A 72089-nucleotide genomic window follows, 5' to 3' on the forward strand; every position below is an offset into this window, starting at 1 on the left:
CACACCACCAAATTGAAGGAACTCAAAAATCTTGTAAATGGAGTGGACTTTTCTGCAGAAGAAGAAGTTTCATTCTGTGAAGCGTGTGTGGAGGGCAAGCTCTCCAGAAAGCCTCACAAGCCAGTGGGAGAAATACGCTCTAAACGCAAGTTGCAGCTGATCCATAGTGATGTCTGTGGTCCCATGCAGACTGAATCCATAGGTGGATCAAAGTACTTTGTGACTTTTATTGATGACTACTCTCGATGCTGCAAGGTATACTTTATGAAACAGAAAAGTGAAGTTCTGAGCAAATTCAAGGAATTTGAGAAAACATTCTCCAATGAGTGCGGTGAGAAAGTTACAAGACTAAGATCAGATAATGGTGGAGAATACACATCCAGGGAGTTTCAGGAGTACTTAAAGGCTCAAGGTATCCACCATGAGATGACTGTACCTCATTCACCACAGCAAAATGGTGTGGCAGAAAGAAAAAATAGGACATTGATAGAAGCAGCTAGAAGTATGCTCTCCCATGCTAAACTATCAAACATGTACTGGGCGGAAGCTGTAGCAACTGCAGCTTACATACAGAACAGGCTGCCCACGTCTGTTATAAAGCAAGAGACACCCTACCAAAGATGGAGCGGGAAAAAAACGGACATGAGTCACATGAAGGTGTTTGGTTGTGTAGCCTATGCATATGTGCCAGACTCAGAAAGAAGAAAACTGGACAAGAAAGCTGTGAAGCTGCGTTTCATGGGCTATGCAAATAATGCCAAGGGCTACCGCTTGCTGGATGAAGAAAAAAGGAGGATTCTAATTCGCCGGGATGTCATCTGCAATGAATCAGACTTTGGATGGAAACAGGAAGGTGAAATTTCTTGTTCAGAGAATGAAGTTGTCTTGAATACAGACGAGAAGGGAACACCAGTTGACAAGGTCACTGTCGATGAAGCTGCTAGAGCGGGCAGCAGAATCAGAAAGCCTCCAAAGAGATATGGATATGATGAGTTTGCTGACATGGTGACTGTTGAACATTATGCCAATGTTTGTCATGTCACAGAACCAAGCACACTGACAGAAGCAATGATGAGCCCTGAAGCAAAGGAATGGCAGGAAGCGGCTGACCTGGAATATGAGTCGCTGCTGGAAAATGAGACTTGGGACTTAGTAGATTTACCAAAAGATCGCCAGGCCATAGGATCAAGATGGGTGTTCAAAGTCAAGCATCATAGTGACGGAAAAGTGGAAAGATACAAGTGCAGACTTGTCGCCAAAGGATACTCACAGAAGTATGGTGCTGACTATGATGAGACTTTTTCACCTGTGGTACGATTCAGCTCAATTCGTACATTGCTGTCCTTCGCCGTTCAGAATAATCTACATGTGCATCAAATGGATGTAGTAACTGCATTCCTAAATGGACACCTGGAAGAGGAAATCTACATGGAGCAACCAGAGGGGTACATCAAACCAGGCCAGGAACACTTAGTGTGCAAACTGAAGAAGTCCATCTATGGGCTGAAACAGTCCCCTCGCTGCTGGAGCAAGACTTTCACACAGTTCATGAAGGACATCGGTTTTAAACAGAGCACATCAGACCCATGTGTGTTTGTGAGATCTCAACAGGAGTTAGAGATACTAGCTGTTTATGTTGATGATCTGATTTTGATCACAGAGTCAACAGAAAGCATGAAGGAACTGAAACTTGCTCTCAAGAACCGCTACAAGATGAAGGACATGGGTGAGCTGTCCTATATCCTGGGCATCTCTGTTGTCCAAGACAGTGCAATGAAATGTTTGTTTCTTCATCAGAAGCATTACATTGAGGCCATTCTTCAGAAATATGGAATGGATAATGCCAATCCCGTTGCAACCCCATCTGATGCAAACGTGAAGTTAAAAAAGGATGATGGTGTCAGTAAGCCTGTGAACCAGAGTACTTACCAGTCTATGGTGGGTAGTCTGCTGTATGCTGCGATGGCTACGCGACCAGACATAGCACAAGCAGTGAGTGTTGTGTCAAAGTTCAATGCAAATCCAAACACTGCACATCTGACGGCTGTGAAGAGAATCTTTCGATACCTGAAGGGTACATTGAATCTTGCCCTAAAGTATGAGCGGTCAGATTCTGGAACTTTGATCGGGTTCTCAGATGCTGACTGGGCTGGTGACCAAGATGACCGCCGCTCAACCACAGGGAATGTGTTCTTGCTGGGTGGAGGACCAGTGAGTTGGCTCAGCAAGAAACAAGCAACAGTTGCACTTTCAACAGCAGAAGCTGAGTATGTTGCACTGAGCCAAGCAGCACAGGAATGTATCTGGCTTGAACGACTGCTGAATGACCTTGGGATGGATGCTACGCCGGTCGTGATCCTGGAGGACAACCAAGGAGCCATTGGAATCGCGAAGAATCCAGTCGATCATTCCAGGACTAAGCACATAGACATTCGCTACCATTACATCCGTGAATGTGTGCAGAATGGGCAAATACAACTACAATATTGCCCAACAAATGACATGAAGGCAGATATCTTGACCAAGCCACTAACAAGGCAAAAGTTTGAGTATCTCAGGAGTGAGATTGGGCTTTGCACTATTTAATTTAGTTCAGTAGGCCAACTGTTTAATGTTGAAGATGTTAAGAAAAGTGTAAGCAAGGTAAAAAGGAGCAAAGATGGATCTTGCTAGTTTAAGTGTTGATAGGATTTGTTGTTTCTGACATTATTTGTCGAGCTGATTATTTCTCTTAAGTAATATTGGCCTAAATTAGTCTAAAGCCTTAATGCCATTGTAAAATTAAGTGGGAGTGTTGTAATAATGTAATTCTCACAATGGGTGTATTCGCTGTGTTATACTGCCATCTAGTGGCGGGGTTGTCTGTTCGTTTGACTTCCGGTTTTTCGTTCTGAATAAAACACGTGAAACTCAACACTTGGTCCACATGCCTGAAAGAATTCCAGCCCTTATGTGGCCCACATCCGGCATCCAACATGTGTGCCACATAACGCCCACATCTCAGCCAAACTGCAACCAGAGCTGGCCCTAATCTGGCCCTAAAATGGACCAGACCATTTTATATATAAAACAAGTACAGTATTATAAGCAAATGTTTATTTTTTTTTAGTCATGACAACACAGTACACACACTTGCACATTTAACAAACATCTAACAAATTTAAAAACTGTAATCGTAATCATATCTTCGAAGATATGATTACCATCTTGAAGTATAACCGGAATGGCACGTTTCTCGTTTCCTTATTTACCTGCACTGTTGCTGAAATGTGTGCTTTATAAGAGAGAGAGAGTCACTACTGTATGCTTTCTTGTAGAGCAGCGGTGAAGGGAAGTGAAGATCTGTTTTTCTGAAGCCTGGATGCCACAGCTGTCACGCAACAGCAGAATTAGGTAAGAAATCAAATCTGTTGTTTCCAGAACAATAGCCATCCTACGAGTGCGTTAAAGGTCAGTTAATATAGTGCTACACCACTCTTTGTAATAAATGGAGCACGTTAGTAATTATAGTGACAGATCCATGTAATTACTATGTGTAGTTTTTAAGATCTCCCTGGTGGAGGTTTAGGGTTTTATAGGCCAATGTTTTGATTTTACTGACAGCAAATGCACACTCCTACTCTTCTCATATCTGCAAGCAGTGTTTATAGTGAAAATATCTGATATTGACCCCCTCTATATTACAAGGCAGACGATAAATCCAGCAAATAAAGCTTGTTGGAGCCCAAAAGTCAGCTAAACAATCAAATAGGATTTTGCAGTACTTTTCTAATCCTGCTCATCTGCTGACTGTGACACTTTATTCTCTCTTTTTTATTTTTTTTTCCAAAGAAACTATGTGTGCCCAACGTGCCAGTCTGCTGACGCGGCTCCTCGTCGTGTGTTTTCTGATGGGGGGACCAGGCTTTTGCATGGCCAGCCAGAAGAATACCTCCTGCTACGTGTGGGAACGCAGAGCTGACTGCAGCCACCTCAACCTCAGTGCCGTCCCTCCAGACCTTCCCGGGAACATCATCAGTCTGGATATGTCTCACAACAGATTGGTGCGGATTCTCCCCGAGACGCTAAACCCGTACCCGGGCCTCATCCACCTCAACGTCAGTCACAACAGCATCAATAAGCTGGATGGGGGAGTGTGTCAGACACTGCCTCATCTGCAGACCCTGAACCTGGAACATAACCACGTGTCCTTTCTGAAGAAAGAGGATCTGAGCCACTGCACCAGTCTGACATGGTTGAATATGGCTAACAACACCATAAGGATAGAAGGAGAGCCCTTCTCTGCACTAGAGGTACAGGAGTCTGTTTGTGCTGGATCAGGGATAACACAGATGTTTGAAAGTAGATGTGAGGGGAACAATGAAATGATAGTGAATCTTAAGTTTACAAGAAATTCTCATAGATTTAATCCATACCTTACAGTGACATACACCAATCAGGCACAACTTTATGACCACCTTCCTAATATTGTGTAGGTCTCCCTTGTGACTCCAAAACAGTTGTGACTCATCAGAGAATGGACATGGGCCTTCCTATGGTGTCCAGTGGAGTCTGGCAACAGGATGTTGTTAGTGGGTCCTGTGGGTTGAGGGGAGGGGCCTCTGTGGATCAGGCTTGTTCCACATCCCACAGATACTTGATCAGTTTGGGATTTAGTGAATTTGGAGGCCAGGTCAACACCTTGTGCTGTTCTTCATGATTTTTTTGATTTGTTCCTAAACCGTTTTTGTGTGCATGCCCGTGTCAGACATCATCTTGCGTGTCATTATTATGGGGTGAAGGGGTACCTGGTCTGGTTTAGGGTGCTACATGTGTAAGTAATATCCACATGAATGCCGGGTCGAAAAGTTTCCCAGCAGAACACTTTATTGTCACAAGATGGTCAGTATTTACTTCTCCTGTCAGTGGTTTTAATGTTGTGGCTGATCGGTGTATTCTGGTATAGCACCATTTTGTACAGATCCAGTTTAAAGTTCAGCTTTGCTGGTCTTGACTATTACTTTATCACTCTTCTGCTATGTAACTGCTATGTAACTTCACAGAGATAGATTATATTTTGCAGGAACTTATCTAAGTTTTCATGAATAAATGAAAATGAAACGAAGCATCACGTGATTAACTCACCACAAAAATATCAACAATGGAATGCACACACCCATGGGAGCGGCTGATAGTCTTATTTTATGTTTGCACCTTAAATACAATACAAAGACGTTGTAATAGTGAATGGTTGGCAGTAGGCACCATATTCCCTTAAGGAAGAGACATTTGAAATGAATACTCAGTTGTCGTAAAACGTACTGTGACCTGACAAATTTGGTTGATTTCTTTAACAAATTGACCAGGAAGTAAATTGACTATCTTTCTTTTATGAAAAAACATCACAGAGGCTTCTTGAGATTTTGAAAAAGTACATTATTATTCTAGGGCATGTTTTTTTTTTCTTTCAATAGTATTCAAGTTGCTGTGCATTGACACTGAACCAGACTAGCCGTTTCCTTGTTGAGAGTTGTACAAGCATTCTCACGTAGGCAAATACACTGCCTGGCCAAAAAAATGTCACCACCTGGATTTAACTAAACAAATAAGTATGAGCCTCCTATTGGATAATTACTGCATGGGTGATTAACTTTCAGCTGACAACAAGTTATTTAACCCCAACTGATGTAGCAATGAGTAGCTTCTCATTTCTTAAACAACCACGTCTAAAGACAAAACCGTGGTTATGGAAAAGATGTTAGTCTGTTTGAGAAGGGTCAAATCACTGGCATGCATCAATGCGGAGAAAACATATAAGGAGATTGATGAAACTACTAAAATTGGATTAAGAACTGTCCAACGCATTATTAAAAACTGGAAGGATAGTGGGGAACAATCAGGGTAAGAAGAGAGGCAGATGAAGTGATGCACCCATCATGCCTAGTGCCTACTGTACAAGCCTGTGGGGGCAGTGCTATGATCTGGGGTTGCTGCAGTTGGTCAGGTCTAGGTTCAGCAACACTATGTGCCCAAAGAATGACGTCAGCTGACTACCTGAATATACTGAATGACCAGGTTATTCCATCAATGGATTTTTTTCTTCCCTGATGTTTACGGGCATATGCCAAGATGACAATGTCAGGATTCATGGGGCTCAAATAGTGAAAGAGTGGTTCAGGGAGCATGAGACATAATTTTCACACATGGACTGGCCACCAGAGAGTCCAGACCTTAACCCCATTGAGAATATTTGGGATGTGCTGCAGAAGGCTTTGCACAGTGGTCAGACTCTCACGATCATCAATAAAATGATGATGGTGAAAAATGAATGCAACACTGGATGGAAATAAATCTGGTGACATTGCAGAAGCTTATCGAAACAATACCACAGAGAATGTGTGCTCTACAAAGGCGGTCCAACGAAATATTACAGCGTGCAACCTTTTTTTCTTGGAGGCGACTTTTTTTTTGGCCAAGCAGGGTATTTCCTAAAACGTCAAAGAGAGCATGAGCATTAAAATAAGCGGAGGTAAAAGAGCCGTGCTTAATATGAACTAATTCATGACTATGGAGAAACTTTGATGAGCTTTTAAATGAACGGGTGCAAGTGTCAATAGGCTGCTCATAACTAAGGGTTAATAAAGATGGGAGATTTTGTCTGTATGAACATAGAAGGAACTGTGTTTTGACAAAACAGAAGCGATATATACACCACATAAGTTTAAACCACATCACTGTTGTTTCGTGGGACTCTCCTACATCAAATTACCTTTTTTTTTTTGTTGATCTTTTCCTAATCCACAGAGCCTGAAGTTCCTTGATGTTTCCTTAAACAGACTGCAGTCACCCGTCCTTGGCTCTCAGCCTCAGCTGCCCAGACTGGAGGAGCTCAGGTTGGGATCTAATTACATCATCGCACTGTCGCATGTCGACTTTATCTTCCTTAACCAGTCATCCTTTCTACGTGTCCTCAACCTGTCGTCTTTGCGAATAACCATGGTAAGAAACTTACCTGAAAATGGGAAATTAAATGGTGTTGTCTGTAGAAATTAGAGTTATCATATCACCTTGGTTTCAGTTGTCTGTTTTGTTGCCCTTTTTCCCCCATTGAGATATGTGTGTGGTTGTTTTGTTGCAGATTGAAACTGGTTCCTTCAAGCCCATTTCAGGCCTACGCTCTTTAATCCTAGACAGGAGCATTATGGGCACTCTGGTCATTTCCGAACTCTGCTCTGCGCTATCAGGGACCAACATCAGTTCCCTGTCTCTTCTGTCGACGAGACTGGTCACACTCACAAACACAACATTTAAAGGACTGAAGGAAACCAATCTAACTTTTCTGAATCTGGCCGGCAATGGCATGCGTACTATTGCAGATGGCTCATTTCAGTGGGTACCGAGACTTGAGACTCTAATTTTGTCTGACAACTACATCAGTCAGCTGACCAATGGTACTTTTCAGGGGCTCAAAAGTTTGAAAATGCTCCAATTGAGTAGGGTTTTCATGAAAATCTACAGAGGTGCAATTATTGACGATTTCTCTTTCCAGCCATTAAAATCCCTGGAGAGTTTGATATTGCACCAAATTGCAGTCCGGGAACTCACAGAGCACACCTTCACAGGTTTGACAAGTCTTACAGTGCTTGATATGAGCTGGAGTAGTTCTAAATCGCTCAAAATCATCACGAACAACACCTTCGCCTCACTTGCGGATTCCCCGCTCAGAATGCTAAATTTGACAGGCACTGGCATAACAAGGATTAATCCTGGAAGCTTCTCTGTTTTCAGAAACCTCACAACCCTCATGCTAGATTTCAACTTTATCAAACAAAGTATCACAGGCAAAGAATTCGAAGGCCTGGAGCAGATCCAAGAGATTCACATGTCAAATAACATACAGTCAATTGACCTGAGGTCTGAGTCTTTTGCTAATGTTGCCGGTCTTAGAGTTCTGACTTTGGGTAAAAGTCTTAAAGCCACAACCTTGAACCTGGAGCCTTCTCCATTTAGACCCCTGTCCAATCTCACCTACTTGGATCTTAGCAACAACAACATCGCTAACATCAGAGAGAGTTTGCTGGAGGGGCTTGGGAACCTCAAAGTATTGAAACTCCAACACAACAATTTAGCCAGAGTGTGGAAGAGCGCCAACCCTGGTGGGCCAGTGTTGTTTCTCAAAGACACAAAGAACTTAATAACCTTACACATGGATTATAATGCACTGGATGAGATCCCAGTGGAGGCTCTGAGAGGTCCAAATCACCTCAGGGAGCTTAGCCTTACAAACAATCTCCTCAACAACCTAAAAGACTCAGTTTTTGATGATCTGACCTCACTGCAGATTTTACGCTTCGAGAAGAACCTGATCACGGCTGTAAGGCCCGAAGTGTTTAAAACCCCTATGAGCAACCTCAGCCTGCTAACCATGGGCAAAAATCCATTTGACTGTACATGTGAGAGCATCCTGTGGTTTGCGACGTGGCTGAATACCACAAATATGACTCACGTACCAGGTCTCAGGGACCTGTATTCCTGCAAAACTCCACTGAGTTACTTTAACCACTCCATCCTGGATTTCGACCCCCTGTCTTGCAAAGATATGACCCCTTTTCAGGCTCTTTATATACTGAGTAGCACAGCTGTCACCGCGCTGGTTGTGACTGCGCTTCTGGTGCGGTTCCAGGGATGGAGGATTCAGTTTTACTGGAACATACTGATCAACCGCACGTTGGGGTTTAGTGACACCACAGCGGAAGAGGGCAGAGAATTCGAGTACGACGCGTACGTCGTTCACGCAGAGAAAGACGCCAGCTGGGTGGAGAGAAGGATGGTCCCTCTGGAAAACGAAAAGTGCCGATTTTATTTGGAGGATCGAGATGCAGTCCTTGGCATGTCGCAGCTTGAATCCATCGTGGATAACATGAGAAAGTCCAGGAAGATATTGTTTGTCATCACTGAAAGTCTTCTGAGGGATCCCTGGTGTAGACGGTAAATCAGACACACACTACTGGAGTTATTCTTTATGATACATCAAGTTGTAGTCAAGTAACTGCCACAGTTTGTACAGCACTGCGCAAAAACTCTTAGATGTTAAAAGTAAACAAATCAATATTTGGTGCGACCATCGATTGCAGCAGTTGCTTAAGTACACAGTCCTTGAAGGTGTCTTACAACAGTTCTTCTGTTGAATCAGTCTGCCTCAGTGTCCTCTGTCTATTCCTATAATCCCAGCGTCAATAATGTTGTGATCAAGGCTGTGTGGTTTCATACCATCTGGAAGTAGTTCTTTATACCACTGGCAATATTTTTGGTCTCATTCTCATCCGGCAGAATAATGTCTGTCTTATGGTATCTAATAGATAAAATGGAAACCTTTGTGATGTCTAGTATGACTAGTTTAAGCTGCACACAGTTGTTATTTTCAAAATCATCACCCTTCCCTTACTCCATGTCTTTCCTCATCGCAGGTTCAAAGTCCATCACGCGCTTCACCAGGTCATTGAAGCCAGCAGGGACTCTGTGGTTCTGGTCTTCCTGCAGGATGTGCACGACTACAAGCTATCCCGCGCGCTCTTCCTCCACAGGGGCATGTTGCGTTCACGCTGCGTCCTGGACTGGCCTGTCCACAAGGAGAGGGTGCCGGCGTTTCACCAGAAGCTCCTCATTGCACTCGGCCTGACTAATCGATAGCAGGACTGACCTTGATTCTTTCTTGATAATTTGATTTGGAACCATAATTACCAGTTCTTGCATTGTTACCAGTTGCCAGTTGCTCAGTTGGGTGCACCATCCGTGCCGGTCGTTTTGCCCACTGTGTGGATGTTCTGCCAGTACGCTGTACTAAACATTATAACTTTGCTATAAAAAGGGCATTGGAGACACGCTGATAACGACATTGTGATGATTAAAAAGTGCCATTTAGTTTTGGACCTGTACATAACACACAAACGCACAAATTTAACTGCTACATGTTTCTGTACTTTTTACATTTGATGTTGAATACATATACGATAAAACACTCTCCCTCTGACTGTTGTCATCTATTCATTATTCATTAGACACATGTTCATTATTTGACACACCTCTACTGTGACACAGTAGAGGTCAATTTGAGATAAAAAAAAGAAAATGTAATTCTCTTGATAATATTCAGGAGTTCCTCTCTATGCAGCCTGATTTAAAAAATGAGCATATCCTGACATCTAGCGGTCCAAATAAGAAATTACATCCTCTATTCTTTTTAATAGAAAACCAATTACATTATCACAAAGTTGTTGATGTTTAATGTTAATTTACTAGCAGCTATCAGATATATTCTTAAAAGTGTAAGTGTCATGCTTATTTGGAACAGTTTGTTTGAATGTCCATGAGGTAAAGGCAGATTGTAAAAAGTCTCCCTCCCATGTGCTGTTTGTTTTGACTCAGATAAAAGTTTTAATCACTTAAAAGTACAACTTTGAGAAAATTCAGTATGAAGGTCTTTTTCAAATCCTTTCTCCGACTGAACAGAATATTTGTTTTTGACAAAGTGAAATTGAACAAACTACATCTAAAACTGATTAAACTAGCTCATAAACTAGGTGCAATTATTATTTTCAAACAGACAGTACTCGGCTCCTTATTGTGAACTTTAGTCTTTGCTGAGATAGTCTTATCTAAAAGTACATTCAACCAACACAGTGAACAAATAAATAATAATAAAAAAAATACTTTAGATAATACACCGATCAGCCACAACATTAAAACCACTGACAGGAGAAGTGAAATACATTGACCATGTTGTGACAATACAATGTGCTGCCGGGAAACCTTTGGACCTGGCATTTGTGTGGATGTTACTTAGACCACCCACCTAGACCAGACCAGACCAGACACCCCCACCCCATAGCAATGACACTCCTGAATGGCAGGAGGACGCAGCCTGACACAGGCACAAAAACGGTTTAGGAACAACTAAAACAACGACATGAAAAACAGCACAAGGTGTTGACCTGGCCTCCAAATTCACAGAAGCCCCTCCGCTCAACCCACAGGACTCATAGCCCCCCAACTAATAACATCCTGTAGCCAGACCACAGGACGCCCTCAAGTATTTTGGAAACACAAGGGAGACCTACACAATAATGGTCATAATGTTATGCCTGATTGGTGTAAATATATAACAGTGTAACTTCAGGTGACATCATACTTTACAGTAGTAAAACCATAAAACACATATAAGATTTGACTTATTAATCAGTCGGCTTTTGCTTGACATGAAATGTTTTTGTTCGTGGATACCAGGAGGGAGTAAGCCGAGCAGAGTTCATGGTTTGGTCAGGTCAGTTCTACTGTGAATAATTAACATCTTACGTAATGTCTACCAACACAGCTCACTTACACTTTTATGTGTACCTGTCTCATTTACATCTCATGCTAGGAATATATCCCATTTCCTCCACAATTGTGTTATATACTTTTTAAATTTACTGCAGGGCATTAAATGAAAACAGAAAACAATGGACCTCTGTAACACAGTGACTTATATGTTCACTGATAGCTGGAGATGGGAGGAGTGAAAGCCCGGCATGTTGTCATTTCCGTTAACAGCAGTGAGGGCAGCCTGGGACTGATATTTAAGAGGACACCTACCCGAATATACACACTGCAGAGTAAAAATGGCACTTGCACTCGGCACTTACACGGTACCTTTACTTGGAGTCAGCGTCTTCATCGCCACTCTGACCTTCATCACGTACAAGCTCCTGAGCGGTTACTTGCACAAATGGTTTACGATGAAGCCAATTCCGGAGGTGGGGAGAACTTACCCCTTCATTGGAAATGCACTGGATTTCAAAACCAATGCTGGAGGTAAGAAAGCAATCAGCGAGGCTGCAGAAGCTGGTTTATAAAGTGACGAAACAGTCCCTTTTGCAGTGTTGCGCTAATACACTTGATTTATTTTGCCTCTTTTGTTGCAGATTTCTTTAATCAAATTCAAGATTATACGGTGCAGTTCAGGAACGCTCCGCTGCTTAAAATCTGGGTTGGACCCGTCCCATTTGTGGTCCTGTTTCATGCTGAAACTGTGGAGGTATATTGTCTGGATTCAGATTTAAAGTATCTGCACAATTTACACTGTAAATGCAACATGTTAATGTCCACATGCCACCATATTGCAAACATGAACTTGATCCAACAAGAGATTAAAGAGTTACATTGTTTGAAGCTGCTGCACTTCATTTTGAGGAAGTTACACTTCCGCTGAACTTTGAGCCCCCTTTAACCAAAAACATGAGGTTCCCATGACTGCTGACACTGCACCCACAGCTCCCTCCCATTCACTGGGTCACGAACAAGACGGCAGCTTTGACTGTGAGGACTTTGCTTCCACCTCTCTAAACTGGATGTCACATAGAATATAAATAGATCTGACTGACACCTGTCCATGGGCCGACCGGGCCTTTCTGTGTGGAGTTTACATGTTCTCACCCGATGACAGCTGGGATAGGCTCCAGCAGACCCCGTGACCCTTAACAAGAACAAGCAGTTACAGAAGATGAATGAATGAATGAATGAATGAATGAATGACACCTATGGTACAAATCATAAATCATACTCTGTCCAAGTCTCCCCTGAAAAGCTAGAATTTACAGCCTGTATTTTGTACTTATTTCAAGCTTTAAAATCAATTTCAAATATTGTTGTGATGTTTCCTTTTTGTTTTCTTTTTTTTTTTGTAGACGGTTATGTCAAACCCCATTCACATGGAAAAAGCCTATGCCTACAACTTCCTCCACCCTTGGCTTGGAACTGGTCTGCTCACTAGGTACTGTATACCTGAGGCTCTGTCAGCGACAAACAGGAGCGATTAAAACTTCATGAATGTTGCATGAATATGGAGAAAGAAAACTAGTGCAAACTCAGACAACATGATAATGGACTAAATTAATACTAAAAAGAACAATCGGAAGATAAAGAATAATCAGGTTCTGAAAATTAAACTGCTATATACACCCATCTACACTGATCAGGCATAACATTATGACCACCTTCCTAATACTGTGTAAGTCTCCCTTGTGACTCATCAGAGAATGGGCATGGGCCTTCTGAGGGTGTCCTGTGGTGTCTGGCAACATAATGTTGTTAGTGGGGGCCTTTGGGTCCTATGGGTTGAGGGGAGGGGCCTCTGTGGATCATCCCACAGATAATTGATCAATTTGGGATCTAGTGAATTTGGAGGCCAGGTAAACACCTTGTGCTGTTCTTCATGATTTTTTTATTTTTTTTTTAAGTTGTTCCTAAACCATTTGTGTGTGTGTGCCTGTGTCAGGCTGCATCCTGCTGGGGATGGCTGCTGCCATCAAGGAGTGTGATTGCTATGAAGTGGGGGTGCCCGGTTTGGTCTCGGTGGGTGGTACATGTCTAAGTAACATCTACATGAATGCCAGGTCCAGAAGTTTCCCAGCAGAACATTGTATTATCACAAGATGGTCAATGTTATTTACTTCCCCTGTCGGTGGTCATAATGTTGTGGCTGATCGGTGTAAATACCACTATAAAAGAAAAAGAAACTTGTTTACGGAGATTCTAAGTGTAACAAGTGATATTTAAATGTGTTCATTTTTGCCTGATACCAGAAAAAGTTCAAGGTGTCACCACAGTCAGCATTAACAGGGAATCCTTTGTCTTAAACTGGTTCTTTATGAAAGTGTTTCTCTAAAAATGAAAGGCTTGAGCATCTGGGGAACAGAAATAATGTGTTCAAGGAAACTTCTTTGCAGTCTGCTCCTGTCTGTGGCCTCCTTTGTGTCCTTGAATGTTCACACCAGACTTGACGCTGTCATTGATGTGCTCCTCTTGTGATCAGCACCGGGCAAAAGTGGCGTCAGCGGAGGAAGATGCTGACACCCACCTTCCACTTCTCCATCCTGGCGGACTTCTTGGAAGTGATGAACGAGCAGGCCGAGATTCTGGTGGAGAAGCTGGCGAAGCAGGCGGGGAAGGGTCCATTTAATTGCTTCAGTCACGTCACCCTCTGCGCTCTAGACATTATCTGTGGTAAGCATATGGATGCCAGGAAAGCGTGTGCGCTCGTGTGAACAAGACTTTTACTTCTTGTGGTGCATGACGAATGGTCCGGAGTACACCCAGAGCTTTTGACTGGATTTAGAAAATGTCTTTTCAGAAACCGCGATGGGGAAGAAAATTTACGCCCAGAGTAATTCTGATTCAGAGTATGTCACCAGCGTTTACAGGTGAGTTTCTATTTCCTACCACACAGACAATAATCAGTGGAAATTATTAGACCAGTTCTTTCATGTTTGTTGCCTTCACCCCAACTATCTATCCCCAGAATGAGTGACATCGTCAGCCGCAGACAGAGGACACCGTGGCTTTGGTCGGACCTCATCTACAAGCTCTTTAGTGAGGGCCGGGAGCATGACAAGACCCTTAAGATTCTCCATTCCTTTACATACAAAGTGAGTGACAGAGCCAATGGTTCACAGTCATGCAGGAGTCATGCAGAGGGGGACAATCACACAATGTTCCCAACCCTGTTTGATTTCAGGTGATAACCGAAAGAGCAGAGAACACGTCCTACACCGAATCGGACAGCGAGCCCGAGCAGGGGAAGAAACGTCGGGCCTTTCTGGACATGCTCCTGAAGACCACATATGAGGACGGCAGCAGGATGAGCCACCAGGACATTCAGGAGGAAGTGGACACCTTCATGTTTAGGGTCAGTGCATAGGAGTAACACAATAAGGACTTTTAAATACGAATGAACGCCCGTTACATTGCCCAACTAAGGAGACAAACATTTAACACTGTACTGGAGGCTTTAAAGCTGCACTGTTAAATATTTTTTTTTGTGCTAACAATGGACTAAATGTCAAAATGAGTTGTCACTAATGAGAAACCCGAATTTGTAGCTTGGCTGTGTGACAATTTTGAGGCAGAAAAATGAATTTGCACAGCTTAGAAGGATTTTTTTCTTTCTTTTCAGCACCTGTATTCAACAGTCTTTATTTTTCAGGGCCATGATACTACAGCAGCCTCCATGAACTGGGCCTTACATCTGCTGGGCAGCCACCCTGAGGTGCAAAACAAAGTTCAGCAGGAGCTCGATGAGGTGTTCGGTAACAGTAACACATCACTCTCTTTCTCACTATAATGGCATTTTATTTTTCTACCTTTTGACTCATCTTTATTTGAGCTCATTCGTGCTTTCTAAGTCACTGGCGTGTGGTTTTTCCATGATGTAATCTAACAGGCCTTGCAGCTACAGTAAACACGAGGGTGAGGTTCTCAGTGTAAACCTTTTTGTTATCTTATCATTTTTTTTTTTTCTGTCAATAACTGCATCCAGATCGAGTATATGCCAGTGATCAAAGGCCGCCTGACTCCAAATTCTGTTCCTCCGCTTGATAATCTACTTGATAATCTAAAGTTTAGCAGTGTTTACTTAATGTCCAAAGGTACATCCGACCGGCCAGTCAACACAGACGACCTGAAGAAGCTGAGATACCTGGAGTACGTGATCAAGGAGGCTCTGCGACTGTTTCCCTCGGTGCCCTTCTTTGCCCGGAGCCTCGGTGAAGACTGCCACATCAGTGAGTTGCAGATAAGTGATGAAATGTGAATGAAACGTTAATTTTGCTTATTGCGAATCCCCCCACGGTGGTGCTTTTTTTTTCCACAAGTAGGAAAGGGACGGGAAGTCAGGCTTCCTCCGTTATTTTGATATCAAATCTGTCTCTTCCTTGTCACACAGCGTTCACTGTAGGGGGTTGCTGCAGCCAGTTCCTTCAGATTTATGAGAAAGCTTCAGTGTTTAGCAACATGTGGAAAAGTGTGTGCTGCATGGGTGAATGCTGCAGGATTTTTGAAGCAAACTGAAGCAAAAACACCTCAAATCTGGTGTCAACTGTGAAACCAAAGCTGGTTAGCAACACATTCAAATCTAGCATTTTAAAGACTATTTAGCTCACAGCAATTGGCAATTTTAGGTTTTATTTTTGGGCCCCAGAAGTCACAGCATCATGCCACTGGCCTATCAGTGCCTCATATGTTTGCTACCAGTTGAACGTTATCATCTAGTGACGTAGACAGCCTTCTGCCCTCACTCTTCCCTCCTCAACTCATTGTAGCATTAGCGTTAGCTTGCTAAGCTCATGTTTATGTATATTTCTGTATCTGATGTCGTCTTTAGGGACTAACTATCTCTGCAGAGTTCTCTTTGCAGATTCACCGAGAGCTCCTCAAACAGCATACTGTAACCGTGTGCAATAAATGGTGAACTCTGAAATAGCTTCCGCACCGTGCCACTACCACAAAAAAAAAGACGTGATAAAGGATAATTCTTTCCGTTAGCTCAGTGCTTGGAATATGGTGGCGTTACTTTGACTAGAACACTGTTCTGACAATCAGACGGGCTTGTGTTTCTTGCACACTGGATTTTTTTTGAAGGGATGGGCTCATTTTCTTCTTCCCAGAAACACCAAATGATTTGGTGATTATGGTTAGACACCCTGGTCAAAATGCAGAAAAGTCTTCAATTGCTGTGAACCAGATGTATTTCTGAAATAAGTAGCAGTTTGGAGAGCTCTCGTCTGTCTGCTAGAGAGTGAAGACATTTTTCAATAATGAAAATGTGATTTTATTTGTAGACGGTTTCAAGATTCCCAAAGGTGCAAATGCAATCATAATCACCTACGCTCTTCACCGCGACCCTCGATACTTCCCCGAGCCCGAGGAGTTCAGACCGGAGCGTTTTCTGCCTGAGAATTCAGTGGGAAGGCCGCCCTACGCGTACGTCCCCTTCTCAGCCGGACTCCGCAACTGCATTGGTGAGCGCAGTTTCACGACGCTTACATTTCTCAGCGAGGCTATTAAACCGCGTCTTACACCACACCTGTATGTCTGTGCTTTTTATCGTAACGCTCTTCAGGTCAGCGTTTTGCGCTGATGGAGGAGAAGGTCATCTTGGCGTCCATTCTGCGCAAGTTCAACGTCGAAGCCTGTCAGAAACGCGAAGAGCTTCGCCCGGTTGGAGAGCTCATCCTGCGGCCTGAGAAGGGCATCTGGATCAAACTGGAAAAGAGGAGCCACCTGACTTCAGCAAAGTAGCGCCTGCTCCGGTCCACAGAGGCCTCTCTCTGCATTCGTGGCGCATTTTTGCGATTTTATTCTCATGATCATCGATGTAATTACAAACTACTCCCTCTCTGCGTCTCGACGAAAAGTAACTACACAAATATTTAATTTGAACTTTCAAAAGGCTACAAACAGCCGGACTCCTCATAAAAACTGGAGCTAAGCTGCCCATTAACTGATCATTGTGAAACACGTTATTGATTAGTAACTTTGGGAAAATGAGATAAATGACTTGACTAGTTTCTAGGTCACACGCTTCATAAGAAACATTAAATAGTCTCAAGATTTGACCTTGTTAAGACCTTTTTCAGTTATTTTTCGTCAGTAGCTGCAAATCCAGGAGAAAATATTGTACATGCTATAATATATATGTACTGTGTGGAGGATAAATGCATCAAACGCTGTAATACCACATATTTTGTGGTATTAGCCGGTAATGAAATCCTGCTTCTTGCGCCTCCTCAGAGGTGCAGAACCGGGCTTAATAATATACACTTTACATATTTATTACATTTACAAACACGGCAGCAAAGATAAGCCTTTCCTATGTGCAGCATTTCCTATGAATGTTAATTTAAGCCCCTTCCCTTGAATGTCCCCATAATAATAATTTCTGATTATTGTATTTTTGGATCATCATCTGTTTACAGTCACCATCTTTCTGTGTATTTCTCTTAACTTGAAGAAACATAAACATGCAGTATTCCTCAAAGTATATTGGTCACAAATGTGTTGTTCCTACCATGACTGGTCAACATGTCAATTATAATGATTGCTTATTATTGACATACAGGTGACAATAGGGGTCCAGAAAACAGACTACCGACCTACTGTATATGCTAGATACAGACCACCAACTACCAGCTTCATTAAAGCTCACATCTTCTTAGTGCATATGCATCACATGTGTACATGTATATCATCATACTTATACATCATATATTTATGCTATTGTTCAACATATTTCTTTTAGCACATGAACAGTAACATGTCTTATTCTCAAATAGCACATTTACAAGTAAGATGACATGCCGTGCCCTGTGAGTACTAGGATGGTGTGTACCCGAACAGATGCAATCTTGGCTACGATCAATTTTCAAACTAGTGAAAATGAAGGAACCTTGACCTTCGACTGAAAGCTGGTCTGGGGTGGCCCCGTCAGTAACTGATTATGCCACGCCTCGCCAGAGATCAATAAAATCTTTTGGCCGTGCTTTATTCTGGTGATGGACAGAAGAGTAACATAGTCATATGTGTCATGTGGGTGCAACTGAGGTTGTTTGGTTGTAGGCCTGCCCATCTCATTAAAGGACGCCGCATAATGAAATCCATATGGATTCATATTAGAACTTGTGCCTGGCTAAGCCACGGTAGGAAGCTGCAGCTGTTTTGGTTGGAAACGATGAGCCCCTCACCACCAGAATATTAATTTGGACATGTACCTACACTAACTACCACTGAACTACTATTGAAGAGAAGTCGGGGCTGGAGCCTAGCCCAGCTGTCTTTAGGCGAGAGGTGGGGTATGCCCTGGACAGGTCGCCAGTCTATCGCAGGTCTAACACAGGTAACCTGTAACAAGCATGTCTTTGGACGGTGGGAGGAAGTCGGAGTACCCGGAGAGAACCCACGCAGACACAGGGGGAACATGCAAACTCCACACAGAAAGGCCCCAGTCGGTCGATGGATTCGAACCCGGGACCTTCTTGCTGTGGAGCATCAGTGCTAACCATCATGTTCATAGTTTTTCTATGGAATTAAGGATGCAGCCTAAACCAGGATGATCCAAGATCTTCCCTCAGACTCCTTCACGGCCACAGTCTTAAACGCTAAGTATATATTTCAATGTTTCTTCTCAAATGTGACATAAGACTTCTGATCTACCGTCACTATCATGAGAGTACATTTTTATGTAGGTTTTTATGATTCTTATGAGCAAAACTTTTTACTCAGAGAATCACACGGAGGTTAGATGGCTCCGTAGTCAGAAAAAGGTAATCACAGCATGACACAGTTACAAATGACCCCATTCATTATGTCATAAAATGATTTAGCAGGTGTGCCTGCAAGGGTCATTGCCTAACACCAAAATGGCTTGACTGATGATGAATTGCGCGCTCTTTTCCAATGCTATTATTTGAATTATTGAACACATCTCTAATCAATGGCTGGATAGCGCTGAGGCGTCTGAGCTCCAAATGAAGCAGGAAGAGTTCATTTATCTGAGGATCTCTAATAGATTGCAGAGATGAAGGAGAGTGAGTGTCTGGCCGGGGCAGGTGGATTGCATGAGATTATTTTTGAGGACAGTACGCCTCGGTTATATTATTATGATGAAGCACTCATTTACCAGCGCTTTGTTCATAACGAGAGCCATAAATGAGAAATCTAAACACTGTAATAAAAATGTAAATAGAAGAGTTTGCGAATGATAACCTAGAAACCATTAAAGGAAGAGGCATACTGAGAGAATACTGAAAACTATAAATTAATGAAAAAAAAAAAAAAAATGGAAGAGGTCCATCGTCTCCTCCGTGCTTGTCTGGTTTTATTTTACAGTGCCCTGCAGCTACATAATTATTTTCAATAACATTCATTGCCATGCTGTAACAGCTGATAGCTCTCTGTGTACAAAGGTACAGATATCTCTAGTGATTAGGGTTTCTGCTGACATACAGCATTTTCTTACAGGGGACAGAATACTAATTCGTTATGAATTAAATTTTATTGAAAGTTTGGCACTCATATTAGTGCGCATTTAGACTTATAAGCGGCTTAGAAGCTGCAGTGACAGCGCAGAGCATATGCAGACCCTAGCGCCGTAGCTGATGTGCGCTACGACGACTCAAACCGCAAGAGATGATTGGTCCAGTGGGTAGTAGGGTGTTTCCCCTTTAGTATTTCCAGCTGCTTCTCCATCTCTGCAATTTTCAAATTTATTATTTTGGGTTAATACAGATGGAACACATCGAGGAAAGGTTAACTGGGGAGGTTTGGAGATACAAGCATGACTCGTCTTAGGCGAAATTTTGGTGAAAATTTCCGTCGCCATTGTTGAAAGTGAAGCAGCGCAAGTACAAATGCGTACGTAAGTTACGCCGTCTATGTCCCACAGCGCTAAAGAGCCTTTAGACTCAGACAGACTTTATTTATCCACAAGGGGAATTTCCTAGTCACACTAGTGAAAAAGAAAAATAGTGTAAGAAAGTTATAAGCAAATAAAATAATAATATAAAATACAATATTTTAAGCTAAAATAAAAGAGTTTTGCATATGTACAAATCTACAAGTAACAGAAATAAAAGTAAATATACACTATGTGCATACATGTAATATAAATTATAAGGTGCAATAATATGGATGGAGGGAGCATTAACATGAATAAGATGGTGTTATCTGAAAGTTATCAGCTGTTATCAAAGGCCTGTTTGCAAAAGTCAGCCTGTTCAAAGTCTGAGTGCAGTTACAGATTCCACAATCATGTTTCATTGGAATACATTACTATACATACTTTCACCACACTGCATTGATATGCCAAAACCACAAAAGCATTGCGCTAACATGGGATATAGACTTTGTGGTTAATCACACGGCTTTAGATGCTCCCACAGTTTCTCTATGGCATGGAGAGACTTTTTATGAAGGCCTCATTTACTGTGGAACTCATCTTCATCATCTTGTGTAACCGCTTGTCCTGTGAAGGGTCGTGGGGGGCGGGGGGTTGGAGCCTATCCCAGCTGTCATCGGGCGAGAGGCACACCCTGGACAGGTCTCCAGTCTATCGCAGGGCTAACACAGAGAGACAGACAACCATTCATTCACACTCACACCTACGGCCAATTTAGAAAATCACCAGTTAACCTAACCAGCTTGTCTTTGGATGGTGGGAGGAAGCCGGAGTACCCGGAGAGAACCCACGCAGACAAAGGGAGAACATGCAAACTCCACACAGAAAGTCCCATTTGGCCTGGATTCGAGGCACCAGTGCTAACCACCACGCCACTGTGCCACCCTACTGTGGAATTCATTTAAGTTTATTTATAACCTCGACATTACAATGAGAAAATGAAGACCTCGAAACGATGAATAAATTATGAATATAAACTTTCTTTCAGGTCCTCACGTACCCAGCAAAAACATGGGGGCAATGACTTCTTTAAAGCCCCACTGTCAGAATTAAATCACGTTGCTCAAGTTTTTGGGAAAGACAGCAAAATCTCAACTAATTATTTTTTTTTCCTAGGATACGGCTCCGTCCCCATAATGTCACCCAGATGCCTACTACTACTGTTGCTTCCACTTACGCTGAAACCATAGGGTGGCAGTCTTTCAAGACAATCCACCAAACACATGCAAACACGATGAAACAACAATAAAAACCACATGAAAGGCTTCAGTCGGCCTTTAATGTCAGCGAGCGCCATCCGGGACACACGCATGCAGCGCGCCCCGTGGGGCTCTGTGATGAAATTAAATGAAACCACTTTAAGGAGAAGTATGATGATGGATTTCCCCATTTCTCCTTGAAGCTGAAATTTCCCTCAATGTATTATGAAATATTGTAACTTAGAATATATAATGCATGCTCCGAGGACACGGTAAGGTCTTCACATTCGGGAGGGAGGAGGGAGACGATTATAAAATGAGAATGGTGCTTGTAAATACGGTGGAGTTCAAATGGGCGTCCACAGAGAGGCAGCAGCGCATGCTTTTCTAAGCGGGAGCTGGTTGGGTCTCAGACAGTGGGATGTGAACAACACAAACTGCATGTCTACATGTTTTTCCGTCTCAGTGCCCTCCAGCTTCTTGCTGACGTGAGTGACAGCCGTCTTCAGCGTGTGTACAGCTTATAGCCCGAGAGTTTCCGATTATCTGTGTCCTGACACTTGAATGACGTCCGATAAATGTGCAATGTCCCTTTAAAAATGGTTAATTAACACATGTCCCGCTCAGACGGATTGCCGGATCTCAAATCCCCCCTTTTGAGATGAGTCTAAATTCAATATCACGTTAAAAATATGCCGTGATCCACATACGACAAGATCAGTCTGACTGTGTGACAAAGCTGCCCCGAGGCCGTCATCTGCAAATGGCGTGAGGCCTCATGTCCTCTCGAAGGGCCAGACCTGAGCTGACTCGCCTCAAAATCCCTCTAGTTTAGGATGTGGCAATACAGAATGAACTCCTCTCCAAATAAGGTTTCATTTTTCAACAACCCTCACCTCATGCTGTGTAATCACCTAACAGTAATAACGCAGGCGAACACTCGCTGGCTCAGATCACAGGTGTTTGCCAGCTGGTGGGTTGCTGGTTAGACTCCTGTTGCATCCGTGCCACCGACCCCCTCATGTTTAATGCCACATGATCATTATAAGAGAGGATTTTTCCTAGAAGGAAGAATTAAAATTTAACAGCTGCATGAAAAATGGGTAAAGACTTTTTGTAACTTATAATTTACGTCAACAAATCTACTGAAAAAAATGATATTATATACATGAGAACTGCGAGTTTGTCTCTAATCAAATGGTCACAAGGGCAGCAAAGGTGGATTAAATGCAGCTGAAACAAGTGCTGCTGAAGAGGCCAAGGTTTGTTTGGTTCCGTTTTATTATTTTTTAATTTTACAGACCTTTTTTAATAAATAAAATGTTATATAAATTTGAAACCTGTTTCAACCAGTTTACCTAAGTAAAATAAAAGAAGAAAAATACTTTGATTGGGTAAATATATATAAATAACGCATTTTACTATCGCACGAATTTTGATAACATATCACTAAGAGCAAAGAAAGTGAATTACAAAATTTGACATAATGAAAATTTTACGTCTTTAATGGATGGTGAAATTGTAATACAACCTCTTTTGTGCTTTGCTTTAAGATTTTTTTGTACTTATTTGAGTCTTTTCTTGTACGTTTCTAATAAATATCCCAACAACTCACTCATGCGAGCTAAAAACCATCAACTCAACCTTCAGATTATTGACGTTGTTTGCTTAAATCAGCTAACAAATCTCATTTAATGACCTATTTGGATCAATAGACCGCTGTGGACTGAAGCTGCCATCGCCTCGGGACACAAGTAGAAGGTGCAGCTAGGACGATGTAGTATTTATATCTACATCTCCGTGATGTCTTGTAGACCTCACTGGCCCACAGAGCACAGAGGCCGGTGTTGAGGAAGATAGGATGTGACAGTATCCCGAGATCTGACTGAGCACCATGCTGGAGCTTCATGACACACTGCTATCTCTATTGGTTGCTTTTAGTCACTCTCCCACACATGCTGGCGTGCACACACACACACACACACACACACACACTCACACACACACACACACACACACACACAAACACTCACCGTTAAACCACCCACTCGTTTCCAGCCACGCACTCTCTCTTCTCCATCAGCCTCGATTCTGTCTATTTTCACATCTAATGAATGCCCCCATTAGAAACCAAAACTCCAGTCGGGACTGCGCTGTCCAATATGCAAGGAAGCAGTGAGATGGGGATGGAGAGAGTAAAAGAGAAGGACAGGAGGGATTGACTAAAATTACTTCGAAGGGAAGAAAACGAGATCGCAGGCTGAGTGAAAGCCTGAGAGGAGAAGTCTGAGGGAAGGACAAATTGAAAATGAGGATCAGTGGCGAGCAATGATCACACAAACCAGATAATATACCAGAACTATCAGCTGAGGATATCACTGTCAGAGCAAAGAAAGGATTCCTTTGGGTAGAAATAAACCCAGATGCCTGCTCTCTTGCCGTTCCCATAGAAACATGTGAGCTGGTTAGCCACCAACTTTGAGGTGGACCGGTGCGCATTGCTCAAGGCGCCGCGGCCACGCATTCTTCACTTCCTTTGAAGTACACCACTACTTAATCTCACAGCTAAATTGTTTGAAATGTGGGTCATGGCTCCAATTTTCCTACTGTGGGGTAAGACTTAAAAGCCAACCACAGCTCAGTGTATCAGCTGTTAGTCCCTTTTGTACCTTGACTCCAAAATAATCTCTCTCTAGTCATTTCTCATTAATCAAAAGAGTTTCTGGTCATGCTTCATGTTAAGTTTCAATTATAAGCAGCCACGGGTAAACAAATGTGTTGGATTGGGGTCAAAACAGTTTATTGAAACTGCTGACGAGGAGTCCAAAGAAGGATTAAACACAAATGAATGTTTCAGGCAACTGAATAATGAATATCATGGCTTTTTACTTTTCTCTAAAACATAACAATTATTAGAGAATATGTCAAACTGTCCAACTTCGCTTTTGAAAACACAGTGATTTTGTATTCTTGGAATTTTAAAGTAGTTTTTTTTTACTTAAAAATATAAAAAAACAAAAACAAACAAACAGTAAAAGTAGTTAAAATAAAGGTTTTTAATTGATCGCCAACATGTATTGTGTTCATTGAAGTTAGCATGCTAATCAGCTAGCCTTGGCTTGTGTCGTCTCGTTTCAAAGAGGTGACAGCGAGTCACCGAACCTAAAACGTGTTACATACTCGGCGAGAAGTGAGAAATTCGTTCTCGCTCCTGTTATCGCAGAACCTTCTTTGGGAATTTCCGCAGCTTGTTCTTGAGTGTGGTGTCCGTCAACCATTCCAGAAACTGGAAGTGGCCGTGGTAAATGCGGATATGCTAGTGGCTACTCTGTGAGCTCCCAGATGCTAATATTCATAGTGTGGCCGCTAATCTCTTCTAGGTAGAGAGACAACTGTGCGTGGGTGCATGCTGAATGAACGGCGTGAGGAGATGGACATGGTTGTCAAAACGACGTCTGAAAATGATAAGAAAAGTGCTTCTCATCGTCTATCCTGCATCTCATCACACGCGTATGCTGCAGTGGGAGGGCCCCGTGGACTTTCCCAGAGTTCAGGACTTCATTTTCTCGGGAAGTATAAATAACCTGGCCAGAACAAACTTTGTTCTTGTTCTTGCTCACCTCGAGAACAAGAATACGTTTCTTGCTTCTTGCAGAGTATGTAACAAGCTTGAGTTTGCTATCAGTACAACATGACAAGACCATAGACTGTAAACAAAGTGGATGTCATGACAGCTCCTCAAAAGTGAAGGCAAAGCCTGGTGGCTGGCTGCAGTATAGGTTATAAGTCCCACCTGCTCCATGTCAGTGGATGTTACTAAAGTACATTTCAAAGATGGTTTCTGTCAGTTTAGGTTTATAATATCAGAAAATAACACTTGAACACACATCAGCATTTTAAGTTTCGTTTTATTGAGTTATTTTACGTTATAAAAAACAGGACGTGACATCAAAATGACTGGCAGTTGAAATGACCACCGTTCAACGAAGTAATCCCGTAGGAACATGAGAGTAGAAACTTAGTTGTGCTGTAAACTAAAGCAAAGGGATCTTTGCAGTTTTTCCGGTAAGTTAAACTCTTGTTTTGTGAGACTGTAAGTGAAGAAACGTAAATAACTAGCTAAACTAAACCAACACTCCAACAAAAGCTCTGTGGGGAAATAGTCGGCAATTGGTAGTTGGCATTTAAGTCTGGTACTTTCTTTTAAAAACTGATAGATAGACCCGCGACCCTTCACAGGACAAGCAGTTACAGAAGACGAAGAATGTAAAAACTAAGCTAAGCAAGCTCAAAGGTAACGGCCATGACCTGGTGAAGAGCAGGCCACAGGTCACATCACGTTCAGGCGTCAGGGTCACCACTAGATGGAGATTATTTACTTTTCTTTGTCCTTTTCTTACTAGCACAACACATACGCTAACCAAGACAGAAATAACTTCTGGGGGACAGAAAACTATAGCAAGTAGAACTCATCAACACATCAAACCTCAAGTGACTTTTAATCAAGGTAAAAAGTCCCCACTGTGACAAAACTCCAGTTTTAAGTATAGTGCTCAAATTGCCCACAGGACAGAACAAATGCAGATCAGTAACCTCTTTACAAGTTCTCCCTTCTGTAGAAGAAAAGAAAAACAGACAGAAAGAGAAGGGTTTTACCTGCTTCTCAAACAATACACCTAATCAGGATCTCCATGAACCCTCCACGAGTTCCTTGGGTTGTCCGGAGGGTACAAAGAAACAAGGAACGAATCACATGAACTGCATGCAGAATGGATTGTGCTGCATCTAAAATTGCCCTGAACTAGAGTTGTGTGTGATTACCATTTTAAGGGCCGATGAGTGTAAGAGAAGCCTAGTGGCATAATTATAAGAAGGGCCTGCCATCAGAAACGGGGCACCAGAGCGCCAAGGCTTAAGCTTTAACCAAGGTTAAAGCATGACTGGATTCTTACCAGCTCTGGCTCTGTACATGCCGAAGACTTAATAAGGCCATTCTTTGTCAAAAGAAAATCTTTGCTCCGGTCCATTTTGACACGCTCAGTTCGAAGGTTAAACATATTCTCCTAAGATGGATATTAAAAACTTTATTTTCAGGGTAACTTCCAACCCGTGTTTTTCTTTAATCAAACCTTGAATTAGAATAACTGCGTAACTCTCATAGACTTCTTGTCCCCCGGCTTTTTCACTGTCTGTTGAGCTTACTTACTTGGATACATCCTGTGCTATTTGTGAGTACACAAATAACGGTGACAGTATGATAAGACCATTAAGTTAATGTTGTTGTTTCGGTTTCATTCGCCTTTATATGAAAAGGCAAGTTGGTAAAGTAAGTAAAACCTCACATCACAGAACGGAGGGGATGGATGAGTCAAAACAGCCTGACCAAACAACCGCCACTGCCATGGTATATTTATTCTGGCAGGCATATCTGGCCACATATTCACTGTGTATGATGGGAAAGCAAATGTGCTCTGTTTATCTGGATTCAAGCGCACGTGTTTGTTCTGCTCCACCCAGCTTCACCTTGCGTGGATGAATGCAGCCTTACATAAATGATATCATTTCCCTCATGGAAGATGAGATCATGTGCCATTTCAAGTATATTTATCGGGGCACGAGGTGATGAAATTCATGTGTCTGCTCATCTGCACAAATAAATACAAAAATTCAATTACTCCATTCTTACCTCATGCCCATCTCCCTTCCACATTCCACTTCTCCAGCTCTCCTACCACCCTAACCATAAAAGGAAGTACTTTGTAGTGCATCACAGTTTAATCAAAGACAACCAAACTATTTATTCCTTTATTATATATTAACAATGACATTGACAAACTGTCATTTATTGGTGCCGTACAGTGATATGACTGAATAAGGAGCTAAAAAAAGAAAGCTTGCTCTCAGTGAGCTCCACTCTGCCCAAGTAAAGGTTTTAATGAAACAGTTTCATCTAAATATCTTGATAAAAGTGGACATAATTGAATCAGTGGGCAAACGTGAGACAGCACTTTAAAAAAGGACATAATAAGGTAAAAGAGAACGGTATATTAATCAAAAACCAAATATGACACTAGACATTAAAGAAAGACACAATTAATGGTGTCCAGCCTACTTAAATAACTCTTTACTTATTTTTCCCACATAGGTTTAGCTAATTAAAAACAAGCTTGTCAAGCTTGTCACTCAGCTAAAGTTTGAAGTACCCAGCCACAATAGCCCACAAGTCACCATAGCAATGACACTCCTTGATGGCAGCAGCTGTCCCCAGCAGGATGCAGCCTGACACAGGAAGAACAGCACAAGGTTTTGACCTGGCATCCAAATTCACTAGATCCCAAACTGATCAAGTATCTGTGGGATGCACTGGAACAAGCCTGATCCACAGAGGCCCCCTCCCCTCAACCCATGGGACCCAAAGGCCCCCCACTAACAACATTCTCTTTCTAGGCACCACAGGACACCTTCAGAAGGCCCATGTCCATTCTCTGACGAGTCACTGTTTTGGAGGCACAAGAGAGACCTACACCAATGTTAGGGAGGTGGTCATAATGTTATGCCTGATCTGTGTATATTACAGTTGCTTCAGAAAGTTGCTACAGTTGCTTTGTATTTTTAGACTTCTTCAGTTTTTGCACACTTTACTGTATTTTAAATTAATACCACGATAAAATGAAAACACATTTTAGGACATTTTTGCACATTTCTTCATGGAAATCATTTACCAGATTAATCAGACCCTTTGCAGTGACCCTTCAAATTATGGTCAAATGCATCTTACCTACAATCCTAAGATATGTTCAGAACCTGATTTGAGTCTATTTTGAGTTACTATGGTAAACTGCGTGGAGTGAGAGTCGAACAAATGCGAGTATGAAGTAATAATTCACACTGTAAGTCAGGATAGAGACAAAGAAGTCCTATGAACTCTCTGCAAAACAAAATAGTAGAAAGTCATATATCACGGCAACAGAATAAAATCATTTTTAACCCTGTGATTGTACTCAGGTGCACAGTGGCCTCAGTAACTGCGAATGGGAAGATGTTTGGATCCATCAATACTCTTCACAGAGTTGACCTTCCAGACAAACTCAGTCACTCAGTAGTTACATACTTGGTCAGCTAAGGTGGAAGATGAGATAACCTGACAAAAACACAACCATCTCGGCAACACACCATCAATCAAACCTTACAGACAGAGCATATACATATGATTATGCCCAAATACAATTCTGATTTCTCTTACAGAAATGGGTGTTTGTTAAGCCACAGTCAGCTCATTTATCTCCATTTGGTTATTTCTCTCCTCGTATACAGTATCTGTCTTCCTTTGTACTACTGTGTCACCCATAATTTCACCCTGAAAGACAGTAATTTGTATGAATCATCTATGTCGAAAGAAGATTCATACATGCAGGTACATTATTGCTTCATGTCTCTCATGCTGTTCAGGTAAACACACCATTGCTTTGGGAGAATTCATACAGAAACTCCGTGGCTTTGGCATGCCTACAAAGCATACAGTGGTGGTGACAGGAGAGTGCGCAGGGTTGCCGGTGCTACAATCCTACTACCGACAACTTTTGGTTGAGTACAGTATTGTGTCACACAAAAGCTTGGATTTGACTGATTATGTCTCCCAGTTATTTATACGCTCAGAGCAGAAGATGGGCTTTCAGACATAATAACTGAGATTATCCCGGAGACTCTTCTGATGTCACAACACGATTCAACGTGACCCCACTCAGAACATCAGGGGAGACCATCCTCTTTGCTTTTGAGATAAATCTGCGCATTTTACATTTTACAGTTGTGGAACATTTGCTTCGTTCTTGTGAAATACTAGTCGGTTTTACATTGTCTAACCCACGGAAAACGCTTAAATAAAACCCAGTGGAGGAGAAAAATACAGGCAGATTGTTAGAATGTCACGGTTAAATGCTGCTATGGGAGTCAGCCAGTGGAAGAGAAAAAACCTCTGAAAGCTATACACACACATATCTCACACTATTTCCTTTAACATGCATTACTATGCAGTGCAATGCTGTATCTAAAGAAGAGTAATGTGAGTAGAATCATAAACCATGAACCACAAGAGTATTATTAGTAATAGTAGTATTGTGACGTACTATAAAGCCATAAGTATCACCGTGGTTAACAGATTTTTTCCTCTAACAACTTAATAAGATGAAGATAAATACATCTCCAGTGAGGTATAGACTGTATATAAATATGGACAATGTGTCCCCACTTCCTTGCATTGGCCGAACTGACGGTATTTTCCCAGGGATACGAATGGTGCTTGCACGTTTGGAGCCAGAGTCTGCACAGTACGGTTCAAGAGTGGAACCACGATATCGATGACCCGGACATACTTCCTCCAGACTCACTCGTGTTTTTGTTTCATTAATACTGCACTCTGCTCTACCTCCACCAGCTAACAAATAAGTATTGGATTATACACTGCACTTATGTATTTTTTTTTTCAACTCTCACGGTTCCACGGGACCGCTTCAAGGAGGGTTGGCATGTCAACTTGTAGCGATCATGATGCCACATCTTGTTTTGTCAAATAACTAACTAAAACAAATCTTCTCAGAACAATTGACACTGGAACATGCATCAGTATTATATTAACTACCTAAAATGACAGAAACCATCCTTGAAAAAAAAAAATGATTTGATGTGTATTTTAATGTTTTAGTTCACCACAAGTCCCATCCACTAACATGGAGGGGGTGAAGCTTAAGACCTATACTGCAGCCAGTCACCAGGGGGAGCTCTACTTACTTTGGCAATGAAAAAAACATACAGAGAACAACTCTGACGTAAAAACAGGTAATGAAACAATCGCTACTTTACTCATGCACTAAACTACTACTGAGCTGCTTGCTGTCTGTAGGAGCAGTTTTTTGGGGGGATAGGTGAGATACAAGCCATTGTGATGTGACCTGCATTGGTCACTTCAGGATTGAATGCATGAGCCTATATCTGATTTACCGCATGCTCAAGCCCGGGGTTATGATGAAGCAGACGGTCTTTGCTGAGCATAACCTCACATTCCAGTAACACCACGGGGCCTCGCAGAAATCCATATGTGATATGTGTCTCCACAGTCAGCAAGAGTGTTAGTGCTTCAAGGTCAGCCACTCATCCATACCGAGGACACATCAAAACACTTATTTTATGTTTAACAGACATAATTAAAACCAAACATCAGCCGAGCGCAGATGTTCCCACTCAACATCAATACATTTTAATGGGGATGTAAGATTTAAGAAAGTCTATTCCTGAGACTACTCAACCAATGTTATTCAGCACTGAAGAGAGTCACAGAGAAGCAACATATTCTGAAAGGTAAATAAGACAGCTGGCTGCTTTGATCTGTGTGTTTTCACGAAGCAAGACTTTGGGAGAGTCTAAAATTAGGACCAAAACTGATGGGCACTGCAGTTCTCCTGCACTTACTGAACAATGTGCAGCCTTCACAATGCAGTGAAATATGGCACATGTGATGAGATCAGGTTATTTGTGAGTTTTTGAACGTGTAAAAGAGACCAGAACAGAGACAGTGAGGTCATTTAATTCACGTCTGCTTTTAAGTTAAACTTTTAAGACGTTTTACAAGTCAGCAGAGACCGCATCGAAATATTATTTTTGAGAATAGGCACGTCTTTGCAACTCTATTATCATAACTTAAAAAGGATTGTGTGAAGGTTGTTGTACAGTGACAGAATGAATATTTCATGAACCTGAGTTACTTCACTGTGAAATATTATGCAAAACAGTTCAGCTCAGCACCGGCTTGTAAGCAGCTCTACAGGTGAACAAAAACAAAGCCCAAGTTGTGTATATCTCAATCGCCCAAGTTCCATTTAATACTACTACCAGAGGTCTCCTTGAGATGGGATGACATCAAGTAAGACTTCATATTGGTGCATATGGTACAACGAAAGCAGCTGAACTGTGACAGATTAGTTCAAAATCCTTAACCGTACTTGCAGGATCAACTTTCTTAACCTGGAGTGGTGTGACAAGACACAGGACATTTAGGAATGTGAGTGTGTTACAGAATTGATATATTATGTTACTCGTGTGTTGTCCAAATATATGTGTGTGTGTGAGCATGGTGTAATTGTGTTGTTTAGTAAATTATTATGGCATTTGATAAAGCACAACTGACTGCATTTTTATTATGGGAGTCACATGAGTTGGGTCCAAATCATGAAAAGTGCTCAAAATGATCCATGATTACTCAGCAGTCATGAATACATTATTACTTGAGCAGTCACTACTCACGGATCGGATCATGCCCATCAAACTCGGCCTTCACTTTAATTCCCTCTTAGCATCATGAGCACATTTTGCCGAGATGACACACACACGCACGGACGGTAGTAATAGTAGTAGTAGTCATTTCAATTGCAGACTAAATATAAATACCCTCTTTTATAATGTCCAAATTACCAGATTAAAACAAGGACCCCAAGTTTCCATGGGCTCCTTATTGTCCACCTTCACCTTTAAGCATATTCCCAGTTCTCTCCATTGAACAGATAGTATACATTAATTTTTTTCAGAGGGCATCGCAGTGGAAATGAAATCTGTCTTCGTTTTGGACCGTACAGTAAATTCTCATTCATTAATCGTTATAAAGAGACATTGGATCTCAATAAACCTAAACTTTTGGGATAACTTGAGTTGATTGCGAGGAAAAGTTTATGGTAAGTCTGAGTCCTCAGTTAATATGTGGCATAATGAAATATTTAAGAGTTTGTTTCTCAAGAGTGTGTAAAGCTGAGGACACACTACAAGATTGTTTGCCAGATTTTGCTCACAATTCCCAGTTGGGCAAAGTCTGCAACAGCCTGCACTAGTTGGGGACAGTCGGCGTGGGTAGTTGGCACAAAAATCTGTGCCAGCTACCCATGCCGACCTCAGTCGCAGACAAACATGTTTGAATTTTTTGAGCCGAATCTGGACGAATTAGGGTGGTGTGAACTGACCCAGTTGCAAACACTTGTTGCCAACAGCCAATGAAAAAGAGATTGTTGTTCTTGTGAGAGTTTCCACGAGAGTTTGATGCGCTCAGTTGGCTTTAGCTGGTTTGACAAATCGTGTAGTCTGTGATCCCTCATCAGGCGCAGTTGTTAAGTGTGTGATCCCCAGTCTTTCAGTCGTCATACAAAAATCTGCTGAAGCCTGTCTGTTAGTGTGTGCTCCTATTCATTTCAAAATCTGTAAAGACTGGTTTCTGACTTCCTGGTTCCTCCTCAACCACCTTCCATATCCATCCATTCATCCTGTGCCACCAATATGGCTGGTGTCCTCATTAGGAGTGCTATGTAAAAGCTTGGTTCTACTGCCGGTTGAGGCAGCTGTGTGGTGTGGAGAACAGCTTGCCTCTGTGTCTGTTGGTCATTGAATGTGCGGTAGCTGCATGTCTTTGAAAAGAGCCTTTGTACACGTGAAGGGCCTTCACAGTGTGAAGGGCTTACATAAAGGAACATTGTTTTGTTTTAGCTTTGACGAGTTAAACTTTAAACATACACCCCTTTACTCCTAGAGCTAGGGTTAGGGTTAGGGTTAGCAGGGTCGTAACACTACTCAAAGAATTTTACAGTCACAACGACACAACTACCCACTGATTCACACAAGCGTACATAGTGCCAAGCACTGTTGTGTCTTCTTCAAGGACACTTCAGCATGTGGTCCACACACCAGGGGTCAAAATGCTACCCCTCTGGTTCATGGACAACCCACTCTACCTACTGAGTCACAGACGCCCAGTGTGGAAACCTGCTGCCTACTGTAGAATATCTCTGGGGGAAATGGTGTAGCCAGTGGATGTATTAAACTGAATTAATTTTAACTGAACCCCCAGCTGACAAATATCTCGGCAAAGACATCCTGTTTTTATGTGCTGATCATTATTTAGATTCCAACTAGCAACTTGAGATGCAGATGCCTGTCAGTTTGCTTTCTGGCAAAATATGACAAGACTTCTTGACTCTTTTACTCTCCCTGCAGACTTTTGCAGGATATATAGGATAGCCGGGTGTAATCAGACTCAATTCTCATCAGATAATATGCTATTTGGATTTAATTATGGCATGTTTCAACCAATACAGGGAAAAAATAAATAAACCTCACAATCGGATAGTCCTACAATCAATAAGAATAATGAATTATGGGAGGTATGCTTCTCAACAAATACCTTAATCACTGTCTTGCTGTCATTGACTTTTACGACGGTCTGGAGGCTTTGTTTGTATTCACAGAGCTAGCATTACAACACATAATCAACATGCAATGGCTGTTCATCAATCTTCTTATGGGATAGAGTGCAAACACAAGTGGAACATCAAAACAAGCCTCATTTGAATAGGTAAGCATGCTTGATCCTTGCCTCACTGTGGCAGAGTTGTGGCTTCCTCTGTTACAGTGCGTTTTGCCAAAATCACCACCCTCTACAACAGATATGATCAGTGATTCATCACATTCCCTTTGCTGCCTTTTCAGATTCCTCAGAGCCAGTGTCTTGTGCATCATCTCCGTTACAAGGAAAATGGACAGTGTTCATCGTTAAAGTCAACTATTTACCTCTGCTAGCTCACATTTATCAACAAACTATTTGTTTTTTAGAGATAAAATGTAATGCAATCACACAACATGTTGCCACTGTCTGTGACCTAGAGTGATAAAAACACTTCAAGAATTTTAATAAGTACCCACTCACACATGATTGTAGCTACGATAGAGCAGAAACATGCATGTGTGCCAGTGGGTCAGGCAGATGGGGCTCTGGCATCCTCAAGCTCCTCAAAGAGCTGCCTGCTATACGGCTTTGCTTTCATTTAATGTTGAATCAGTGCTGTCCAGATAACCACTCACTGCACACCAAAATATATGAGATGTTTTAGAATATCAAGAGGCCAGTGTTGGGTTCTTTTTTCCAGCCATATGCAGTTACCAATTTATCTAAATTGTAAAACCCTTTGTAGTCCACTGTGTTTTTTGTTTCATTCTCCTATCTCTGTGCACAATATCTTTGGTTAGCTTTGGGATGTACTGAAGATACAGGTACATTTTACCACAGAACCCCAACCCAGATAAACTGACAGTCTATTATTGGAAACAATATAATTATGAATATATGTCCGTAAACACATGTCTGAATGCTTAAACCGGTTTCCACCGGCCAACGCCACACAAGGGTTAATGTGCATAGTGTTAAATGAATAACTGTTGGGTTCTCTTTACTAAAAAAGGCCAGATTGTACTGGAGTATAAATACCCAGCAAACCAGAACATTTAGTTGTGAAGATTCGGAAATACATGAGACCGTCTTCTACCTGATTTTAAGCACACAAGGAAAAGACTAGAACATGTCTGACGTGGAGTACAAAGACAAAGTGGAAAAGCGGGAACGAAACACGGAGACTAAATACAAGGGGAACAATGAGGCACAGGTGAGCTACATCAAGGCGGGGCTAACAATCAGGGACAACCACCACACAGAAGAAGAGAAGACATCTGAAATAATAGAGAGTTAGTAACTTACAAAATAAAACATGAAATGCTCAAAACACAGAGAAACAGTTAAACATGATCAGTTAGCGCAGAGCTAGGTATGACAAAGGATGATCACAGTCAGCATGGAAGTGAGTGTAATTCACTCATCCTTGGACATGATTAGTATGGCTGCCTGGAGGCACACATATGCACATGCACACTCCATTTCAGCCCCATCGATGTGGTGGGGGAACCATTTCAGAGACGCCTTAAAGAATGCGTTTCACGTGAATAACCATTTGCATACATTTTTCAACCACCCAGTGTACAGTCATGTATAAAAAAAACATGGGCTGCTTTAACAGTTGTACAAAGATGAAAAAAGTCAGTCTGAAAGCCCTTTTTTTCTCTCATGAGGTAAATAAGTAATAAGTAAAAATAAGGCTTTTATTTTGTTAGCAAGGGAAACATACACCAAGAGACGTGTGTTCTCATACACTATATTACCAAAAGTATTCGCTCACCCATTCAAATGATCAGAATCAGGTGTTCTAATCACTTGGCCTGGCCCCAGGTGTATAAATTCAAGCACTCAGGCATGCAGACTGTGAAACAAGACATTTGTGAAAGAATGGGCCGCTCTCAGGAGCTCAGTGAATTCCAGCGTGGAACTGTCATAGGATGCCACTTGTGCAACAAATCCAGTCGTGAAATTTCCTCGCTCCTAAATATTCCACAGTCAACTGTCAGCTCTATTATAACAAAATGGAAGCGTTTGGGAAAAACAGCAACTCAGCCACGAAGTGGTAGGCCACGTAAAGTGACGGAGAGGGGTCAGCGGATGCTGAAGCGCATAGTGCAAAGAGGTCGCCGACTTTCTGCACAGTCAATTGCTACAGAGCTACAAACTTCATGTGACCTTCAGATTAGCCCAAGTACAGTACGCAGAGAGCTTCATGGAATGGGTTTCCATGGCCGAGCAGCTGCAGCCAAGCCACACATCACCAAGTGCAATGCAAGGCGTCGGATGCAATGGTGTAAAGCACGCCGCCACTGGCCTCTAGAGCAGTGGAGACGCGTTCTCTGGAGTGATGAATCACGCTTTTCCATCTGGCAATCTGATGGACGAGTCTGGGTTTGGAGGTTGCCAGGAGAACGGTACATTTCAGATTGCATTGTGCCAACTGTGAAATTTGGTGGAGGAGGAATTATGGTATGGGGTTGTTTTTCAGGAGCTGGGCTTGGCCCCTTAGTTCCAGTGAAAGGAACATTGAATGCTTCAGGATACCAAAACATTTTGGACAATTCCATGCTCCCAACCTTGTGGGAACAGTTTGGAGCGGGCCCCTTCCTCTTCCAACATGACTGTGCACCAGTGCACAAAGCAAGGTCCATAAAGACGTGGATGACAGAGTCTGGTGTGGATGAACTTGACTGGCCTGCACAGAGTCCTGACCTGAACCCGATAGAACACCTTTGGGATGAATTAGAGCGGAGACTGAGAGCCAGGCCTTCTCGACCAACATCAGTGTGTGACCTCACCAATGCGCTTTTGGAAGAATGGTCAAAAATTCCTATAAACACTCTCCTCAACCTTGTGGACAGTCTTCCCAGAAGAGTTGAAGCTGTAATAGCTGCAAAAGGTGGACCGACATCATATTGAATTCTATGAGTTAGGAATGGGATGGCACTTCAGTTCATAGAATGAGTAAAGGCAGGTGAGCGAATACTTTTGGTAATATAGTGTATGTTTACAGTTGGTCAGTGCGACATACAAATCTTAAATCTGACCAGTTCAAGGCAATGATCAAATTTAAAATCATTTAAAATAATTTCAAATATGCAAAACCAACCTGGGAAACCTGAATTTTAAATATTCAGGTTGCACAAAGCAACTCTTTCCCAGCTGCACCCTAAAGCTTCGCCCCCCCGTGGTCCTCAAACACTTCAACATCTATATTATCCTCCATCCCGGGCCCCTTTTCCCAAAGCATATTAAGCCAGTGATGATCTTAATTCACATTGTTAGATCATTTTAGGCTTAAGATGCTTTTGGGAAACAGAGACTAGGTCATGTTATTGCTTCTTCCACCACTTTCCCCAGTGGTTGAACGACTCTGTAATTCGTGCCACCGTATAAATGTCACAGTTGCTTCTGGGATTTCCAATACACACACACTTGGACAAGGGTATCTGTGTAACTAAGTGGCGATGGTGAGAGCACATTCATCTGAGTTTATTTATGAGCAAAGTGAAAAGGATTAGCTCAAGACATTGTTCCAGAAATTAGGCTTGACACAGGTTATTAAGAGGGGAATGTAGGGTGACCCTCAAAATCAGCTGCTGTCCACTCCTCTCACCTTCTCAGTTAAAAGGTAGTTAACACCCAAGACGTGACACTACCACGTTCCACGGCTAACGACATTCAGTTTTATAGTAAGGTGGAACGGATTAACAAAACCAGTTTCAGGGCTGTGAAAGCTGATAAACGTGAAGGATGTCTTATGCAAGCCAGCATGCTCCAATCAGCTATGAAAACATTCTATTAAGAAATGTATAATTGCTGAGAAGGGGAATCAATTATAATAATTGTTCAGATGATTAGACAGGCTTTAAATAATGCAACAGTCGAGCCATTTATCCATTTAGGTACAATCAAAAATGAACATGGATGTAATGTAGTCAGCAAGGCCTCACAGCTGAGTAGCAGTCAGGTAATCACACATTGATGTGATCACCAGCAGCTGGAAATAGGGATAATGGCACCACTAGTCTCCACGATGGGTATTGAGGTCACCATCTGAGCATCTAGTGGGCCCGGATGGAAATAAAGCCAAGCAAGTCCAGGAGTATTTTGGTGGTCAAGGAGAAGCTGCCGGAACACCAGTTTTACATTGGCGAGGAACCCATACCTACAGTGTCAGAGAAGCCAGTCAAGAGTCTTGGATGCTGGTACAATGCCACCCTCAGGGACACAGAACAAGTGGACCAGCTTAGGCAGGACACCACAAGTGGCCTCGAGAGTATCAACAAGGCCATGCTCCCAGGCAAACTGAAGCTTTGTGTAGCCCTAACAGCTTCTACGATGCTGACTGGAAGGAAATGGACCCCAACTCCAGTTACCCAGCAGGCGAAGTCATACCTCAGGCACAGAGACATTGTTAGCCTTGCGCAGCAGGGGAGAGGAGGTCTTGGCCTAGGAGAGAGGAGACCATCCTGGCAGAAGGCAGCTTCAGCTCAGCGCCGACATCTGGTCGTTGAGGAGGTGCATCGGCAAGAGCAGGCAACAAGGTGTGCAAAGGCGGCCTCACAAGCCAAGCAAGGACAGTGGATGAGATGGGAGGGAGTTGGGAGGAGAAAGTTCTCTTGGAGGGAGCTGTTGGCCATGGAAGCACTTCACATCAGCTTCATCTTACTACGTATGATGTCCTGCCTTCCCCCTCTAACCTGAACCAATGGTACTTAGAAGACCCCACGTGCCCCCTCTGTTCATCTCCCGCAAACCTCAAACACATCCTGGTTGGCTGCAAGACAAGCCTGTCACAAGGCCGTTACACCTGGCACCACAACCACGTCCTCAAGTGCCTGCCTCCTCCATTATTCTAGCCTGAATCTGCAAGAGAATTCATTCAAGAATGTGCAAAGCCAGCCATACATACAAGCCCATACAACATCGGACATTAGCCAGCTCGGAGGGGCACCAAAGGATTTACTTCCCATCTGAGATTGCCATAACAAGCCTCAGCCCAGACCTCGTGCTCTGGTCCTCCTCACTTCGCACCGTCTACATCATGGGAGGCAGCTGTGGAGGAGGCCTCCGAACGCAAGAGCTGGCAGCTGATGCAGAGCAACGGCGATGGAAAGCCATTGTTTGCCTAGTGAAAGTAGGCTAAAGAGGCTTCATGGGCAAGTCTACCTTCAGGCTGCTTAAGGACTTGGGAATTCGAGGCCAAGCCCAACATCAAACTATCAAAGCCCGTGACACCACGGGAAAGCAGGGCAGGTAGTGTGAGTGTAGAGCGTCAGGCATGAAATTACAACCAGGCAACCAGAAGGAACACACAAGCTTCAAGAATGACATTCTATTGACCAGTCACAGTTTATCATTTAGCGAGAAGACTGTCATTTGACTTGAACTTTCTGTGACGGAAGCAGATTACTGTATAATGAAACATCAACTCTGAAGTAGAAAAAATATATCTGCAAAGTAGTCTGAAACCTGAGCCACAGGCCCACAGGGAAAAAAAACAAAACTGACCATGTTTGATATGAACATCCAACATTCTAACATTATATATGTGACAGTCCTCTTTAAATGTCACCCTTAATGTCCATTCTTTATCTTTTATTAGTAGTAGTAGTGAAAGAGTTTAAATACATGATCCAAATTGCTTTCACGGTTTCATGTAATTCACAGTTCGTCCATCACTCGCTCTTTACAACATTATTTTCACTATTTCATTATGTTGTATTTTGGTGTTTGGTAATTTGGTTTGCGAAACCAGGAATAAGTTGTATTGAAAGTGCCGTAAGTGCCGCAGCCTTCATTAAAACCCAGAGAAAGAGACAGAGAGAAGGAACATTCGATCTAGCTGCAGTCCATGCCGTAACCTCATAATGAATGGTAATCAGATCAGGGTAATCAGAAACACCTGAATATATCACACAGCAGCACAGATACTGCTGCACACACACATGTGCCATTAACATTAATGAGGCTGGCGGCAGATGTGCAGCACCACTTGGGGAAATCTCCCTTCCGCATCTTTCTGTCCACCGTTGCATACTGCTAGTTTGCTGCTGTGCAAACAGGGGACACATTCTTCATTCTCTTCTTCTGCTCTGAACACCCTTCAGCTCTCTGGACTCCTCTGGCTGGTTACCATCGTAATTGCAAGTCATAGCTGTTGTCATGTTTTCCCCAGTGACTCACCGTCTGCCATCGGTAAATCCTTTTTCTCTATGCTCTTGTCTCCTCGCTCTGCCTGAACCGGTCATCTAAGCTCCGCCCAGGGACACGCTGTGAGGCATAATCAATAGGTCACAGTGGAGAAAGGCTTTCCCTGTTTCTCTGTAGTCTTCCTGGTACTGGCAGATAGACTCAAAACAGATGCATACCCTTGTTCTTTTTCATATATGTCTCGATCTGTTATCTCTTGTGTCCCCGTCCCAGTTTCCACTTACTCCTCCTCCTCTGTTTTTCCACATGTTTCCCTCCTCAGCTTGTGTCTAAGTGGCAAGCCAAGATTGAGGGGAGCTTACAAGTGTTTCCCTGAAGCTGTTCTTTGTCTGGTCTCTTTTTCTTTTTCTTTTCAAAGGTAAACAAGAACCAGTAATTGAAAGACAGCACTGCAAAAAATCAATGTCAAGGCCGAAAGGAAAGACTGAACTCAACCTGACAACTGCATTGGTAGTGGTTATTGATCAATTTACTGTTTAGCAGTGTTTCTGTGCTCCGGGTTTACCTTTGAAGTTTACCTCTGTGGTTACAGTCAGTGCACTTAATAAGACTTAGCTGAAGTCAATAGTGGAACATTTTTTTACAGATGCCAAAAGGATCAAAGTCACAGAGACCTGAAAATTAGATTAAAGTACAATGACAGTAATCACTTAAAAAAACAAAGATCTGTCAAATGAACAAGTCATTATGCATCCAGAAAGGTGTATGAATACTGAAGTTCTATTTTATTTACTTGTTGACACAGTGTGGGAAGATGTATCACTGCTCATGCTTGCCATGTTGGACCAGAATATTTGGCAACAGGCAAAGACCAGTGGGAGCATCCCAGGCACGTATCTGTGGCACAGAGATTGCTGAGGGAAAAGACGAGCATTGCTGAGGGAATTTAGCAGAATTGCTGTTGAATGACTTATCTTAGTGTTGGCCAGGAAAGGTGAAACGCAGAGGACACAATTGCTGGGGTTCTTATAGCTGTACTTGTTTATTTCATGCCAGTTGAAAAAAGTCTTGTTTAACAAAATTAATAAAATCAAAGTCAGTTGTTCTCGGTTTGAGATTTTTAAGGAAAACTGAAACAAAAGAAATAAAAGGACACAAAATACGGCAGGGGGCTATGAACGTTTACAGAAACAACAGAATACGCGGGTCATAAACATCATTATACGCCCACACAACTCGAACTGTACATTCATCGTGTTACCACAGTCACTTACATGCCACACAGCGTTGAACACGGGAGACGGAGCTTTTCTCATACACTGACGCTAGCTGTTAGCCCCGGTTGACGGCTGGCATGCTAATCCCGATATAACAGAGCGACAGTCTCCTCTCTGTAGTTAGCAACACAGTTAGGGTCCTCGTGGCTCACACTCTGCACGGAAACACAAAACAATAACCCACAATGCACTTGGCGGGACAAACCAAAATGCGCCTGGCCAAAACCAAAACAGCTCAGTGCTGCCACCCTGCGATACCTAATAGAACTGTTTTACGTTTTGTGTACTTTTCTAGAACCTTGAAATATGACATGTGAAAGAGAACAAAAGAAAACAAAAGTATATTATAAGACATCGGAGTCATGTGTAGTAATCAAGTGCAAAATAACATTTATTCATTTACCACCCAGCTACATTAGTATACACTGATCATGACCTAATATAGTGTAGGTCTCCCTTGTGCCTCCAAAACAGATATGACTCATCAGAGAATGGACATGGGCCTTCTGAGGTGGCTGGGTCATCAGCAACAAGCCCAACCCTGGGAACCTAGTGTCCGTTTGGCCAGTGCAAGTGGAGTGGAGACGCATTGTCCATATTTATATACAGTCTATGGTCCTATGGGTTGAGGGGTGGGGACTCTGTGGATCAGGCTTACTCCAGTGCATCCCACAGATACTTGATCCGTTATGGATCCAGGAAATTTAGAGGCTAGGTCAACACCTTGTGCTGTTTTTCACACAAATGCCAGGTCCGAAAGTTTCCCAGCAGAACATTGCATTGTTACAACATGGTCAGTGTTATTCACTTCTCCTGTCAGTGGTTTTCATGTTGTGGCTGATCTGTGTATGATCAGGAATGTGGTATTCAGGGGTTATAGCAAAGACTAGAGTGTTGCGAAACCTCAAAACTGGTAGGTGAAGGAGAGTAGCAAGTGGAAGTGACTCTTTAGAGTCCTTCACTTTAGAGTCCTTCTGCTTTCACTGCCTCTGTTTGTCCATCAATGCTCTCTTGACCAGACGATTTAAACGGAAACTGCTCCGTCCAACTGCTCGAATCGGCAGATGTGTTTGGTTTTCAGGTGGACCAGAAACCAGTACCTTTCCATAAGAAGCCAGTCAGTCTGTCATCCGGCACAGAGAGCAGCTGAGCACATGCCCTTGGGTTACCAGGTTGGGCTGGCAGATGGATTGAGACCACGTATCGTGTGCGAACTGTGTTTCATGGACAGGTCAGGGCGGATTCTGTAATTTTTAGATCTGTGACAATTATTCGTAATAAAATGTGAAGGCCACGCACATGACAGAAGTTCCTCAGGTGAAACACCACAGTGGTGTGGTGCTGGGAGATGGCCTTGAAATACAGAGACACCTATGCAAAGCAATCCTCTCTGTTTGCAATATACTGTTAGTCTTCTTTAAATACAACATATTAGACATTGTTTGCCTTTTGAAATGTAAGAAAGTTGGTGGAGAAATAATCAAAACATCAAATATTTCATCATCATGATATAACTTTTGGAGGTGTGGGGACATCACATCCGAATTAAAGTGAAAAAAACTGGAAACAAACAAAAACAGCTCACTCAGATGTGACATAACTTCGATTAGGATTAGTACAGACGCACATGGCCATTTGAAACTCTTTGAGGTGAGGACCCGGGCACCTCCAGCCCACGGCAGCTTAGGATTCTTGAGTTGCACATCCCTTTTGTTTCAGAAGCAATCATTCTTTGAACTGCGGTGATGTCACTTCCCTCAGGAGACCTGATTTCAGCGTGGAAACACAGAGAGGGGAAGTGTTTCCCACGCCTCGGCATTTCAATCACTAATCCTCGTCAGACAGCTCTAGATAGTAGGAGCGTGAGTGTGGTCCATTGTGTGAGAGTGCATATGTTTGCATGCGCATGTGTGTAGGAGGATTGTCCACAAAACGCTAACCTAGATTATGTTTCCTCAATCAAGTGATGAGGGGGGCTTAACCGTTGACGGCTCTTCATCTAATTTAGGTGTATTTCATTTCAGGCTTCCACTGAGCTCTTATGTGTAGAAATAAATCAGTGAAAGTGAGCCCTGACTGTAATGATATCTTCAAGATGCAAATTCCATGATGATTCACAATTTAAAATCAGTTCAACTAGAATTTAAAGTTTGGAAATTATATTTTTTAGTGAAAATAAAATTGGAAATTTTGAAAAATCTGTGACAAAAAGGACAGCAATGCCAACAAAAGGAAAACTATGTAGTAATGCCATTAGTAATGTACAAGCTAGACCAAGAAGTACAGGTCCACACGTCTCAATAACTAACAAGGCAGGTAACAGAAATTAAAGTAAGCAGTATGAGCAGCAGAGAGCAGAGCAAGCAGAGAGTGGACCCTGTGGCTGGGTCACTTTTCATGTCGTGATTGGACAATCTGGGGCTGAATCAACCAATCAGCAGGCACTGCCAGACTTCCCAGGTGGAATCCAATTGTGGAATTAACACCTACAAACACAAACACTGTTCTGCTTGTCACATAACAGGACGCAACAGACTAAGTATTCATTGTAATAATCCAAATACTGACGCTGCCTTCTCGTTGTTTTGAGGTCGGAAAGCAGCCATGTGTTCTCCATTGAGATGCTTGTACATTGTGTTTCTGTGGTGGGCAGTTTAATTTTTACAAAGTTTACATTTTGCTCTGCTTAAATTAGTTAGTTTTGGAATTAGTTCGTTTTGTTTAGATAAAGCCGAGCTCACTGTGACACCACAGATGACTTACAGCACACATAAACAAGATAAAATGATGATGATAAAGTGATGATCACAAAAGTCAACTTCATTGAAATACCGGAGTGTTCTGCACTTTTCTGATCCTTATTCACTGCCATAACTCAGGGTTTATGTTAAACACTAAGTGCCAAGTATTAAATTCAGTATGGACCCTCAACATCATACATACAAATCCTTCACTTCTTGAAAACGTGTAATGTGAACACATTTCACAGCCTCATGAAAACATTGCCCATAAAAAGAGAAAACTTGAAAACCAGCCTGCAGATCTCATTCAAACGACTGTGGAGGATCAACTTCCCCTCTATTTGACCAAAGAACAATTTTAAAGCGGTTTTCCACTTAAAATGACCTGACATTTTCGGACTTATAAGTGTTTAGCTCCATAAGGTAAAATAAAATAAAGCTCTGTGCAATGTTAACCGGCTGGATACCACATTAGCATTTCTCCTTTTTGCAAGAGTGTTTGTTTATTGGTGCTCATGAGCACAGTGTCAAGTCTACAAAAATGATCCTGGCTGAGACAAGCGAGAGACCACGGGACCGAAGAATGCTCATTTGTTGACGGAGCAGTTCAAGCTTGGATGTCGGCATGCACAGCGTGTGCAAAAAGCTTCACTAGCTGATTGAGAGAGAGAGTAAGCAAAGCTGAAGGTTACAAAATAAAGATTCATCGAGAGGTGCAGAGAAGACCGCGGAGAGCGGAAGCACATCTGCATCTCGACCAAAAAGGAGCGGCTCAAATACAGCTGATGGACGTTTCAAAGATGACCCTGAGCCTGCCCCGCCTGAAGTTTAGCTAGGGCTAATCACGCTCGCTGATAAAACAAATGAGAGAGGTCAGAAAGGAGTGTGCACACTGGCACAGCGGGTGAAGATTCTGGAGGAGGATTAATTCATAATGTGGTGTGACTGGATAACAGAACAGGCTTCTGGGTAAAGGCCTGAAACAGAGTTAAGGAGGAAAAGTGCAGATAAAAGCTGCTGGCTAACGTGTACTTGGATGTGTGGTAAAAACATGCCAACAGTGACTGAAATGAAGGCTTGTTTCACTCTAAGACAGGCAGGTAAACTCCTAGTAAACTTCCTGTGGTGTTGGGAAGCAAACCTCTCCTTTGTCATCTTAAAGGAAGGTGAATCTCTGTCTCTTTTAGTATTCCGCTTTTGCCAAGGTCAAGCAGTTGAGGTCTCATTTCCATACAGTCACACACGTGGCATTGTCAGTCAAGCACATGCGAACAGGAGAGGTGGGATGGTAAGTAGAAAAGGGGCACAGGACATGTGTGAACCTTTCCATGTTTAATGGCCTGATTAATAATAACCCCCCCGTCTCATTATGAAATGGTCAAAACTAATGAGATTTCTGATGCCTGTTTTCTAATGAGTGCATTACCATTTCCACTCTGTGTCACGCGAAAGATGACATCTGCATATGATAGAAGCTCACGCAACACATCAGTGTGAAACTTTCCTCTTTGCACCCACTGTTCCTGCTGCTAAAGGAGTTCAGTTCAGAAAATAATGAGACTGTTCACGTATGTTCCCCTGAGCAACGACATCCATTATACTGTGTGTGACAATCTGCAGCTTAAACCCAATCCAGTGCCTCACAGTCGTCTTATCCACGCCACCTGTGTGGGTACATCGCCGTGGAGGGTGTCACTTGTGTAAGGTTGTCTCAAAGGGTAGAGTTGAGGTCGACTGGAAAAAAAAATAATGGTGAGTCTCCACCAGCGCTGACTGATTACACTCAACAGGATAATAGGAGAAGCTGCACTGTGCAGGCTCAGAACAGATAAATTCAGGTTTAACGGTAATCGGAGGAAGAGGCTGGTGAAACTCTATTACCATTTTTTTTTTCCTTTCATTATAAAGTCCGATTAAAATAAATTCATAGCCATGGGCATCAGTTGTTGTCCAAGAATGATTAAAAACATCAAAGTAGAAGCTCTCAGAGAGGTGGTGGCAGAAGCAGGAAACAATGACCAACTACCAGCCCCCATATCACGGGCTGCTGCAATCCAACATCTCGCATGCTAAATGCTTTGTGTTAAATGCTAAATGTTTTGGGGTTTTTTTTCAACTTTTTGGTTAGCTAAATTTAGAAATTTACACCGATCAGCCACAACATTATGACCACCGACAGGAGAAGTAAATAACATCGACCATCTTTTGACAATACAATGTTCTGCTGGGAAACTTTTGGACCTGGCATTCATGTGGATGTTTCTTAGACACGTACCACCCACCTAGACCAGACCAGGCACCCCCACCCCATAGCAATGACACTCCTTGAAGGCAGCAGTCATCCCCACCAGGACGGTGGGGATGGCTGCTGAGGATGGCTGCAAAACAAACTGATTTAACTCAAAAAACATGATAAACAGCACAAGGTGTTGACCTGGCCTCCAGATTCACTAGATCCCAAACTGATCAAGTATCTGTGGGATGCACTGGAAGCCTAATCCACAGAGGCCCCTCCCCTCAACCTCAAGGCCCCCACTGACAACATTCTATTGCCAGACACCACAGGACACCCTCAGAAGGCCCATGTCCATTCTCTGATGAGTCACAACTGTTTTGGAGGCACAAGGGAGACCTACACAACATTAGGAAGGTGGTCTTAATGATATGCCTGATCGATGCACAATACAATACAATACAGGTAACTTATTATTGCATTATTTGTATTAGGGAAGGTACACACCTTTTTTTTCTGAATGACTTTTTCTGTATACAGTGCAGGGAAATAACTTATCAGATAGCAAGGCAATCAAAGGCGCTAATTCCCTTTTAAGCCCTGTTCATGCACAAGCACTGTGGTCATAATGCTATACCTGATCAGTGTATAAACCACTCTTTGGTAATTAGTGTCAGCAGTGGTTTTTTGCAGCCTGTATAGTCAGAATTTGAAGCTACTGTTGCTCACAGGCTTTTCATTCTCTTCATGTGTTCCCCGCTGGCGAGGGTGTGTGCAACCCATGGCTCCTCAGACACCATTAAAATATGTTCTTCTATCATTTCCCCTGCCGTAGTTGCTATGGTCACGCAGAAAGCCACGGGGGAAGAGTTGAAAAAGTCAAACAATTATAAACTGTAAATGAGGCAGCAAATAGTCACCGAAGTTCAGAAGAGTGGCAGCTGCACAGTATCACCCCTTGATCCACGGCCTGGAAGTGAAGAGCAAATGAGGTTCCTTCATTAGGATGAATATGGTATGGTAAGTTCATCACACAGATTTACTAATCTGTGGCTGAATGTGATTCTCAACACATGTACTCTTTGTTGAGGCAGAGTTTGGAATGTGTAAGAGGTGAGGCGACAGGAGAAGACACCATCTAGCTATTTGTTTGAAACAGTGGTAACAGCAAAACGAGGTTTACAGGTCACAGAATTCTAAAGGCGGCGAAACAATATGTTGTCAACAGTTTCAGATCGTAATTGGCCTTTTTTCATAATTTTGTGAGCAACAATACCTACTATTGCATATGGTCTGAGTTTGTGAACAGCCAGGGCAAAGGAGGAAAAGAGTTGGTTATCTCTCTGAGAAGTTTGCAAAGGTGTGCAGCTCGTCGGCTGCAGCTCTTCAACCAACAGCTCACTGTTGCTGCTTTTACTTGTTACGTTACTTTCTGAGAAATCTCAAACTAATATAATATAATACAATTGAAAAATGATTGTCTTGTTTTGCAAAAGCAAGTTATTAATGAAAATGTTCACTAATTTCACAAAACAGATTATGGTTCCTCACTGCTTTACAATAAAAGTCAGCTATTATTTTGCCAGTTAATTTCTATTAATGTGAAGCACAACAAAATGTTTTGGCTTGCATTAGCAGCTCTGAACCTGTTTTTTTTTTATCATGTAAAATTCATATTCAGGTATATGTTTATAGTGAATATATTAGCAATTAAAGAATATGTATATATGTACAAATAAATTTTTTTCGCAAATACAAGTAACCACTGACGCCCTGTTTGTAATAATAAAAATAGATAATTATTGAAAAATTTTCATCAGTGACCACAGTCAACATTACGTGACGACCGTGACTTAGCAGACATTTAAATTAAAAGATTTGTGAGTTTGCTAAGATTAACCTCCAAAAACTACTGTTCATACCAGACGAAGTAAATCTGTAGCAGTCAAACCTCTGAAGGTATTGCACTGTTTTCTCATGAAACCACTGTAATATGCATTGCTTTGGATATATTTTCGGATATTAGCCCTACTTATTTGAAGTTAACCAGATAATATATGCAATGCATGCATGACTGATGCTTCTTCCTTGTGGCAAGAATTTGAGTGAAAAGTTATGTCCCGAAGTTCCTCCCTCCCTTAATACAGATTGCCCACCACAGCCTTTAGCCTGACTTCATCTATAGTAACACTGTAAGTGAAGGAGTGAGCAGGAATCCATTTGGGAAAAAAAAACCAACAAAAAAAGAACGGTTGAGTGTGTGTGGATTCAACACCGGAGCAAAGGCGCGTGACATCATATTTAGACAGCTGGAATTCAACCGGGCGCATTAGGAGGCTGGGCCCTTAAGCTCGCATGCCGTTGATGATCCGGTGACCTCATACAACGTGGTATGCTCACGGGCAAAAACATATCATTGATATAATGAGCACCTGTCAGCACACTTTGATCATTCACGTGGAGAAGTCAGATTACACGTGAACACGTGGCCCGCAGCTTATTTGGCTTATTGATTCCTGTTGAAAGTCAAATATGTGCGACAAATTTCCAACACCCAGTATTTTATATTTAGGTGATTTCTCTAATGGGTTTACATACTGATCGTTCAATTTAAAGACACATACAAAGAAGATGGGCATTAACCTTACAAATGAACTGCAGGAGTACATTTAAAAGATGTAGATTACTGTTATGATCAGTTCACAACCAGTACTCTATGGTGAGGGATACAAACACTTGCTAGAGCTTGTAAGCGGTTCCCATGCAGCAATGTCCTTGGGGGTCACAATTTCCTTGAATTAAACTTTTCCTCATGCCCCACCCAGCTGTATCTGAAATGATTCTCCTTTCCTTATAGAGAATGAATGGGAGGCTCCGCTTCGGCTCGCTGCATCTGTCACAGCTTCATGGTAATACTGTGGCAGATTAGACCATGAAATTGGTAAGAGGGGAACTTCAGATAACCCGATACTATGATGTGCGTTTCAGAGGAGCCATTCGTTTTAATTAGTTAAATCAGGATAACGATGTCTGAGTAATTTGGTTCAATTGGCGGTGACATCATGAAAAAGAGCCTAGCGATGATTGTTACCTAATACATTATGTAATGGTTGCTGTTGTGTGTGTGTGTGTGTGTGTGTGTGTGTGTGAGAGAGAGAGAGAGAGATGAACGGCAGGATAAGCAGCGGAAACGTAGCAGATGTTTCACCCCTAGACCTGATCTTTTATTTTGTCTGTTATTAGCTTAGAGAATAGTGCTCAGTGTGCTGCACATCAGAGTGCTTTTCACAAATTCAACCACAATGTAGTCGAACTACATCCATCTTCATCTTTCATCTTTGACGGCGTACTGTGCACAGCAAGGAAGGATGCAGGTTTCCAAAGACAACAGGGAAGCTATCAAGGTTGTGAGGAACTTATCCTGCTCCTCATTGGGGCACTGCGGACAAAGACGATTTTTTTTTTCTGCTTGGAAGCCAGGTCAAACATCCACCGCCCATTTTTGGGGTGTAAATCTAGTCTAGAATCACTCCACTGGGAAGTGATCATGCTCTGGCAAAGTTCTGGTGGGCCAGTCAAATGTACGTATGGCGTGAAAAACATCAGTGGGAAGGATTTTGCTAAAGGAAAAAGAGGTATTAGTAAGAACAGGGTTTTGGGAATAAGCTGTGTTATGAAAATTGTTGAGTTGGGAACCACAGATGGATGAGAAATGTTGGTTAAAGGCCTGGGAAATGAGTGGTGGATCAGAGATAATTTGATCATTAAAACGAATCTGGTTAATGGTGATTTTATTGGTTTTGTTGAGAATAAGATTCATGCGGTGATGGACAAAAAAGTAACAGCAACATAGTCATCGTTTATTGAGCTGATTTTGTTTATAATGAAATGGCATGTGCAATTGCATGTTTTTTTTTTCCTCTGTGTTGGTTGAAACATGCCCCATAATGAAATTCAAATTGCGTATTACCAGAGACATATTCTGATAAGATCACCATCACCGTGTCAAGCCTACAGAAACGATTTCATCGGCCCTACACATCTTTGCCTGAGCATGATTCCCAGAGGAGTGGTTCCAGACCCACTTTCCGCCACAGTAATATTGTAGATGGGGAAGTTTGTCTGACGTCCAGGCAAAGATTGTAAAGAAATGAATTTATTTTTCATAAATGTTAAAGTTGTTGACTTTACATCTAAAGCTTATGAACTGATAAATGGCACTCATCCACTCAGAGTTAAACAGGAAATTGCCAATGTGTGCAATGTGACAATGACCTCGGCCATCAAAACAAAATGGTCCCACACTGTCAGTACTGCCCTCCATTAGAGATTTGGCAAGAGCCGCTGCCGCATCTATCCCAATTAAAATGTAATAAATTATGGATATAGAAGCTATTTCGGCATATGTGATTAATGGATGAAGATGTGAACACAACTTGGTTCGCCTCGTAGATTGTTATGTTGTTCCTTCTGCAGGGTGCATGGGTAAGCAAGTGACGTGAGCAACCCAATCATCATGCATGTGGGCACACAGAGGAAGATTGCATGGACGGAGGCATACATTTAAGCACCTCATGCATGGTGATTGTGTTTGATTGGCAGAAAAGTGAAAATTCGGCTGAAGTAGGTCACTTAGTGAGCAGCAGCCAGATATGCTGATGATTAGCTAATCTATTTGCTTTGTAGAGCTTATAATCAGGGCTTGCATTCCCATCTGTAATTGATGTTTCCTGTGTACACAGGGAGTATGAAGCCTGTTGAAGCACAAAAGCTCAATTATCCACATCGTAGCCACAAATAATATTAGAAATATATAATATTCATATAAGAAAATGTCTCTAGTGACTATGTCAAAATGCAAGTGAAGCAATGATCTGAACAATCCTGGTAATTACCATGTTTACATCTACAAAATAAGTGGAACTGTGACACAACCATGATTAACGCCTCCACTTCAGTAAACAATGTGGGAGGGGGGAAAAAAAAAAACAGACAATATATGATAATCAGTATATGCTCCAGCCATGCAGATCGGGCTGAGTTCAATGAGCTTTTGTTGTAGCCAGGCAACATCACACTCCAAACCTCTCAGGATTAATGCATGTTGGCACTTTTCTGAGCATATATAATAGTTAAGCAAACTTTTGAAACGTCACACTGAGAGAGAAAGAGAGAAAACTTAAATTAGGTCCACTTGAGCTGGTTTCGAGCAAATAGAGATGGATGCATAGTTTGGTCAGAAGGTGGAAGTATAGGCTGTATTATGCATAGGTTAAGCAGAGATTTAGAGCATAGACTGTATAAAGATGGACGGCGTAACAGCTCCTCAAAAGTGAAGCCAAAGTAAGTAGAGCTGTTTGTGTTTTTTGAAATTTGATAAAATGTACATGAAAATACATTGACTGTATGCTATAAATTGCTCTACAATACAATGCAGGAGGCGATCGTATAAAAAACTTCTGCAAAGAGAAAACTATTGCTCTTTTAGATTTGATGCTCTAACATATTGAGACTATTTCCTTCTTGTTGCTCTGCCTAGGAGTGTCCCAGACCACCGTGTTTAATATAACATGACACTTAGAAATACTAAATCAAAAGAACACCATCTGTTTAATTTGCCCAGTCTTTCTCCACAAATAGATGAACACCAACAATCACTGTGCGCTGTTGCATGTGTACAATGGTTTATTAGAAAAAAGTAAGCACATGCTGTATTCAGTGTTCATTCATATCTTATACCCTGACAGGAACCCAATTTTATTCTGCAGCTATCATCGTGAATCGTTAAAATGTAGCACGTGTACGTATGTCGTCTCAGCAGAAAATCGCCCTCGATACTGCTCGTCGCCTCCTCGATCTTCTTCAGCTCATTCCTTGTCAGGCTCTAGTTGCTGACATCTGTTCCCTGTCCTGTTACGTGAGTTCAGACAGGTTGTCAACTTATTGCTACTCTGCTCTTAGCATTACATACATCAAGGATGAGATCAAGTGTCGGGCTCTCTATGTCTACACAGTAACTACTAGGAGTAAAAAATTAGACGATTTCAGCACTACAATGCTCAATCAATAGTAGGACTTGCATTAAGCGTTAAGCGGGTGTATAAAACTCAGAGTGGGAGTTCTCAGCCTGAATTTACTTAAATGGTAAATGACTGAAAGTGTCCAGGGTCTGTGGCTACAAAGACATAGAGTCATGGTGTACCTGCAGGACCTGAGAAAGGCCTTGTGTTGTTAAATGGCCCTCTCAGCTGCTCTGATTAAAATCGTTTTACCTTTCTGAGTAAAAGTCTGGGAAACATCCATCACATTTAAGTTGATGCAAAAGCTTCCTGAAAACACGGCTGTCGTTTACGAGTCTACCTGCCGGCGCATTATTGCAATCAACTGTTCATAATGTCATTTTCTGTTGTGCAGTCTACTGAGCAATATGTTCTGTGATTTTTCCTGTTTTCTCTTTGTGTGATCGAAGTGCCTTGGTCAGACAGTAGGGGTGCAGTGTCAATACATCAGCACTTTAAAGCCGTCACTTCTGCACTAGAGGGGTTAGATATTTTATGGGCCTTAACTCACAATAAAATGTGTGAGAAAATTATATTACTTGTCCGGTCAATAATATACGGGAATGGTATGACAGGTGAATGGATGAATGAAACTATGCTCATTAAATATTAATCTTTACTTACTAGTAAAAACGCACCAACCGGGCAAAAGCGCACAAATGTGTTTGAAATACAAATAAAGCAAGGCACATGTGCTTGAGGATCTTAAGGAATGTTTGCACCATGTCTTTATGGCCCAGGGCGCACTGTTAGGACAGGAAACCAAGCATTTGTTTGGAGCCATGTGAAAAAGATGAAGAAGGGGACCACATATGGCTACCAATGACAATCCTAAACCCCAACCTATGAAGACCTTATGCACGGTTAACGTGCGTTCATATTCTGTGCCAATTTGATGCTGTAGTTACAGAGTCAGCCCAGACCCTATGACAAGTTATTTCCCTGCACTGTATAAGGAAAAAGTAACTCTGAAAAAAAAGTTGTGCACCTTCCCTAATACAAATAATGCAATAACGAGTTACCTATGTTGTATTGTATTGTACAGCGATCAGGCATAACATTATGACCACCTTCCTAATATTGTGTGCCTTGTGCCTCCAAAACAGTTGTGACTCATCAGGGAATGGACATGGGCCTTCTGAGGGTCTCCTGTGGTGTCTTGTAACAGAATGCTGTTAGTGGGGGCCTTTGGGTCCTATGGGTTGAGGGGAGGGGAATATGTTGATCAGGCTTGTTCCAGTGCATCCCACAGATACTTGATCAGTTTGAGATCTAGTGAATTTAGAGGCCAGGTCAACACCTTGTGCTGTTTTTCATGTTTTTTTTGAGTTGTTCCTAAATCATTTTTGTGTGTGTGCCTGTGTCAGGCCGCATCCTGCTGGGGATGGCTGCTGTCATCAAGGAGCGTCATTGCTATGGGGTGGGGTGGGGGTGCCTGGTCTGGTCTAGGCGGGTGATACATGTCTAAGTAACATCCACGTGAAAGTAGAATGTTCCCAGCAGAACATTGTATTGACACAATATTGGTAATGTAACTTACTTCTCCTGCCAGTGATTTTAATGTTGTGGCTGATTTGTGTATATTTAAAAACGTTCCTAAGAGGATGGAAAACTGCAGCAATGGCCTCAAAGCAGAGCAGAAAACTGTAGCCAAGTTTCTCTCTGTTCAGTTTCACTTTGGCTCATTGTATCCACATACATGCCCACACACACACACACCCATACACACACACCACCACAGACACATTCAAACACAAGGGCATCCTGTCAGAAGTAGATCCATACCAAGTCCTGTGCCAAAAGCCTGGAGTCATGAGATATGCGTTCTTGTGCCTGGAATTTGTTTGAATACATTAACCAGTTTATTTGGTTCAGCTAATTGTGAAGCACAAGTCTAAAATCAGACCAAATTATTTGTCTACGTCATAATCTGTCCTGTAGACTAAAAACACTGAAAACATGCTTATTCAACAAACGGTTCATACGATCAGTCAGCTTCAACAATATGTTGAACGTGATTGTTTTATATGAGACTGTCTGCACTTCTTGACAATATCATGTCAATCACAACCTGAGCATTTTATTGACCTGGTGTCCTTCCATGTTTCAGGTAGGTCACAGAAACCCTCACAGAACCCTCATGGTCAAAGCAGCCGAACAGGGTCTCGCATACTTGACAATTATTGACATGCTTACCTTACAGTTTCCTACCCCTGCTGTCTGACCTTGTATAGACCATCATGCTTTTAACAATCAGCTAGCATGCTCTCGTTGCAGTTGCTATCTCCCTCAATGACATCGGTTTGCTGACTCATGACATGCATGACTTTGGGAAGGATAAGTGGCTGCTACAACTGTCATAGCATGAAGTGCAACATGAACCAGAGGGGATGAATAGAGAACTCAGGGCCTACCTTGCACACCGCTGACGAACGGAAACGATGGGTGCAATGGCTGCAATATGATCATGGAATGCCCTTGACTTATTAACAGTATACGTTAGCATACAAGACAAGAGTTAAGATAGGACATTTGTTTTGCCACATGCTATTACCCTAATAAGGTTTATAGTGTAGACTGCAGATTATAGTCTAAGTCTTGTGCAGAACTGAAAACTGAACCAATTATGACTGAACCAACTCTCGGCAGGTACTGGAAGGATGTGGTACTGTACACCGATCACGCATTATGACCACCTTCCTAATATTGTGTAGGTCTCCCTTGTGCCTCCAAAACAGGTGTGACTCATCAGAGAATGGACATGGGCCTTCTGAGGGTGTCCTGTGGTGTCTGGTAACAGAATGTTGTTAGTGGGGGACTTTGGGTCCTATGGGTTGAGGGGAGGGGCCTCTGTGGATCATCCCACGGATACTTGACCAGTTTGGGAATCTCGTGAATTTAGAGGCCATGTGCAGCCATCCCCATCCTGCTGGGGAAGCTGCAGAAAGGAGCAGATACGGTTCCTGCTGATGGGTTGAGGACTTTCGCCTGTCTCCTGGAATCTCCTCCATGCTCCTGAGAGTGTGCTGGAAGACGCAGCAAACCTTCTGGCAATAGCACGTATTGAAGTGCCATCCTGGAGGAGTTGGACTGCCTGTGCAATCTCTGTAGGGTCCAGGTATCGCCTCACGCTACCAAGAGTGACACTGACCCTAGCCAAATGAAAAACTGGTGAAAAACAGTGAGAAAAAAGGAGGGAAAAAATGTCACAGCCAAGGTCATTCTCCATCTCTTAGTCTGTCTTTAAACTTCCTAAACCTCTAGTCATTTGCAACTGTTATGTAATTGCAGTGTATTGAATGTAATAAATGCCTCAACATGGTGCTAAATGTTATTGCCCTGTTTATTTCTGGCCCGTTTTTTTAGACACTCACCATCTGTCAATAAAACATTAAAGACAATTTCCACTGACCATAAGGGAAGCCCCCCCATGTCCTCTTCTTATGTTGACTATTAACTATTGAAATGCACATGGATTTAAGTCACTTGTGAATGATCTGAAAGTTTTCTGGTGACTTTCTGCTGTTGTGAGTGTCAGCTTCCTCCTGTTTTATATGCATGGTCTTTGGTAATTTAGACTTTTTTTGTAACTAGGGTAATGATTTGCATGTGCTGTTCTTTTTGTGCGATGCCCCCTGAGAAACGGAGGATAACAGATATTTTGCAGAGACAGACAACGCTAGGGAGCCGTATGTCATGACAAAGTTCTTTTTGGCTCATTTACTGCACAGTGTAAATTGTGTTTGTTTTTGACCTTTGATGCTATTTTCCCACCACATCCTTCTCTTTACGTCATATGTCTAACTCCTAGAGTAGCTCTCCTACGGAGGCTGCACTGTGTAGGTGTTGGCCTTTCAATTTAAACACAGCGTGATAATTACAGTAGCAACAGCATAAACATCCATCCCATCTTCCAGTAAGCCAAACAATGTCTAGTGTGCAAGTGTATTTTCAGCTCCTTGGTTATGTTTGGCTGTGGTGTTTTGCGTTGCTATGACGTCTTGTGCATCTGGTTTTCAAAGCGCTAACAGACGATCTGGAAGTTCTAATGAAAAAGGTGTGGAGCCTAATGCAGGTTTTGCAGCAATACTAAGATCCATCTTCAGTGAGCAGAAGGCTCAGAGCTTCAAAGCCTGTTTTTTATCCACCGCACAGATGAGGAAGAGCTTTGCTTTAGTAGATGGCTTATGAAAATCTATCAATACACATTGATAGAGTGCTCATTAAAGCTATGCATATTTTTCTCCACAGGAAGTGTCACGGCAATAACAGCCTTTTGTTCCCAATGCATTAGTTTAATGATTAAGTTGTGTGCTTTCGGTTTCCAGGAAAGTTTGCTTCAAATCTGGTAAACACGCGTTTTTCTAGTGACATGAGTAATTATTCAGCAGAAGCAATCAGCACCAATGTGCTCCCCCGAGGCTCAGAATTGTCTGCCGAGACCCAAGAAGCCTCCACACCCCATTATTGCAGCCTCAATGGAGGTTGAATTTTGGCAGCTTGTATTGCTGGGGTCTGTGTTCACACACGGTACAGCAAGTGAAGCCTTTCAGTGGCTGAAAGCTGATGGCTCATAGCTTGTGTTTGGCCTTGATTCTATTTGCACATGATCTCAGATGTGTTTGTGAGCCTGAGGCTATTGTTTGAAAGACCAGTGGGAGGACAGGATAAATTTTGGAGGTAGGATTACTTGTAATTGGATATCCTGCAAGTGTGTCTTTTTGGGTCAGGATTAGAAGTCAAAAGCAATGGTCGTATAACATTTAAAGAATGGACGTTTGCACATTCAAAACAGTAGATATATATTGGGAAAGAACACAGATGCTGCTAGAAACAGTACTGCATTGTGAGGTATTTTATCCTTAATATATATTATATATTAAAGCGGAGATAAATTACAGATGAATGACAACAAGTCTAAATCTTCCTTTGCTTCCAGAACCAGACAGGGTGATCAAAACATTTGTCATGCAGCACAGAACTGCAAGTGTCACAGATAATGAGGACCTCGAAAAGAGCTTTGCCTTTTTCCAAAAGCGTTGCTTCCGAAAGTCAGAGCATCTGACAAGATAAAAGTAAAAATATCAACTTCCAAAAACAGTTGGTAAAGAGAAGCTGTTCTTATAATGAAGTTTGTGTCATATTTGATCCACGGTGGTTGTTAAAGAGATATTTTTTAGACCAGGCTTTTCATAAATATTCTCCCGTTCATCCTCGTGAATCCGTGGACATGGGCATTAACAAGTAATTTATTCCTTCCATCCATTTTCTACCGATCTTTTAGGTTCATCCTGAGCACTGGCCCAGATGCCCTTTCCCTAGCTACTTACTCCAGCTCCTCTAGGGGGATCCTAAGATGTTCCTAGACCAGATGGGATATATAATCCTTTCAGCATATTCTGGCTCTGCCCTCAGTTCTCTTCTCACTGAGACGTGCCTGAAACACCCCAACAAGAAGGCATTCATCTTAATCAAATGCACAAAACCACCTCAACTGGTTCCTGTCGATGTAAATGAGCAGCAGTTCTATATGTAGGTTTGAACTTCTCGCTCGCCTCCTGTAGGTGGAACATAACTGAGTGGTAATTGGATGGATTCGCTTTTAGACCAGACAACTAGTTAGAAACAAGGAGTAAAAGGTTGATGGTAGGGGACAACTGTTTCAGGTTTTAGGAATGTGTCCTAAATGCAACATGAATAAGGACATTTGCTGTTAATTTGTTGTTCAGGAGGCTATTTAGAGACTATGCATATCCACATTAGTTTGACCATCTGAATGCAGATGTCTCAGTGAGTGTTGGAGATGCTCCAGTCACCATGTAAACACTTTGATTCTGTCATTGCCAATTCACTGACTGCCTTTAATTGAGGCAATCTGCTGCGGCACAAATAGCCTCTCAGCAGTTGCAAATAAACTTTCGGTTGTGTTCGTTTGCTGCCCAGAGATTTGCCACAGCGCCCTTGTGTGACTTTGTGGCAGCTCCGGTCAGTAAAATCACAAATGGCCGACATGCCAGTGGGAAAGCATCCAAACTGTTTGAACCATCAGTGGCTAATCCTCTGGAACAAAATTACACACTGTTGGCAGCTTTAATTTTAGGGAATGCTGGGAAAGGGCAACCATGGAGAAGGTAGTATAGTGCTGATTATATTTTACATAAAACCGTTGTTTCAAAGGTGGATCCAGATTTATAAATCATGCCTTACACTGACTACGTTTACATGGACCGTATTTCTGCAATTATTCTGATTAAAGATTCCAAATTAATGGTTTTCATGGGCTCTAAGTAAGATGAATAAGTTCAATATGTGTTTAGTGTAAATGTTTTCATGCCCAAATACATTAATAGTGTCGAATCTACCAACTTAATTGACAGCAGTGAACTCATTTAATAGGAGATGATGAAGATAGACCATAGACTGTATATAAATATGGACAATAGGTCCCCACTTCCTTGCATTGGCCAAACTAACTAACTAATATTTTTCCGGGGATATGGGCGACTCCATTTTGCAAGTTTGGAGCCAGAGTCTGTGCAGTACGGTCAGAGAGTGGAGGCACGCGGATTATAAATGACCTGCTACGGGACTATGGAGTTTCCATAGGGTCAAATAACCAGCTAAAGAAAAATGGACACTTGAACAGGCATGAAAATATATTCAATGTGTATTTAATTTTTTTTGTTTGGCCCAGGTTCCATTCACTAACATGGAGGAGGTGGAGCTTATGACCTATACTGCAGCCAGCCACCAGGGGGAGCTCTACTTGCTTTGGCTTCGCTTTAAGAGGAGCTGCTTCACCATCCATCTTCATACAGTCGTGAGATATACCCACGTTTTCAAAGGCACTGCTCGCATAAATTCCATCTGAAACATAGACTGTATGAGAGTTTATAGTTTGAACATGTATAGTATAGTTTACCACACACTATACATTCTGATCAAATATCTACATGCTTATTAAGCGCAAATGTTTTCCCGTTGAATTCAGTCTTTACACCAGCCCTCTCGGTTGAGCTCAAAATCTGTTCCATTTGAAATGGTTACGTGAGGTATTTTTATTCCGATCATTAGTAGGAAACTAGTGTTCATGATGTCCTGCCAAATACCACATTAAATTTGTCTGTTGAGACTGAAACTGTCTAACAAGGAAAGCTTCACCCAGCAAAGGCCGCAGGTTGGGTAAATAAGCAAATTTCAATGAAACATTTCCATGTTATTGGTTTGTTGTTGCACACAGTGTTGCGTGAAGAGAATATTGCATCATAGGTCTCTTTTTTGTGTGTGTTTTCTGAAGTTGTAGTGTTCTGTAATCTCCACCTGCCTACAGATTGCCTTCATTGTTACCTGAACTTCTGCTGTGTCTGTTCGACTTGGAACCCAGGTACAACGACAGTGCTGACACCAAAGTTCCTTATGTTCTGTAATTATCACTTAGTGTCTGATTGTTTCATTGGCATTTTCCAAGTTAACGCTATAGCATTTTGATCATTAGTATTTAGCTTAGTTTGGATCACAATGCTAATTAGAGACGTTACACAATTTCCTCTGAGGAGTTCTACTCTGCTGTTACGTAACGGTTCTGTGCTTTGCATATAAAGATGATGATGATGGTGGTGAGTAATACATTAAATACGGTTCACATGGCTCAATTTGGTTGACATGCGAACTCGAGCGGCCCATAATTGAACTTCAAACATGTTATCTAATTTGGTTTTAGATTCTCCCAGTGCATTTATCTAATTGAGCTCCATAAAAGCTGATGAGCAGACAAGACCTTCTGCTCAAATGGAAGACTAAAACTGATAACAGAATATATTAATGTGACAAGAACTTGGCTAGGATCGAAACGAGACAAATGCGATTTTGACCCTGAGAATTTTCGATGTGTTGTACTGACGGGCTGTATCATGAGTAACGTAATATGGCATTTTGTCGCATAATTCATCGGGTCTGATAATATTATTTAAATCAGCGAGTGAGAATCACTTGACGTGAACGCTCCGAAGCAGTTTTCTGCCGCTTCATGCAGAATATTAACTGGAGAAAATTGAGTCCTCCTTTCATTACTTCTTCAATTAAACTGCAATAACTTGGAGTATATCAGCTGCATCCACAGCAGCAACTTTCATTCAAGGCATACTAAATTATAATTTAAAAAAAAAAAACTGCCAGCAGCTATTATCTGATAGGGTAGGATGATAGTCTGGGTGCACGTGTGTGAGCGCAGAGCGAGTCTGGCTGTGTATGCATGTGTGTATATGTCTGTATGCCATACAGTCATTTGCCCTCTTGCCAATATAATTATAGCTACCTAATGGAAACACTATTTAATAACATACACAAGTCCCCTTATAGACTCAATTCAGTTCCTTTTCATAGAGCTCATAACCACCGGAAGAAATCTACAGCGAGACACAGCTGTGAGGTCGCAATTTCTTCTTTCACTTGACTAAAAAAGCAAATTTGTTACTCGGTTTCAAGTTAACTCATGAAATGGTTTGAGTTTTTTGGAAATATGGCATAGTTTACAGAATAAAAGCTTCCCGTTCTGCCTCTAAAGCCCCTCTGGACTGTGGCCCTTGTCTGATTTTCCGCTAGAACCCAAGACAACAAAACGGCAAGAATAACAACCGTGGCAACAACAACAATGTCTAGAAGCTAGCATTTTATGAAATTCCCAGGTGTGAATAATGTTTAAAAGTCTGCTTGGGTCAGTTAACAGCGTGACCGTGTTGTTTTGCTGACACAGGTCCTCATTAGAACCGGTCGGTGATTAAAAACAAGCCTCATATCTCGTCGTGCTCCTCTCCCTCCCTCCCCACCCCACCCCTCCCTCTCGCATCTTCACTTTCTCACCCTGTCCCACCCTGCGCTGTTGGTTCAACATCAAAGGGATCAATTTGCATAGAGCGAGAAGGGAGTACTGAGAGCCAACCTTGTTTAGCTAGTCAGTGTACTGGTGGTGCTTAATGGCTGCTGACAGATGAAAGGAAAACTGCTCCGCTGCCCAAACCTCATAAAGTATAGCCTCTTCTTCTCCAACTGGCACGATAAAAGCTAATTTCCTCAGTGAAAGCCAACGTCCTCACAGCAATCTGCGAGTCTGCACGTAATAATTAGCGGGTTGAATGACAAACAATACAAAAATACTTCAGTCCCCACTCATGACCTGTGATAAACTCATCCTTGTGTAATTTACTTGTATGTGACTCATGGTATCATTATCTTGTGATTGCCATAATGTGCAATTTGATGCTTAGATCAAGAGCTTGATGACCAAACAGAAATTATTGTAATGGCAGTACATGATTCTCTGCTAACATAATTAGCAGTCCACATATATGTGTGTGCGTGTGTGCATGGGAGCATGTCTACAAGCATGTTTTTAGAAGGTTGTTATATGCATTGCATGCTACATGCATCACTGCTTTACATCACCTGTAATGAGATTACAGGTCCCATCTTCATGGCAGTGAAAAGACTGTTAGAAAGAGACAAAGGTACATTATCTTGTCATTGACACGCTCTTTCCTCATTTGATCGGTATATTTGTTCTCAGCACGCCTTTGACACAGAGACATGCAAACAGACGGACGTTTGTTCACTTAGGTTTCAGATAAAATGGAGGTGGAAGATCAGGACGATTTTAAAAACAGGAGAAATATCTTGTTTGTATACATTGTGGCATTAAACAAGCTTGCCGTCCTTTGCCGTTGCGCTTGTCAGAGTGTGAGGTTGTGTTCAGTTGGGTAGCTCTGACTGGAAATCATAATTTCTCATTTTCAACATGTGTTAAATGCAGAATATCCAATGTGTGGGTGTGGAGGCATTGAGTCGTTTAAAGGCATCTTGTCCAAATTGTGTTTCTTCATTAGACCACTCAACACACTTGTCCTGTTGTTTTCACCTTTGTCTAAAAAAATTAATCTTTGGCTGGCTTTGGAGGATGCATTCGAAGAACAGTTTTCTTGTCAGATTTGACACTGAGAGTACATTTATGTGACATTTTGTCCTTGACCATGTTTTTTTTTTTTTTTTTCTTTCTGCACCTAAAAGAACTGAATGTCTCAAATTGACACCCACTATTGTGATGTGGATGTGGCAGCAGCATTAGAAGAATGTGTTTGGGCTCACAAATGAACTCTTTTGAATTCAGGGGTCAAAGGTCATCATGACCTCAAAAAGAATTCATCCTCATTATGACAAGCTTTCACAGAAACATCTTATAAGCGCATCTTAAATACCTTTTCTTGCATTTCTCCAACAACAAGTCAGATTGCAGTTTACATCTATAAAATGAATCTTTTTTTTTTCTTTCTTGAAGGTATTAAAGCTGCAATGCACAACATATATCTCCTCTTGGTGGCAGTGACAAGTATGATGATATGTGCCCACAGTCCTTTTTCTTCTCTCACCACACTTCAGCAAGTGAAAACACACACCTGTGGTAAACCCCAGTTTCCACTGATTGCTTTCTTTGTTTAGACGGTAATTCCTGTTGTGAATATGAGATTCATATCATGTCAAAGTTCAACTTGTGTGAAAGTTTCAAATCCAATTAGAAGTTTTGAAATCAAGCCGACCACAATGTTTAGAGACTGATCTAGTTGTTAAATATTATTTGTATATAATTGCTCCTTGTTTAGATTAGTTTGTCATCCAGGTTGAAAACCTTGTCAATGGTGCACACGTTGAAGGAAAAAGTCTCAATACCCTGAAACTTGACTTTATTTTTAAACGTTGGTAAATATATGAATTACGAATGTCTCTGTCTCTGAGTAGTGTTTTTTAGAGGAAAGCAAAACTGAAGTTAAGATGCAATTTACAAGCTAATTTGGCTCAACAAAGTTACTTTAAACTTCTAATTATCATTTGCATGCATATAATAACCCCTAGGCAGTTAACAGTAACATTTATCTATATATTTATTTTCATAATGAATAGCGAGTATCTGCATTTCTGGTTCAGGTATCTTCAGGCCACGACTACTTCAGGCACCTGGCTGAATTCCTAAACAGACTTAATTATAAGACAACCGCACTGTTAATTTTATAGTCTATTTACTTTAGGCAGTGTTAGATTATCCTCCACATCCTGGCAGGTTTCCCAGCCAAACTGTGATCAAGCCAGTGTACAACGTCTCAGCTCCGTGTTTGCGTGTATGCTAAAATACTGTAAGTTGATATTAGCTGGGCAGCAAATTCAGTGAACTGGTAAAACCGCCATGCTCCACTTCACAGTGCCACGTCAAACTGTACATGTGACCTTTCCTCCGGTTTTAAATCTCATTTTCCTAATGCCTTTTCCCCTGGTGGTTTCTCCTTGTAGATGTGTCTTGCAAATTCAGCGCAGTGTTGCACTTCAAGCTCTTCTCATCTGTTTGGTTTGGCAAAGTTCACACTAAAGCATGAATGTAAAGAGCATGAAGTAGCTGGATAATATATGTATACATCTAATAATTTACAATTTAAATGAATGGAAACCACACACTTATTGCAAAATTTGGTAACTGATCAGTTCTGCCTAATCCTGCTACGAGTTAGAACTTTGTTTCCAGTTTGTTGTTAATTAATGGATGAAAGGTCACAAGGAAGGTTGAAGGTTTGAGATGTTTGCCACCTGAATGGCCGATGTCAAGAGGGCAGCAAGTGCTTTCAAACCCTTTCACTTCTTGATTTAGTCTTACTTGAGTTTAGCCTTGTCCTTGCTGCAGCTGGAACAGGCTCCAGCTGACGACAATGAACTGTATCACATTAGAGACAGCTGCGGAGTTGAGTTGGGGACTCAGAGTAATTTTTCAGAGAGATCAGCAGTACTGATTGTTAAAATCACAATTCTCAGTAGGCTACCCTGGTTTAGGCTTCTGCATCAGTTTGATGCCGTAGCAACTGCGCTGAGCATACACAAACCCCAGCGTCGAAGCTGACTTGCACCTCCCCAGAAATGTAACTATGCGCTAACTAACTATGAGACGTAGACCGCAATAGCTGTGATTGGTTCGCTTGGGAGTGGCGTGTTTTCGCTTTACCATTTCGGGCTGCTTCTCCATCTCCACAATTTTCAAACTGATTGCTTTGGATCAATAAAGATGGAACACATCGAGGAAAGGTTAATTGAGGAGGTTCGGAGATACAAACACGTGTATGACTTGTCTTAGGCGAAATTTTGGTGTAAGTTTCTTTTGCCATTGTTCAAAGTGAAGCAGGAAGTAGAAACAAAAATTAACATGACTGGCAAATAAGACACAGTGTCAACTTGCATTTGGGGGGTAGAGTTTTTACAGAGCGAGCCAGACTGACGAGTTCACAAGTATAAATGGCCGCCGTCGGCTACATGCATAGGTTATGGTGTCTATGTCCTGCAGTACCTTAAATGAGCCTTAAGCGCGACAAAGTACACCAAGACCATCACTGACTCTGAGCTAATAACATACTTTACACTGAGGTGAGTACCTTGGTTTCTCTCTATCAGTTCCATTAAGAGGGTAAAGGTGGGTGTTGGGAGTCTGGGAATGAGATACTTCCAGGAACTGCCAACGTGACACATACTACTACATTTGACACATATTGACATTTGATAAGAGGTTTGTAGGAATTGGTCATGTCATAGCCATTAGCTTGATTTAGAGCCTACAATGGACTGAGCAGTTTGATCATACTCCACTTTAGTGTTTTTTTCATCAGGGGTCCTAACTATTCCAACCCATCCTACCATTTTTAACTGTCTGACCTCCATCAATATCCAACTCACCCTCTTACTGAATCACATCACCTCACGCTGCCAGTGTCAGGCAACAGTGACCACTATTAAAAGGACACACACATCTCACTATTATAAGGTCATTGTGGTAATATTATTGGCCGCAGACAGTTAACTGGATTCGTGTCATTTCTGTCTTGGGAGATTAGAGACAGTGATACCCTTGACCTGCAGGACACCTCATGGGAGCCGCCCTTTAATAGTTAAGGCAGGCTGAGGGTGAAACAATGATGGAATTGGTGTTAAAAGCTTGCGTGTGTGTGTGTAGTGCAAGATATGACCTCCTCTGCTGCATCCTTGGGTTGTGCTGCCGGCAAGCAGACACTAATTTCCATTCTATAAATCCTCTCATCTGATGGATACATCTAATACAATCTCAGACAAGAGAAAGGCAATGACTGTAAAATGCAGTCCTCAATTTCTGTCCCAGTTTCCTACGATAACAAGCTATTATTTATTTACCCTTTGTTTCTTTGACCTTCTTTTCAGGTTATTTGGCTAAACGCTGGAAAGCTTCATCTACAAATTAAGTGTTCTCTAAATTCCTCAGATAACGGGCTTGACAAAGCTTCAAATGGTATGTGCACTCCTTTGCCATCTGCCAAACAAAGAAATATAAGAAATAAATGTAAGGCTGTGTTGTACTGCTCCAATGAAAGCTGCAAAATGTTTGCATGCATGACTCGACAGCCCAACAGTTCAGACTACTGGTGAAAAGAGCTGCAAGTCATTATCAGTCAAAGATGGCAATATAGAGCTACAACCGTGTTATTCCATGACAGGCATGCCAACAACGTGGTTGGCTATGCTTGACTATTTTGTCACTCGTAGTGTGAACGTAGCATGATACCTCTAAGCCCCGTCCACTAGTAGCATATTTACATTTAAATTAGTTTAATTCAGTTTCATATTCTTAATTTAACATGAAGTCACACTGGAACAGAGCCCGTACAAAGACACCTTGTGAGGCTGCTGGTACATTGTAAGTGGATGCGGGTTGGGGGCTGAATTCAACGCTAACCATCATTATAGTTGCAATGCTATGTACTACATGACCAGCATGTCATAAAGACACACAGCGTGTTCAAGAAACAGAACAGTCTCAGGAGAGATTCCACTCAGAAATGATGCTTACTGCGAAGTCTGACATTCATCTACATACAGTATACATTGGAGAATTTACAAATTGTGAACTATTGTCAGTTGTGCAAGAGTGGAAAGCTTCACGCCATACTGGTGTCTATCTTACATGTTAACCTCTTCTCTTGGAGCACCACAGCTGAGCGCAGTCTCATAATAATTACAGGTTTCAATGGACTAGGGGTCCCTGGTGCTCTGCATGACATGGGGGCCTGGAGTTGATGTCTCTCAGGGAGGCTAGAGTTTGTGGGAACATCTAGGACACGCTGTGAATAATTTACAGATATTCTACCCTTCAGGATGTACAGTATGAGCTGTATATTTTTATTGGTAGTATTGAAACCATTGTTCTTTACCGTTTCATATGATAATGTGAAGCTTAAATAGTCACTTAATGAGACTTTGTGAAGGAAAATACCTTTTAATAAACATTTCTACAATGTCTAAAGCACATTAAGCATGCCATGTACACAGATTAGATGAAAGGCTAGTAACTCCAGTCAGTCAGGCATTTAATTACAACCTCATGATACCAAAGAGTCTCAAAAGAAAAAAAGAAAAAGAAAAAAGAAAACCAAAGAAACCATTGTGCCAACAAATGGGTCTTAGTCAGAATTCAACTAAATCCCCTGTGAGATATGAGGTGTGAACTGAAACACTTTGATTTCAGTTTGCTCTGTTGATTTTGGTTTTCTTTGTTTGCATCAGTCGACCGATCAGAAGGCCAACAAACAGTCATTTCATTTAGCCTCCATGACTTCGGACTGTGGGAGAAAACTGGACCACCCAGAGAAAAGGAAGAACTCCACCCTGAGCCTTGCTGTGAGGCAACAGCGCTAACTACTGCACCACTGATAGATAGATAGATAGATAGATAGATAGATAGATAGATAGATAGATAGATAGATAGATAGATAGATAGATAGACAACTTTATTGATCCCTTTGGGAGGTTCCCGCAGGAACTGTGCCACCTGAGATCATTCATGTGAAAGCAGATGTCGTGATCAGAATGAGTAGTAGAGTTATAGTTTACTGTTGTTTACCAAACGCCTCAACACATTGAGGATGGATGCATCATTGTGTCCAGAGCAGTATATAAAATTAAGGCTTTTGAAGTGTTTTTTGAGGATTTCATACTCAAATGCACATTTGGTTTTATTTCAGACAATGTAGTAAATGTATGACTCGAAGCTGCTCCGTAAGAGCGATTTAATTTTGAATATAGCCACGTTCCATCTTGAATGTCACATGGTAATAAATTATATCCCCAAAAGAGATGGACGGCAATTTGCTGGTGTTCAGCTAAATTACAACTGATACAATCTGATACAATTTACTACTCTAATAATTACTGATGAGATTACGTGTCTTTTCAGCTAATATTTGATAGAACAGATAAAGGTTCACCTGAGGGCAATAGCCCAGAGTTTCGTCTTTACAGAAGTAAATTAAATACAAATCTGTCTTAAACACAGATTTGATGTCAGTCTGTGAGGCTGTATGGCAGACAACTAGAAAGGAATTGTAAGAAAAAGAAATTGGACAATTGAGAAGATTTTATGAGAAATATATCAATGTTTTCAGGTTTTCACCATCTCCATCATTGCAGTGTCTGTACCTCTTATAGCTTATGTAATTATAAATCTCAGTAGTAAGGACTTAAGGAGCTTCTAACAAACAAAAACCATTCGACCCACAATTTGTACCAATGTATTGTCAACTGCAGTAGCTTCAGTGTTAAAGGAATGACTGGATTTATCTTTGGACTACATTTCTCCTATAGGTTCTGAGCTTTGATGATCAATTTTTATATGGAAACTTAAACTAAGGGACAGTTCTGTTTCAGATCTAATTAACCTGTATTTAGTCACAGGCTGATATTTAACCACAGAATGGTTTGTTTCAAGATTTTCAGTCAGAGTACATCATAGCATAGTGACAACAAGTCATTCATGATATTCTCATCTCCTCAAACAAAAGACTTGTCTCCAAACTTGGGCTGCCGCTCTTACTAGCTGCATTTAAGATTATTCATCACAATATTTTAAAAAGAGAAAATATTATATTTGGAACATGCCCTTGGGATTGCCATTGGGAGAGTTCCTGCGCCAGGCTGGTTTGAATCTCATTTATCAGTCAGATTCCAGTTAATTCATATCAACGATGATTCTTCCAGGTACACAAAAGTTAGTCATGGAGTTCCACAGGGTTCTGTGCTGGGACCAGTACTTTTTTAACACGTACTTTCTTGAATGATTAGGGGCTCATTGGGAAACGCTGCATAAATTTCCCTTGGTATGCAGATGGCACTCACCTATATTTACAGTCTATCTATGGAGTTGGATGAACCCTAAATCAGTGAGCCAAACTTCAAGCATGCCATTTCCAATGAAAATTACTGTTGAAAGTTGGATTATTTTTGTATTTGCTCTAAAACCACTTGAGAAAAACACAGCCACCATCAGTTATAAGGCTCCTCTTCTGTGGAAGCAGCTACTAGTCTTGGAGGCAGACACTTCTTACATGCTACTTAATTAAACTTATCTTTAGAGTTGACTCAGGTGACCCTGAGCCATGTCTTAGTTATGCTGCCACAAGCTGAACCTGCTGGGTGACCTTCCATGATGCACAGAGCACCTCTCCTCTTTTTCACTGCATACATTCATATCCCGCTCTTGCATGTCATTAGCTTTGTGCCTTCTCTCCACTCTACTTTCCTGCATGTATCTCTGGCACCGGAGCTACATTTATCTGATAGTTGTCTCTAAAAAAAATCATATTTAAAGCAAAACCCATAAAAACCGTAAAGACTTGGGTTTGAGTCATTGCTTCGCCTGTTTTCTTTCTTAAAAAGAAAACAAAACCATACAAATGCTTTCTGATTGCTGCTCTGCTTGGCTGTCTAGGCCCACAGAAGGCATATAGAGAAAATGACTTCTTTTCAGCCCCATGCTGCTCACAATTAAAGCCCTGAAAGGCATCTCACTGGGGATAGACTAGACGAGCATTGGATTTCTCCCAAGGTGTAAAGGCAGAGAAATGTAATCTGGAAAACAATGACAATACAGCAACTGCACCTCTGAAGCCATTGTGCATTCTCTGTACATATGCAAATGCTCTCTCCTTTTTCGATTTTAGGATAATACGGCTCAGTGCAACCATTTTGTTAAGCTATTTTCATTTTGTCAGAACACACACAGCACATTTTAAGAAAGGTTGGTCTCTGACTCTGTATGCACTTTACAGATTTTTGATTAGTCTATTGTTTATTTGGTCATCTGTACCAAGTCATCTTGACCGAGCAATTCACTTCAAATCAGGTGAGCTCGACCAGACAGACTTACAAAAAGAAAACAATGGGCGACCCTGGTGTCTTTTCTTAATGCGGCAGTAGCTTTAGGATTCCATTATCTTTCTGCTGAGCATTACCCAACGAGGCAAATAATTCTTAAGCACGTTTACCTCCATCTGAGGCTATCTGGGTCGTGGTCTGCGATATAAGTCAGATTCATATGCATGTGCACACAGCTGGATCAGGTTAGTGCGACAAGAACACAACTGGCTTCCTTTAGATATAAGCTGTTGCCAGATGTTTCAAACTATTTTTGTTGAAAATTATCATCCGATAGAATCTTAGATAACAGTCTAACTCTCCTTGAAAGAAAGCAAAACACAAAAAACACTACAGGGGCCAGCCTGCATGCATCAAAATACTGAAAGACACCACCAGGACATCACTAATCTCTGGACACTGAACAGACACCTATCTGCCGGTACACTACAATGTGCAAAATGACTGCCACTTGGCACTTTTACCAATGTGCTGTGAATTAAGTAATTGTACTGGAAAGTTCAGTAATTCTGTTTCCTGTTGTGCTCTTACTTGTGATTGTCTTGTGATTGTGACTTTGTGATTTTCTGCTGAGCTGACCAGTCCTTTCGTCCACTACATTTCATTGCACTGTTAAATCTGTGTTAATCCTGCACATGGCATCTTATTTACTGCATAAATATACCTGGAAGTCAAACCTTATTTCTATTGATTGTATCAAGGAAAAACCTCGATGTGGTTAGCCTAGCTTAGCATGGAAGCAAGGAAAACACCTAAACACTACATAGGTGCAGTGACTTTGCAAAGTCTTTACAATATTACAATATGACTAATATAAAAGCTGCAGAGAAATACTGTTTGTCAAGAACAAAAAAAGCAGACAACATGTACTGTCCACATCGTGGAAAGAAGTATCAGTCGTTGCCAAATTTCTGCATGTCTTGCAGAAAAACACTGGCATTATTTAAAGAGGCCAAGGGGACGCACGATGAGGACATAGTTGCCCTGTCTCCTGACTCCTTCGACCGTGCTTTCAGGATTCCGAGGGACATGTTAATGTCAGGATGGGTTGAAAGCATATTAAGAATGACATTATATGAATGTCCTCTTTCAAAATATTCCTCTATTAATGCCATCTCGTCCTCCATTCTTTCCAAAGTGGTTTAAAACTTGTGCACGGACACAGCGAAGTAGAAACAGGAAATGACGTTACACTGTCGGGTTCTGTCCAATCAGAAACAAAAAGTATTGTCCCTACACTTTCCGTAATCTGAAATGTTGTTGTGTTTTGTGAAATGTCGTTGTGTTTTGACCTTCTGGGCCACCGTACTGGTTCCTGTATTGAAAATCATGAAGGTTTACAGAGGAAAGCAGGGACTATTCGTCTTCAGTGTCTCCTTCTTGTTTCATTTTCTTTAGCTTTTATTGCTGAACTCATTTAATTGCGATGCCAAATCATTTAAACTTTCACATTTAGAAAAAACAGATTACAGCATTTAGTTTTTGACCCTTGTTTCATCTTTGTTTTCAATCTTACGACATTTAGTTATAATTAATAAAAAATAAAATTTCAATATGAAATAAAAAAAACTCAGTGGATGGCACCTGTGATCAAATAATTAATTCTGACTTTAAGTAATCATCAAAATCCTACGTTTACTCAGTGGTAAACATCCCAAGCATGATGATGATGACGATAAAATACGAGCGGATTTAATACCTCTGTCTGACATTTAAATGTTGATTCGGATTGGTTTCCAATAGTGCACCTTCAATATCACTTGATGTGAGATGTGTGTATAATAGTCATTTCTTTATGTCCTGTATGGCATTCATATCACATACAGTGCGGAAAGTGGAATATACTTCAAATCTTCAAACTTACTATACACACAATATCACACAACTAGGGCACATACAGCATAAAAACTAATTTGTTATCTAATACAAAGGGATAAGCTAATCCGTCTTACAATATGAGTGTCCTCTACAGAATATCGTTGCCTTGTCTCATTGTTTTACACTAATAAGTTGAAGGAAAAATAAATAAATGGAACAGTGAATTATAGATTGTGCACCCAAGGTTGTTATTGTTGCCTTTAACAGAGAGCAGATTGACCTGGTGTGTAGTCTAACTAAATCACATGCTAATGAGCACATTCACAGGCCAAACTGAGCAACAGCAATAACAGACATCGGAGGGGTTAACAAGGTGCGGATTCAGAGGAACACTTGGCGTATTAGTGGGATCAGCAAACCTGTGTAATGATACAGTGAGTTCACATTATACAGCTTATGAGTAACATTCCAAGTCTGAGGACATCTTGGTGATACATGTCAGATTTATATGCATGTGCGCACACTTGGACCAGGTCAGTGCAACAATAACGCAACTGGCTTCCATTAAATACAAGCTGTTGCCAGATCAGAATCTTATTCAAACTATTCATCGAAAATTATCATTGGATAGAAACTTAGACAACAGTCTAGCTTTCCTTAAAATAAATCAAAACAACAAAAACTATTTTATGGTTGGTTGTTCTTTAAAAAAAGGGCGGCACAGTGGCTCGGTGGTTAGCACTGATGCCCCACAGCAAGAAGGTTCCGGGTTCGAATCCATGGGCCGACTGGGCCTTTCTGTGTGTAGTTTGCATGTTCTCCCTGTGTCTGCGTGGGTTCTCTCCAGGT

The 72089-nt window shown here is 41.7% G+C and overlaps 2 protein-coding genes across 2 annotated transcripts; both read left to right on the forward strand.

The window, feature by feature from the left end:
- The first annotated feature begins 3320 nt into the window (after positions 1–3320).
- Positions 3321–9986, forward strand: LOC311500313 (toll-like receptor 3). The gene is made up of 5 exons (XM_084561634.1): positions 3321–3393; positions 3832–4292; positions 6784–6978; positions 7118–8967; positions 9447–9986. The coding sequence occupies exons 2-5, from the start codon at positions 3837–3839 to the stop codon at positions 9667–9669; spliced, it is 2724 nt and encodes a 907-aa protein (XP_084417760.1). The 5' UTR covers positions 3321–3393; positions 3832–3836; the 3' UTR covers positions 9670–9986.
- Positions 9987–11621: 1635 nt separating this feature from the next.
- On the forward strand, positions 11622–18232 carry cyp4v2a (cytochrome P450, family 4, subfamily V, member 2a). Its single transcript, XM_084569916.1, has 11 exons — positions 11622–11829; positions 11940–12052; positions 12702–12787; positions 13829–14019; positions 14147–14216; positions 14315–14441; positions 14531–14701; positions 14999–15101; positions 15441–15575; positions 16632–16811; positions 16913–18232. The coding sequence occupies exons 1-11, from the start codon at positions 11637–11639 to the stop codon at positions 17089–17091; spliced, it is 1548 nt and encodes a 515-aa protein (XP_084426042.1). The 5' UTR covers positions 11622–11636; the 3' UTR covers positions 17092–18232.
- Positions 18233–72089: the final 53857 nt, after the last annotated feature.

Source organism: Chelon labrosus, assembly GCF_963514085.1.
Source record: "Chelon labrosus genome assembly, chromosome: 2".
Taxonomy (NCBI): Eukaryota; Metazoa; Chordata; class Actinopteri; order Mugiliformes; family Mugilidae; genus Chelon; species Chelon labrosus.

Coding starts and splice junctions, on each gene's coding strand:
- LOC311500313 (XM_084561634.1), top strand. CDS start 3,837: ATGTGTGCCCAACGTGCCAGTCTGCTGACGCGGCTCCTCGTCGTGTGT. Junction 4,293..6,783: donor AGCCCTTCTCTGCACTAGAG/GTACAGGAGTCT, acceptor CCTAATCCACAG/AGCCTGAAGTTCCTTGATGT. Junction 8,968..9,446: donor AGGGATCCCTGGTGTAGACG/GTAAATCAGACA, acceptor TCCTCATCGCAG/GTTCAAAGTCCATCACGCGC.
- cyp4v2a (XM_084569916.1), top strand. CDS start 11,637: ATGGCACTTGCACTCGGCACTTACACGGTACCTTTACTTGGAGTCAGC. Junction 12,788..13,828: donor GGAACTGGTCTGCTCACTAG/GTACTGTATACC, acceptor TCTTGTGATCAG/CACCGGGCAAAAGTGGCGTC. Junction 15,576..16,631: donor CGGTGAAGACTGCCACATCA/GTGAGTTGCAGA, acceptor TTTTATTTGTAG/ACGGTTTCAAGATTCCCAAA.